A 72,089-nucleotide genomic window follows, 5' to 3' on the forward strand; every position below is an offset into this window, starting at 1 on the left:
ATGCCTGCCTGGCGAAGCAACTGCTGTGTACGTGACAAGAGAAATGGACAGTAGAGAAAATGGCCAGAGATGCAGAGGTGTAGAATGATCAAGAATCATATCAAAATAGTTTAAACCCAGTCAACACAATGCTTTCATTGCTGACACAGATGGCTTACTCTATATTTGCTATAATTCCTCATAGCAATCCCACCTGATCACTACATCTCTGGATATTTGCACTCCTACACAAAACCAAGAGCACATGCATCTCTGGGTGCTGTCCTGTCTGCAACATCACTTTTTGGTGTGGCTGCATAAGGAGCTTACAGATGGGCTGAGATGTACAGGGAACCCCTGACTTCTGAAGGAGTTCGGGTCTGGGTCCTTGCATGCAACAGCAGAGCACACGTAAGTCCCGTTAAGTATAATTATTTAATTGACACTGAAATGGGGAATGCCTGTGTGTAATTGAAACAGACATGGGGGATATTTCACTGGAGTATACCTGTAGGGACTGGGCAGAGGAGGAATGGTGGAGACCACCTCCCCATGCTGACCCTTCCAGGGAGGAGGAAGAGGAAGACAGTATAGATTTACAACAGGGGGTTGAGGGAGGTCGCAGCTCAGAGGCAGATGAGGGGGAAAGCTGAGAAATCATGGGAGAGCCAGAACAACACCCAGCTGATACGTTGTCATTAGAATGCATTCCAGACCCTCCATCTCCCAAAACCCGGCGAGCCTTAAAAGCAGAAGAGCAAAGAGGTCAAAGACAGAGGGCATGGAGCAGCACATGTAGAGGAGACAATGAGAATGACGAATGAGGGAGTGGGCGAGACAGGGAGAGGGGGTGGAGATTCACTTGGGACAACGCCTTTATCCAAGAGGCTGGGTTCTATAGCCTCTCTCTGTAAAGACTGAAATCAAGAAGAATGTAAGAGACCTTTCCTTGTCTTTAGACTTTCCTGGGGAACCTACTGGGAGCCACTGACAGCATCCTGACAATACCAAGTTAGAAACAGCTCTCCTTGAGTGCCTAGAATAGTTGATTCAGGTAGGTAGCCGTGTTGGTCTGACACAGTCGAAATAAATAAATAAATAAATAAATAAATAAATAAATAAATAAATAAATAAATAAATAAATAAATATTGTCCAGTAGCACCTTAGAGACCAACTAAGTTTGTTCTGGGTATAAGCTTTCGTGTGCATGCACACTTCTTCAGATACACTGAAACAGAAGTAACCAGACCCTTATATATAGTGGGAAGGTGGGGGTTTTCTCAGAAGCATAGTAAGAGATGGGTAATTGACTCAATGGGTATGGTAAACCTGTTGATGACTGTTAACGACTGCAATTAGTCCTACAGGAAAAAGCATGGGATAGTATGCAGATGACCAAAAATAGCTTTAGCGTGTGTAATGAGACAAGAATCCAATATCTCTATTCAGACCAGATCTCTCCATAGTTTTCAGTTTAGTAATAAGTTGTCATTTCTCTTTCAAGTCTATTTCTGAAATTCTTTTGCAATAAGACAGCTGCTTAGAGATTCTGTATTGAATGTCCTGGGAGATTGAAGTGTTCTCCTACTGGCTTCTCTATCTTGTGATTCCTGATGTCAGATTTATGACTGTTTATCCTTTGGCGTAGGGTTTGGCCTGTTTGTTCAATATAGAGAGCTAGAGGGCACTGCTGGCATTTAATGGCATACACAATGTTAGAAGATGAGCAATTAAATAAGCCTGAGATGGTATGTTTGATGTTGTTGGGTCCAGTGATGGTGTTGTCTGGGTGTATGTGGCAGCAAAGTTGGCATCTGGGTTTATTGCAGGCTCTGGTACCAGTGTCCATGTTAAGTCTGGTTGCTGTATTATTGTGGGTGAGGAGTTGTTTAAGATTGGGTGGCTGTCTGTAGGCAATGAAAGTTCTTCCTCCCACAGCTTGAGAAAGAGAACTGTTGTTGTCTAGGAGAGGCTGTAAATCTCTGATGATGCATTGAACTGTTATTTTCTCTTTTGGGTCTGTCTTGCAGCAAGTTCTCTCTGAGTATCAGTCTGTTTGTTGATCTGTTGTTTAACTTCACCAGGTGGGTATTTTAGTTCCAAAAAGGTTTGCTGGAGATCTCTTAGGTGAGAAACCCTGTCTGTAGTGTTGGAACAGACGCCGCTTTAACATAGAACCTGGCTATGTATAATTGATTGTTTGGTATGTTTGGTATGGTAGCTGAAAGCATGTAGATATGTTTGTCGGTCAGTTGGTTTTCGGTATAAGGTGATGTCTATGCGTCCATCCTGTATTTTTATAGTAGTGTCTATAAAATGCATAGATTGCATGGATTGGTTCATTGTTAGGTTGATGGTGGGGTGAAAGTTACTGAATGACTGGTGGAAGGTGTCCAGGGTCTGCTGTCCAGATAATAAAAATATTGTCACTGTATCGCAGGTGCAAGAGAGGTAGAAAAGTTTGTTAACTATTGTTTTTGTTAATTTATTCATCTACTTTAAATATATACTCTTATGAAACTGCAGGTTATTACAATGTTCCTATCTGTTTACAATTTGTCTGTAAATATGCAATAAACCATTTCCATTCTTTTATAAAAAGTTTGTTATCTTGATTTCTTATTTTTCTGGTCAGTTTTGCCATTTCTGCATATTTTATAAGCTTTTGAATCCATTCTTGTTCTGCTGGAACTTCTCCTTTTTTCCATTTGGGGGCATTCTTGCTGCTGTAGTAGCATACATGAATAAGTTGATGTACAATTTGGGAAGTTATGTCCTTCTCATTCCCAAAAGCTTCTGGGGGTTCTTTTTTTTACAAATGTTATTACAAACATCTTTTTCAATTCATTATATATCATTTCCCAGTAAGTTTTAACCTTACTACAAGACCACCACATATGATGAAAAGAACCTTCTTTCTCTTCCAACACTTATTTGATTTAGATTTATACATTTTTGCCAATTTACTTGTTGTCAGATACCATCGATATATCATTTTCATATAATTTTCTCTAAGACCATAACATGCTGTAAACATCAGGAAGAACTTTCTGACAGAAAGAGCTGTTTGTTAGTGGAATGGACTCCCTCAGGAGGTTGTGGACTCTCATTCATTGGAAGCTTTAAAGCAGAGGTTGGATGCTTTAGCTGAGATTCTCGCATTGTAGGGGGTTGGACCAGATGACCCTCAGGGTCCCTTCCAACACTACAGTTCTTTGGTTCTATGATCAGTATGGAGGGGGTTGAAAGGGGGTGGCCAAATCAGGAGAGAAAAGGCAGTGCAGAAAGAGGAGTGATCTGTGTGTAGGAGAGAGTTGAGGAAAGTGATGAGGAGGGTGGAGGACAAAAGCGAGTAAGAGTAAGAATGGGGATGCAAAGTAAGTTGCAAAAAGGAGGGAGTAGGAGGCTTGGGGATAGGGTTGAAGATGAAAGCAGGAGCCTGATAGGGCCTGAAAAACAGGAGATGGAGGAATGGCAATCACAGTTGATGGACTATATGGAATTGGCTGAAATGACTGGCAGAATCCGAGACTTGGGAGAAGAAACAATTGAGGAGGACTGGAAAAAGTTTAAGGACTATTTGAAAAAACACTATAAGCTGTATGAATGTTAAAAAAATGCACCTTTCAGGAAACTCTAGCTTCAGCAAATGTAAGTTAATGAAATGAAAATTAAGACACAAGAATTTAGAGGTAAAATAATGAAATAACTTTATTGTGTTTAATACAAAGCATACAAGAATTGGGTTATAGTAAAATTGAAATCAGGGAACATGATAAAATGGAAGATACAATAAGTTTTGAAATAAGTTAACAAATTGCTGATGTTTTATATGACAGAGAACGCAGGGTTTGGAGGATGTGGGGAAGTCCTTTAGATTGGATGGAAAAAGAACATGGAAATTTGTTATTCCTCTATTCTATTTTCTTATAACTATCCTTTATTCTTTTTTCTGTATTTCTTAAAATTAATAAAATATTTTTTTTAAAAATGAAAAACAGGAGATGGGATGAAGGTGATAATGGGTGCAAAGCAGAGCTGCAAAAAGAAGAGACCTCAGCAGTTGCATGAGATGGGAAGGGGAAGCTCTAGGGGGTTAATGTGTCCAGAATGGCAAAGAGTTTGGCAAGTGGAGGAAGCATGAGTGCAGCCTCCTGTAACTTTCCTATTGTATTACGCCTTGCAGCGGGGAACAGCACAGAGTTTATAATGATGGGGATGTGTTGTACCCCCTGGTATAGACTCCATATTGACTTCTTTAACTCCTTCTGGCAGCTGGAAGCGGAACATTCTCAGCAGGCTGGTCAGTAAGATGAAAATTTCAGTCTTTGCTAGCTGCATTCCCAAACACATGCGAGACCCTGCGGAGGAGACAAGGGGAAAGCAGCAAGTGAGCAATAATTTACTTTCCAGTGTCCATTTCTTTGTACTCTACATAATACAATGGTGAACTAGACATAGTTAGGACAGGGAAATAATCAAGGCTGTTGTCAATTCCCTAGCCTGCTGAGTGCCTACATTTCATAGTTGATTATGAGAGGCAAACTTTGGTCAGCTGCCCTGAGCAATAGTGGCCCTGAGTCACAAATAGATTTGTGCCCTGAGTCACAAACCTAGATTGAAAGAAACTGAAAGAGATGGGAAGAGAGGGAGTGGAGGTTGTAGAAGCTGATTACCTTGTGCTTGCACCCCCTGGTTTCGGTGTCAAGGTTTCTGGGTTTCTTTGTTTATTTGGTGCTGACACAAAGAGAGCTGCAAGGCTTTTAAAAAAAATACTCAACTGCCTCTGCACAATCCCCAAGGGTGATGTTCTATGAGCTTAATAGTCTTCTTCTTCTTAATAATCTTCTTCTTAACCTTGCATTGTGCAAGAAGGTGCAGCACAGGGCTAATCATTTTTTTTTATTTAAAAGAAGAAATCATAGTACTCTGAATTCGCTCTTCCCTCCCTCCCACCCAACAACATAAAATGTTTGGAAGGGTATACTGCTGGGGGGCAGGGACAATAAGGAAAGCGCCATATAGTATCTGCAAGTTTAATATTCCAAGGGCAGCTCATAGAATGTCTAGTTGTAGGGTCACAGCTAACCGGGCTGAGACAAAGTGTCTGCCTGAGAGCTGCTGTCAGCCAGAGGGGACACTATAAGACTCAGTAAAAGAACTCTTTGATGTCTTATGGAAAAAGTAGAAAACTCATTATCTCTAAGATGAATTAGGCACTTTAATTTGCCTTTCAACTGTTTCATCATCATAGTCTTAGAATACGACAAGATTCTCAGTATAATATGAGAATTATGGCTCAACAAAGCCCAGCATTAACAATGCAGTTGAGTGTACATTATGCATCGACCCAGGTAATCAGGCCTATTGTTCTCCGCCAGCCCACCTGAGAAGTTCATTGTAAAAGAGGTCTGAGCTGGTGCTCCAAGCTCAAACTGCATGGCTCTTACAAGCCATTTTTAAGTCTTTATACCCAGTGCTATTTTCCTAGAAAAAGAGGTGCTAAAACTTACCACAAATACCTTTTATAATGGCAATGATGCCCACCTGACAGGTGCTGGAACTGAGTTCCTGTGAGTTCCAGCTGGGAAAAAGCCCTGCTCCTACCAATAATTTAGGAACTTTCAGCACTGTAAGTCAAGTTTTACTGCCTGTGCAATGTTTTCTGAATGCTGGGTGGAAAAGCAAAGGACTCTGACCTTTGGAGAGTTTGTATGTGAACCATTATAAACTTACCAAATGTGTGGTCTTTTCCCTCTTCTTTGGAAGAGGGAAATGTTGAAAAGAACTCACAAGGGCATATATTAAAGGTCTAGCAGCCTATATTTCCACACTTTACTTTGCTGCATATTTTTTGTTTTAAAATCTTTGCTGGGGTGTTCTCACCAAAAGAGTACTTGCCCCAAACCTGGATCTTGGAATTCTCCTTTCTATATACCTATTTTTCCCCTCACAACCAACCAGAAGAACCTGTAAAACCATGCTGTATTATCATACAAAAATGGCTGGCTCATCTTTACTTTGGAACATCATCTACAACAATTGAATAGGCATACAGTGGTACCTCGGGTTAAGTACTTAATTTGTTCTGGAGGTCAGTTCTTAACCTGAAACTGTTCTTAACCTGAAGCACCACTTTAGCTAATGAGGCCTCCTGCTGCCGCCGCCCCGCAAGAGCCCGATTTCTGTTCTTATCCTGAAGCAAAGTTCTTAACCTGAAACACTATTTCTGGGTTAGTGGAGTGTGTAACCTGAAGCGTATGTAACCCGAGGTACCACTGTAATTATTTGTATAAAAAGGTTTGCTGAATTTCTGCAGGAACAATACTTCACAACACGTGGCAGATGATATTAAACACCTTTGTTCTTTGAAAACGGAAAACTGACACATACCCCAATCTCCTATAGAGGTCAGGATGAAAGAAGTAGAAAGCAGGGTAATTTCATTGCAGACTCAGTTCTGAGTGTAGTTTCAGACCAGGCTAAATTACATCCCAGGAAAAGATGTAGGGTAGCTTTAGCCTAAACATGCCCAGCAGTGCTACTCCTGCCAGAAGGATGTTATTTCTGCTCTGCCTCCCTTGCTGCTGCTGTTGTCATTTCCTGGAATCTCCCCAATAAGCATGCCTACAAATCACAACATGGCTTGGACATTGGCATTTACCTGCACCAAATGGCAGGTATTCTTCTCTAGCCACATATTGTCCGTTCTTGTCCAAAAAATGATTTGGGTTGAACTCTGTTGGCTTCTCCCATCGTGTTGGATCAAGAAGAACAGAACGCAGATCGGGAATAATAGTAGTCCCCTGCAAAGAAGAAACAATTAAAAGGGAATGCACTCAGAACACTGGATTGCCCTTCACTACCCTAGGGCTAATATTTGTGAAATTCAAACTGAATTTAAACTGGGTGGGGTTTTTGTGGGGAGAGTGGCATTTACCAGTGGCCAGATTCATCTCCAACTTTTTTACATTTAAAAGCTGCCTGTATGGGCAGGGGAAAGGACGGTCTCCTTCTCTCCATCCGTCTTTTAAAAGGGAAGACCCAAAACCAGAGGAAGACTGCTGGTCACCATATTTTCCCCTCCTTGATACATGAATAATAGAATTCTAGAGCTGGAAGGACTCCAAAGGACATCAAGTCCAATCACCTGCGATACAGGAATCTCAACTAAAGCTTAAATTACAGAAGACCATCCAACCTCTGCTTTGAAATCTCCAATGAAGGAAAGTCCACAACAGCTCTGCCAGAACTTGAAGCCATTGGTTTAGGTCCTGCCCTCTAGAGCAGGAGAAAACATGCTTTCTCTATTTCCCATGTGATAGTCCTTCAGATAGTTGAAGATGACTATCATATCTCCTCTCAGTCTCCCTTTCCCCCAGGCTTTAGCATAACTAGCTTCCTCAATCATTCCTCATAAAGCTTAATTTCCATACCCTTTATACTCCTGCTCACCCTCCTCTGCACACGTTCCAGCTTGTCAATATCCTTCTTAAACTGTGGTACCCAGAACTGGACACAGGACTCCACGTGTGGTCTGACCAAAGTAGAATAGAGCAGTACTATTATTTCTGGACACTATACTTCTGTTGATGCAGCCTTGTATAGCATTAGCTTTTTTTTAAATGCTGCATCACACTGTTGACACCATACGCCTGACCAAAATATATATATATATATAGCACTAGCCAATGGTGAAACAAGTCTGCAGATGGAACTCCTGCTCTTGTGTGGTTTTCTTGCTCTTTGGGTTTTAGACAACACAAGCTCCTGAATGGCTGCCTGCAACACTCAGTACGCTGCAGCCCAGTGATCCTGTTTGTTCTTGGGATACAGGAGTGCAGTTGTATCATGCTTCTATACCTTGGGAATGAGGAAGCCACAAATCTTCACATCCTCTGTACATTGCCTGACAACCCCAAAAAGTAAGGCATATTTAAAGCGCTGTGTTTCATGAATCACAGCATTGATGTAGGGCAATTTCTTCTTATCTTGATAGCTGATTGAGTGAGCAGAACCTATGACATCTTCTATCTCCTTGTAGGCTTTATCTGAAGAGAATGATAGAAACATATGGTTTATTTTGAATATTGCATATTTTTTTTCAGATAGACATTTATTTCCCATGAACTTATTCCATAAGATTCTGTGAATGAGTCCCTGTTCCTTACATTTATAGCCTAACTATTCCTCCAAGGAGCTCATGTCAATGTACATGGTTCTTTTCTACTCTAGATCCCAGGGGTGAAAAGGGGGAAAGTGAATCTCCTCTCAGCTGTTTCCGGTTACTAGAGCTGGCTGAAGGGCTATGATCCAAGGCTGTCTGTTTTACACTTAAAAACAAACAAACATATCCTCCACCCCACAATATTTCCTGCTTTCTTTCATTAATCCTCTTTTCCTTACTTGATCTTGGCAAACATCAATCAGGGAAAGGGCTCAGGCACTTATTTCACAGCAGAGGCAATGATGGCATATGCTGGGGATCTCTTGGCCAGTCCTCTGCATGGGATCCAACTGTTAGAGGTTGAGGTCCCTTTGCTCTCCCCCCTAAAATATTTGAGGGGCCCGGACCTCCCAAAGTTGATGGATGTTACCATTCAAATGTGGACTGGGGCTTACTTGCCCCCTAATAATTTATTTGATTTGGCACCCCTGCCTCTTTATATCAAATAAATGAGCTTCTCTCAAAGAGAAAATCACCCGCTAAACTGTGCAGAGGAAAAGGTGGCTTCATTGGCTATGTGTTAAACTGCCATTTATATTTCAAAAGATTCCAAAGTCCTTTTATTATGGCCAAAGAAAATGCAAAGAGGGAGGGAGTGAGCCCAGCAGAACTCTTCCAGGCTGAATGTTGAGCAAAGGGGAAGAGAGAGAATAAGAAAACAGGAGGCTTGTTACTGAAGTCATAATCTGTGCATTAGTTAACATTTCATATTTGTTGCAGAGTTTTAGAAGGGGTATGACTTACAGGTTGTCATGAAGGAACCTGGACTTCAGGATTCATCACTATACCCCTGACAAAAACAATGACCTCTTTATGCATCTTTCTCTCCCTTCCTTCGGCCATGCCGTTTCCCAGTCTTCAAATTGTCTTCCCTCTATTTGCACAGCCATTCCTCTCCTTCAGAAAAACTTTCATGGACTCACTTAGCTTCATCCACTACCCACAACCGCCTCCTGTTCCAACTTTCTTACACATTCAGACCCTCCATCTCTTCCTGTCCCAGTCATAATAGATTGGAAGCTTCCCATGGGGACAGGGCATTCAGGGCATTTTACATTTCTGCTTCTGTTGACCTTGATTTTAGGATCCTGAAACTATGTAGGAAAATGTTGGTGGGGAAAAGGGTTCTTTCTAGATGAGTAAGTCAAAAGCATTTAACTTATTTTGATAACCCTTTGTCTTCCAAAACTTCCATCATAAACTCACTAACTTTTAACTATTTCCGTTCCTTTAAGTTCCTTGTTTTAGCACCCCATCAGATATGAATGAAACCTTTAAAGAATTACAATCCACTGTCAAGAGGTCAAGAGAAGCCCAGGCTCCCATAGCTCCCTCTCTCACCTTGGATATCTGGATGACTTGCCAGGAGGAGAAGCGCCCATTTCAGAGAAACGGTGGTTGTGTCTGACCCTGCTACAAAGAGGTCAAAGATACACTGAGCCATGTTTTCTTCATCATAGTTAGACTCTGGGTCATTCTTGCTCTGATGTTGAAAATAGGGAAGGTGACATGTCATTTACATGCATTACAACCTGACCTTCAGCACATACTTTATCTACTTTCACCCATTTATTACCATGCCACCTTGTTGTTGTTTAGTCGTTTAGTCATGTCCAACTCTTCGTGACCCCATGGACCAGAGCACGCCAGGCACTCCTGTCTTCCACTGCCTCCCGCAGTTTGGTCAGACTCATGTTTGTAGCTTCAAGGACACTGTGCAACCATCTCGTCCTCTGTCGTCCCCTTCTTATTGTGCCCTCCATCTTTCCCAACATCAGGGTCTTTTCCAGGGAGTCTTCTCTTCTCATGAGGTGGCCAAAGTATTGGAGCCTGAGCTTCAGCTTCACGATCTGTCCTTCCAGTGAGACCATATCACCAGGAAAGGCTTAATAAGGGGTCAAGGGTCCCATCACACCACCTGAAGTGACATGAGAAGCTGCCACCACCACTGCCCTGATGCTGCTGCTTCCTCCCTTACCTGCATTGCATAGCAGTGCCTGCAAAGTGACAGCAGCAACAGTGGTATCCAGTAAGATCCTGTGAGATTTTGATGAAATCTCACCGAAGCTGCCATCACTGCCAGCACTGCTTCTTCACCAGTGGTGGACTACCGTATTTTTTGCTCCATAAGACACACTTTTTTCCTCTTAAAAAGTAAGGGGGAATTTCTGTGCGTCTTATGGAGCGGATGTGTGGTCCCTGGAGCCAAATTGCCAGAGTGCAGCACGCTCCTGGGCTGCTCTTTGGTGGTGGTGGGGAACCGCGCTGCTCTGCCGGCAGTCTCCACTTCCCCCTGCAGCCCCAGGAAGCTTTGGGAGGCTTTGCGTTGCTTTTGCTGAAGCCAGAACATCAAGAGGGATAGCCGCACAAACGCTCTTCAACAACATTTGATTCGGAATATATATTTTTTCTTGTTTTCCTCCTCTAAAAACTAGGTGCAGCTTATGGTCGGGTGCGTCTTATAGAGCGAAAAATGCAGTAGGTGGTGCGTCAACAGGGATGTCTCCTGTTGACACTCCACTGCCCAAGGCTGTTAGCAATTTCACCCCTCCCAACCTTCTTTTTAAACCTCATTCGAACAGTTTGTTATAATACTGTTGTTGCTGTTTTAAAATAAACATTTTAAAAGCCTTAGCCCCACCCACTAAATTGCTTCATGGATGGATCTGGAACAGGTGGTCCCCGGGGTGCCTACAGAAAATTGGCCTGAATTGAGAGCCACAGATTGAGGCCACAAGACACACAGGGGGGATTGTATACATTCCTGCAAAGGATAGCATGAGTTAGAACTATGCACCAACTTATCCTCCACTGAAGAAAAGTGAGATAAAAAATGAAACCATTGAACCAGTAGAGCTTTCCTGTTGTCTCTGCCCATGTTTGAATGCGAGATGAACACCAATCCCGAATAATGTATGCACAGAAGCAATGCTCCAAAGGGAAGACCCCTTACTTGACACACACAAATTTCTACTCATTCACACTCACATTTGGGGTTATGGAAATACCTGGCATTTCCTACCCATTTCAATAGATCTTTATGGATGGAAGTCAACCTACTTTAGCAACTAAAATGACTATGAGGGAAATTTGGCGAAACTCAATGTGCATTTCAGCTGAGATTCAGAATAAAAATATTGGTGTCTTAGCAAGACATTAGTATTCACATGTAGGACAGAATATAATGACTCTTTGGATGAGCAGGATTCAGTTTCAAAGCAGGTACTTACTTTCTCCATCTCAAGTAGATAGAAATCAATGAAATCCTGTGGCTCATGCAGAGCCAGATTCTCCTTATGCTTCGCTATCTCCTCCTTTGCAAATGACACTACCATCTCCATGCAGGTCAAGGCCTTCTTGTGGGGCCCTGGGAGATGTTTCATGAGCCATGGGAATTCTTCATACAACTAAAGGAAAGATAGCAAAAATGCTGTCATTACCATGAGGAAGCTTGGTCACATGTTTCATGTTTTGGATTAGCACTTTAATAATCTGCATAATCCTTCAGGGCTAGCATATTACTTTGAGTCTAACTGAGAAGAAGGAAGGTGTTTGCAGCTTCTCCTGAATCTCACAACAACTGGTTCTGGGAATTATCCCTAGCTGAAAATGTGAAAGAAAAACGTTGCTCAATATATTTTCCAGCTCCCAGACTTCATTCCAAAACTGGGAATAATCCCAGGACTCCTCCTGGAACAAGTGAGTGGTCTTTTTGCAGGAGGTGGGGATGGGTGGAGAATATGGCGGGGGGACGGGGGACATTCAAGTCAGTTGACATTTAAGCATGAATTTGTCTAATATGCAAATTCAAACACAGCCATCCTTTGAAATGTGCACTTCTGCAATTTTTATTATTACTTATTTTATTTATTAAATTCCCCAGTTGCCCTGTCAAATAATGCACACCTTTCCTCTACAAAAAAATCTTTTAAAAACAAAACTTTTCCTTTTTTCTGCATTAAAGATCAATTGCATACCTTTTCTGAATACCATATATATATATATATATATATATATATATACTTAAACAACAACAAAAAAGTTGTACATTTATCTCGTTTGTGACAAGGGAAACAAAGTTCACAACAACAACAAAACAAAAAAACCCCCAAAACTCATCTATTCTGACAATAAATCTTAGTGTACAGCTAACTTCCTGTCGTCTCCATACTTCACTTAGTATTTACTAACTTATTGCATAAACATATTCATTCCTTTTATAATAAAGTATTATTTCTCCTATATCCTTATTTCTTGCTTAATATAGCTACAGAGGATATTCAAAGGCTATGACCGAGTTAAAACTGCAACAACTGTTCTTAAGATATGTTTTAAAAACTTCCCATTTTGCAATACAATAGTACCTCTGGTTACGAACGTAACCCGTTCCGGAGGTCCGTTCTTAAGCTGAAACCGTTCTTATCCTGAGGCGCACTTATGCTAATGGCACCTCCCACCCTGCGCACGCCTCTGACGCATGACTTTCACTCGCATCCTGGGGCAAAGTTCACAACCAGGAGCAACTACTTCCGGGTTAGAGGAGTTCATAACCCGAAGCGTGCGTAACCAGGAGCATTCATAACCAGAGTTACCACTGTAAATACTTGTTTTGAATTATCTTTCATTTTTCGGTTAATTTGGCTAGCATATTCAACTAATTTTTGTAACCATTCTGACCTGAAAGGGATTTTATCACTCATCCAGTTAGTCGCCATTAGGATTCTCGTGGCGACAGTGGCATATAATTAGATTTAAACCTAATCTATCTTCTCCAACACTCTATCCTCTATCATAATGGATTCCAGAATCTGAATGGGGGCCCTAAGATCCTTGGGAGACATCTCTGGCTCAGGAGGAATGAAAATGTCTACTCACAGAATGCTGGATGCTGCCTTGAAATTTTAGGACAAAATCTATGGCTTCTATCAGCTTCCGGAACTTTTCATCTTCAAGAGCAAACCGGTACCCAAAAACTACAGCACATATCACGTTGGAGACTGAATTAGTGATGGGCATGGAGAGGTCAAGTGGTTGTCCTGCAAAATAAAGTTATACCAATGTGAGTTCAGCTGCTCCTGTTCATTCTGAGAGTGGGATTTTATGATGGTCAAGAGAAACCTGCTGTGATCTCCAGCACAATGGGGCAGTGTGTCTCACAGAAGGTTTGGTGGTTCAAGTCCACCCAGGGACAGCTGTGGTCAGAATTCCTGTATTGCAGGGGATTGGACTAGATGACTCTCTGGGTCCCTTCCAAGTCTACCATTCTGTGATTCTAAAGCATATTACATACCTTTCCAAAATGGACAGAGGTAGTACACATAGATTTCTGCAGACTGGAACATAAGAAAACCCATCACTATCACCTAGGATCATGTACCCTTTGAACTTGCAATGAACTCCACAAGCTGACGGGCCTCCTCTGCTATTTGGTGCTCCATGCCTTTCTTCCCCAGTCCCAGCTTCCGCATAGTAACTACTCCAAGCCGTCTCTGTTGCTTCCAGATGTGATCATTTGAGAATATAATACCTATTGGAAATCATTGAGAAATTATTATTTACAGAAATTAATGTAAATAACTAAGTTGCCAGCCTGGAAGAAACTATGATCACTGAAGTTCATGTCCTTGAATTTAATAACTACTTGGTCTCTCTGAAGCAAAGAATTAGAAGATGATGCAGAATCCATCTCAGAGTATTATATGGGCATCTCTACAATATTGGCGTAACAGAACCTCACTTTCTATTGCCTTTTGTCATTCAGAAATTCATTATTCATTATTGTGTGATAACAGAACAGAAATCAGGTGGTCCCAGTATTCCCTGCACTTTACAGTATCAGAAAAATGTGAGATCTCCAGATATGTGATATCTACGATGGGGGATTTTGTCTAACGTTTAAAATTATGGAAAACTCAGGTGATACCTGCAAGTTCAGTCTTCGTTGCACAAACAACAAGTGTTGATAAAGATAAATTCTGTGGCATTAGCTATCCACCCCAATTTGGTGTCATCTGCAAATTTGATGAGCATCCTCTCAATTCCTCCATCCAAGTCATTTATAAAGACATTGAACAACAACATGCCCAGGTCAGAACCTTGCAGCGCCCCCCTGTCCTCCTTTCCAAAATGATGAGGAACTATTAATGAATTTGGGTTCTGTCAGTCATCCAACTACAAATCCACCTAACAAGTACCTCATTCATCCCACATTTTAGCAACTTCCTTGCAAGAATATAATGGGGGGTTTTGTCTTTGACTTCTGGGAAATGAAATTGCCAGTGAGGCAATGGAGGAATTTGCCGGACCTTACATTCTTGGCAGAGTTTGAGTTCCAACAGATATCAGGGAAATTGAAGTCTCCCATGACTCTCCTTTTTTGAATCTTTGGTATTCTGTTCTAGGGAGGCAGCATCTAAGTCTTCAGTCTGGCTTGGCAGTCTATAGCAGAGTCCCACAGTAAGGTCACTGATGTTTCTCTCTCATACAGTTTTTACCCATATACCGTAGTCTCAATCTACTTTCCTTGCTCAAGGTCTCTTCAACAGGTGTATACTTTGTATTGTTTTTCACTCATATTTAGTTGTTGTTTCTGCACTGTTTTAAAACCATTTTAGCTGTTTTTATATGTTTATATGTTGCTGTGAGACATTCAAGCAGCAGGCAATTGATAAATTAATAAGTGACGATGATGGTGACTGCCCACTGGGTCTACCCTAAGTGGGATTATTGTTCAGTACCACCAAAAATGCCAACAAAGGTCCGTACAGTAAAAGCTATGGTTTTCCCAGTAGTAATGTATGGAAGTGAGAGCTGGACCATAAAGAAGGCTGATCGACGAAGAATTGATGCTTTTGATGGTATCTGCAGGAGGCCCTCACCCACAGAGTCTGGTTATTGACTAGGTATATAAGGAATGAGATAATATTTTGAGCATCTTGATCCCAAGTTGTATATGCCTTTGTACACCAAAACCAACATCATGAAATTATTCTGTGAGCCACCCCAATATTTTGTGATGAAGGGCGGTATATAAATTTAATAAATAAAATAAAATAAACCCAGTAGCTAATTGGCAGCCAGTGGAATTCTTTCAACTGTGGCGTAACATGTTGGCTGTTTGTGCCCCCATGAGCAGTTGACCCATTGCATTATTCATCAGCTGCAGCTTCTGGACTAATCACAAGGGCAGTCCCAAAAAACAAACATTGCAGTAATCCAACCTGAATGTTACTAGTGCATTAATGGCAGTAGTTAGGCTATCCATAAAACACTTGCTAGAGGATTGGGTTGCATCTAGGTAAGTTTTACTCACAGAAGACTCATGGAAATTAATAGACCTTCATTAGCTATGCACATTAATTACAATGGGTCTACTGTAGGACTAGCATTGGCTCCAACAACCCATTTCCTGCAGTTAATAGAGAAGCTTTGTTCTGTTTATCTAGACAGTCATTTAAATTTTTCTCTGGGGGAAATACCAGTAGATTGTCTCACTCTTCACTACTCACCCTTTCCTTTTGTGTTAAAGAAAGACGGCACTGGTCGCTCGTCAAATTGTTCAGAGTGGTCAATGAGAGCTTCTTTCACTGTTTGGAATCCAGACAGGACTACAAGGGGTAGATGTCCCGTCCACAGGGTGTAAACGTTTCCATATTGCTTTGCCATCTACCATTTGGGTCAAAAGAGAGGAGAGGAATGCTATGTTCAAAGTAAACAGGTAAGTATTTCAACACATGAGCTCCAGCCTTCCTTACCTCTACAGCTTCTCACAGCTTCTTTTGCCAGCATCTCCCTCCCTCCCTCCCTCCCTCCCTCCCTTCCTTCCCAACCCATTTGGTTTACTCTCTCTTGAACACTTTGTGCAGGGATGTGGAAACTGGAGCCCACCAGTGACTGTAGACCTGCAACTCCCTGCCCATTGGCCGTGATGGTTGGAGCAGATGGGCATTGTAGTCTGGAGGGCACCAGGTTGGCATAAACTGGGCTAGAGCACTGGGTCAGGTTTCTGACCCACAGTGGGTCACAGCAGGAGCATCGCCACCAGACAAATATATGGTAAGGAATTAAAAAGATGTCTTCCAAATATATCTCTGGGCTAGAGATTATTACCAATTTCAGATTTCTTAAAAGTTATGTTCTTATCTGATGGCTGAGTAGTCTTGTATTCTTTGAATTGTTTTCTCTGGAAAGGTTAACGCCTTTGGTAATGACGGAATTTCTCTGATCGGGAGGAATCTGCTCTGTGGAAATTGGGTCTGGCCGCCGCCGCAAAGGCGGAGACCCTTCAAAAATCACAGGCGGGTGAAGCCTGTGAACGTGGGACTCGGCAGGCACCTTTTGCGCCTCCCCTACTCGTGGGGAAACCCGATTTCAGGGATCCGGAGCAAAGTGGGGTGAGCGGCACGGTGCTTTGAATCAACTGCTTCTTCCACGGAGCGAAGCCGCACAGCCGTTGCCGGAGAGCGCTGACTTTTTCCTGTTGACAATTTGATTCCAAAGCAACTACCCGTGAGTAGAGTGAATTGGAAAGTTGTTGTTTTTTAAGACTTAATCTGGCATCGAAACGGGGAGGCTCAAAACAGGAAGTCCGCCTTCCTCTTTTGTAAATAGATTGAAGCAAAGAGGCTGCAAGCTAAAGTCTTGGGAAGCCTATCGTAAAGGACTAAATTTTCAGCATTAAAAAATAGTGAACCCCCCCCCCCCCTTGGAAGCAGGAGAAGAGGGGGGAAGTTTTGGATCGTATATGCCTGCAAGAGAGAGGGAAGGAAGTTAAAGTTCCACCGCCCAGAACCTGGAAACGGGCTGCCAATAAGACTGCCGTACTTTGGAACGTGCATTGACTGTGAATAGATCGTTCGCTGACAGCTAGCTAAATAAGAGAGATACATTGTTTTAACTGTCCCCTTCTGATCCCAAAAAGGAGGAAAAGTAGCTGAAAATTGAAACTAACTTGAAACTAACTTTACTGTTTGAACTGCGTCTTTAAAGGCGATATTATGGATTAATACAGATACAAACAACAATTGTTTCCCCCTAGAGGAAGCTTCTGAAACTTTTACAAGAGCTGGATTAGGGGAATTTTCCAGCTGTAAGATAAAACTGTTTTCACTGTGAGACTGACCTTGAATTTCTTAAGTGTTATGGCAGATGGAAAAGAAAAAATAGACCCGTCAATTCCAGATAAAGTAACAAGGTCTGGGAAGTCTTGGCAGCGAAGAGCCTCAACATCCGGCCCTTCTGCGTCATCTGCGGCTGTACTAGCACATTCTAAACCAAGAGGAATGTTAACAGAAGAGGCTTTAGTGCTTGCATTAAGTAAGATAAATGACTCATTGGAACAGCTTAATAAGAAAGTGGATGCTGCATCTACTAAAATTGATCTAAATACAGAAAGTTTAAATAACTTGGGACAAAAGGTGAATACCAGCACAGAAACCATCGAGAAACTGATACAGGAATCTGCTTCAATACGACAGACCGCAGAGGAAGCCAGGGAAAAAGCTGCTGCTGTGGACGTTAAGGTAACACAACTGGAAACAGAGAGAGTCCCAGACTTACAGAGGCAACTCGAGGACCACAAGTTGACGCTTTCTATGATTGAGCTCAAGGAAAAACAGACGAATTTGAGGATCAGAGCTGTACCTGAACTGGAGAAGGACAGTTTGATAGACTTTCTTACGCAGGAATTTGCAGATTTTTGGGATTTGGATTTGGAACAAGAGGAATTTAGAATCGTGAGGGCCTTTAGACTTGGAAGAGGAGGGGAGAAAGAGAAGAACAGAATAAGAGACTGTTTGATCACCCTCCGATCTAAAGAAGAGAGAGATAGAATCTTGGGTTGGCATTACCAGAAGACTTTGGTAGTACAACAGTCAAGAGTGGAAATATTTAAAGATATCCCAAAACATCTTTTGGACCTTAGGTCCAATTATGGAGATCTGGCTGTCCTGCTGAGAAGGAGTGAAATCATCTTCAGGTGGGAATTTCCCCAAGGCTTATCTTTCAGGGAGGAAAATAAAAATAAGATCAGTAGAGGATAAAGCAAAATTCTTGAATAATTACAAAGAAGATCTGCAGAAGGAACTTGGAAAAGAGCCAAGAGCATCAGACAGAAGATCACCAGACAGAGGACTAGAGCAAAGAGCATCGGATAGAGGATCAGCAAATAGAGGAATAGTGGATATAGCAACATTATCCTTTGGACTGGACCGTCCAGTGAATGTGACACCAACACCACCAACAGAAGAAGAGCAAACATTGGGTGCAGTTGGAGGAAAATCAGAGTAATTACATCATGGCACTGCAAGTATTAAGCTGGAATGTTAATGGACTGAACTCCCCGGAAAAAAGGCGGAGAGTCTTTCATTTATTGAAAAAAGAACAATTGGACTTGATTTGTCTACAAGAAACACATGTGTTAAGGCTACACAGGAAGATATTGAGTAATAAAAAGATTGGGCCAAGAATTTATTTCATCAAATAAAGTTAAAAAAAGAGTAGTCCTTTATGCAAAGGAGAGCCTATCACCGAAATTTATATTTAAAGATGACCAAGGAAGATTTGTCGCAATCGAAATTAAATCACAAGGAGAGAAATTTTTGATAGTAGGCATTTATGCACCAAATGAAGGAAGATCAGAATTTTTTAAGAAGCTACATGAGACTCTGATGGACTACATGGATTACAATATGATTTTGATGGGAGATATGAATGGAGTGGTGTCTACAAACATGGACAAGGCACAGAGACAGGTAGTCACCAAGGATGGTAGGCTACCAAAAACCTTCTTTGACATGACTGACAATATGGATTTAGTTGACATCTGGAGAACGAAGAATCCTCTGGGAAGAGAGGGAACTTTCTTCTCTGAGGCCGAAATGACATGGACAAGAATTCACCAAATTTGGGTAACTAGAGGACTGGTTCCGAAGATCAGTAAAGTGGAAATCTGTCCCAAAACCTGCTCCGACCATAATGCTGTGAAGATGGAAATGAAACTGACGCCAATTGGTTCCTTTAGATGGAGGATGAATGATACTTTGTTTAGGAACGAAGAAGTGACTAAGAAGGCCAAAAAAACTTTGAGAGACTATTTTGAGACAAATATGAATACTACTGTGGAAAAAAGAGTAATCTGGGACGCAAGTAAAGCGGTTATGGGAGGATTTTTGATACAACAGAACGCAATCAAGAAGAGAGCTCAAAATGAGAAAAAAGATAAAATCCTGGAGAAAATAAAGGAAGGAGAGAAGGAATTGAGAGCGAAACCAAAATTGCAGGAGATCCTGAAAGAGATAAAGTTATATCAAGTACAATATATAAAAATGATGAATCAGGAAATAGAATGGAAAATTAAACAGATGAGACAAAAGACATTTGAATCGGCAAATAAGTGCGGAAAATTGTTGGCTTGGCAAATGAAAAAAAGACAAAAACTTAATACCATTACGAATTTGGAAGTGGAAGGAAAGAATATACAGAATCCAGTGCAGATCAGAAAGTGCTTCCAGAGGTACTTTAAAGAACTGTATACACAGGAGACGCAGAAAGAAATGGAAATTGATCGATTTTTGAAAACAAATGGACTACAAAAAATCTCTCAGGAAAATAAGCTAATGTTGAATTACAAAATAAGGGAGCAGGAAGTAGAAGGGGCCATTCAGAACATGCAATTAGGTAAATCTCCAGGACCGGATGGTTTGACTTCAAGATATTACAGATCTCTGAAAGAATGGTTAATACAACCTTTAAAGGAAGTCTGTAATGAAATATTGGAAGGGAAAACGACACCAGAGTCGTGGAAGGAAGCTTATATTACACTTATACTGAAAACAGAGACTGAAAAGACACAGCTTAAGAACTACCGCCCCATATCGTTGCTTAATGTGGATTATAATTTTTTTTGCAGATATTTTGGCTAAAAGATTAAAAAAAGTTGTCAGCAGAAGAAATTCATAAAGACCAAGCGGGCTTTCTCCCGGGCAGACATTTGTCTGACAATACAAGGAACATAATTAATATCTTAGAAAAACTATAAGTGAATATCAATACTAAAGCAGTTCTGATATTTGTGGACGCGGAGAAAGCCTTTGAGAATATTTCTTGGAGTTTCATGAAGAAGAATCTACAGGGGATGGGGGTAGGTCAAGGTTTTGAAAACGGTATAGGTGTTATTTACTCAGAACAAAAGGCTAAATTAATTGTGAACAATGTAGTGACGGAAGAATTTAAGATTGAGAAAGGAACACGACAAGGTTGCCCAATCTCTCCATTGCTTTTTATATCGGTCCTGGAGGTTCTGCTAAATAGATTAGCAGGGACAAATTGGTTAAAGGTATACAAGTGGGAGCTAAACAGTACAAACTGAAAGCATTTGCTGATGATTTGGTATTGACTTTACAGGAGCCAGAATCCAGTACTAAAAGAGTACTGGAACTGATTCAAGAATTTGGTCAGGTAGCAGGCTTTAAGTTGAATAAGATGAAAACTAAGGTTTTAGAGAAAAATCTAACTGTGATCGAGAGAGATAAGTTTCAGAGGGAGACAGGATTAACACTGGTTAAGAAAGTGAAATATTTGGGGGTTAGCATGACTGCTAAGAATGTGAATTTATTTAAGGATAACTATGAAAAATGTTGAAGTGAAGTGAAAAAAGACATAGAAATATGGTCAAATCTGAAGTTATCACTGTTAGGCCGAATTGCTGTGATAAAAATGAACGTATTGCCAAGGACGCTGTTTTTGTTTCAAACATTGCAAATCTTGGATAAAATGGACTGTTTCAAGAAGTGGCAGAGAGATATCTCCAGATTTGTCTGGCAGGGCAAGAAGCCTCGAATAAAATTTAAGATATTAACTGATGCTAAAGAAAGAGGTGGATTTGCCCTGCCAGACCTCAAACTTTATTATGAATCACCCGCTTTTTGCTGGCTGAGAGAATGGCTGCTTCTTTAAAATACTGATGTGTTGGACTTAGAAGGTTTCAACAATGTATTTGGTTGGCATGCATATCTGTGGTATGATAAGGTCAAAGCACATAAAGCGTTTAAAAACCATATTGTCAGAAAAGCACTGTTTAATGTTTGGATAAGATATAAGGACTTGTTAGAAAATAAAACCCCAAGGTGGTTGTCACCAATGGAAGCGAAGGCTCAGAAAAAACTCAATATGTAGGCCAAATGGCCGAAATATTGGGAAATTCTGGAACAAGAGGGAGACAGATTAAAACTGCAGAGTTTTGAAGAATTAAAAAATAGAGTGCGAGACTGGCTCCATTACTACCAAATAATGGAGGCATACAATTTGGCCAAAAATTTGGCTTCCAGGTGGAAAAATCAAAATTGGAAACAGAATTGTTAGATCCCAAAGTAAAGAATTTGTCAAGAATGTATAACTTGCTGTTGAAATGGAACACTCAGGATGAAACGGTGAAATCTGCTATGATTAAATGGGCACAAGATGTTGGACACAACATTATGATGGCTGACTGGGAACAGTTATGGACCACAGGTATGAAGTTTACGACATGTAATGCTTTAAGAGAGAATATAATGAAAATGATCTACAGGTGGTACATGACACCAGTCAAGCTTGCAAAAACTTACCATTTGCCCGATAATAAATGTTGGAAATGTAATGAGACTGAAGTACATTCTTTCACCTTTGGTGGACATGCCCAAGGATTAAGACGTGCTGGGAGATGATTTATAATGAAATGAAAAGGTATTTAAATATACCTTCCTGAAGAAACCAGAGGCCTTTATCCTGGGCATGGTCGGCCAATTGGTGCCAAAGAAGGATAGAACTTTCTTTATGTATGCTACAACAGCAGCAAGAATACTTATCGCAAAGCACTGGAAGACACAAGATTTACCCACCCGGGAAAAATGGCAGATGAAGTTGATGGACTACATGGAACTGGTGGAAATGACTGGCAAAATCCGAGACTAGGGAGAAGAGTCGGTGGAAGAAGATTGGAAAAAAATTAAAGACAATTTACAGAAACATTGTAAAATTAATGAATGTTAGAAGGATGCTGGAATGAAGTTATATGGCTTTAGCAGAAATGTTATAAAGAATTGAGTAAAAATAGATTGTTAATGGGCCAAAGGGGGGAAAGTAAGGTTAGATTGTGTTAAGATAAATTATAGGACAAAAACTGAGAAAGATGGAAAGGATTTGCTGAAATAGCTAACTGAACTAGAATACAAAAAAGGGAGGTGTGAGGAGGTCGATGAAACAAGTAAATGAAAGATAAGATATGGAAATATTGGATGTGTTTTTAACTGTTTCTGTTTTTGTTTTTGTTTTGTTAAGATAAGTAGTGTTTTTTGTTTTTGTTTTTTAATGTATTGTAATGTATTGTTTTGTTTAACTTTGCTTTCCCCCCTTCTTTCTGTAATCATTAAACTCTTAATAAATATTACTTTTTAAAAAATGGCTTATAAATGGATTAAATAAACAAATAAATAAAAGAAAATATGGACTGACAAGGAGTGAATTCTTGCGGAGAAGGCAATGGAAAACTACCTGTTTTGATTTTCTATTGCTTAGATTGCTGCAATGTGTTATACATAGGGCTGCAACTAACAATGGTTCAGAAATTTCAGATAGTGCAGAATTCAGTGGCCGGGTTGCTCATCAGGAGAAGACTGTTTGAGCATATTACACTAATTTTGCTCTGACTGCATTGGCTGCCAGTTAGTTTCTGGGCCCAATTAAAAGTATTGGTTTTAATCTACAAAGCCTTAGGATCTCAATACCTCAAGGACTGCCTCTCCCCATATGATCTGATCAGGACCCTGCAATCATCATCTGGGGCTCATCTTTGTGTGCTTCCTCTACAAGAGGTCCAGGGGATGGCAACACAAAAACTGGCATTTTCTGTAGTCTCTCCTTTTTGTGGAATGTTCTCCCAAGGGAGGTTCAGCTGATGCCTTCATTATACACTTTTAGGTGTTTAAGATGAAACTGTTGCTCTTCAACCAGACCTCTTACTGATTAACATCTTATATCTTTTCAAAATGTATTTGTGGGAAGGGTTACTGGTTTGTTAGTTTTTTGTTCTTGTTTTTATCGTGTGTTCTATGTATGTTGTATTCTGTTGTTGTTGTTTAGTCATTTAGTCATGTCCAACTCTTCGTGACCCCATGGACCAGAGCACGCCAGGCACTCCTGTCTTCCACTGCCTCCTGCAGTTTGGTCAAACTCATGCTGGTAGCTTCAAGAACACTGTCCAACCATCTCGTCCTCTGCCATCCCCTTCTCCTTGTGTCCTCAATAGGGAGCAGGAATCGGCAAGCCACTCCAGTATCCCTGCCAAGAAAACTCCATGGACAAAGACAACAGGCATGTTGTATTCTAACTTATAGAAAACACCTGAAGGCAGCCTTGTATTGGGAAGTCTTTAACATCTGACGTTGTATTATGTTTTTATATTCTGCTGGAAGCCACCCAGAGTGGCTGGGGATGCCTAGCCAGATGGGTGGGGTATAAATAATAAAATTATTATTAATTATTATTATTATTATTGTTATTAGGTTGTGAACTGCCCTGACCTGTGGATTAAGGGTGATATTTATAAATTTAATGACTAATAATAGCTACATGTGAGCGACAAGCTCCTTCATTTTCTTGGAAAGAGATGATGAGCTTCTACTTCATTGCCAAGGGAATGTTGTGCCCATTAATCTGTTGGAAGGCTGGAGGTTCCCAGCATTCTAGGTCATTGGCAGAATACAATGGAAGACAAGGAAGACAAATTCCAGAGATTATTCTAATAAGCTATTTGATTAGCTCAGCTCTTGTTTTGCAAGATGTGTTTCAGAGATAAGCCTCCTTAATCCAGCAGCTATAAGCAAGGTACACAGTAATAATATTAAAACTAATGTAAAAGGACAAGGTTCTTATTAATATTGAAAGGCACAAAACCATTTAAACAAGGTCAGTTATATTAGAATAATTAGGGCATGGGTAGCTAAGTGAAATCAGCAACATGCCAAAAAGTTGCTGCATTTTCTATATGGCAAGTGTTGAATTGTAAATGGTAGCAAGATCAGCCTGTGAACTACCTATCCCAGTGCCATTTCTTTCACAGTGGCAGTCAAGGCCAAAGTTTGTAATACAATGCTCTGGGTGAGAACAAAATTTGGCACCCCCAAATAGACCTTCTCAGTTAAGGAACTTCTCAGTTTTGCACACACAACCTCAGTGCCCTCAGTGCTGGACCTCAGTGGAAGCTGAATGATGGGGGCGGAGGCGCTCCTTCAGGTATACTGGGCCGAGGCCATTTAGGGCTTTAAAGGTCAGCAACAACACTTTGAATTGTGCTTGGAAATGTACTGGGAACCAATGTAGGTCTTTAAGGTCTGGTTCAATATGGTCTCAGCTGCTACTCCCAGTCACCAGTCTGGCTGCCGCATTCTGGATTGGTTATAGTTTCTGGGTCACCTTCAAAGGTAGCCCTACGTAGAGTGCATTGCAGTAATCCAAGCAGGAGATATCTAGAGCATGCACCACTCTGGCAAGACAGTCTGCAGGCAGGTAGGGTCTTAACCTGCATACCAGGTGGAGATAGGAAACAGCTGCCCTGGACACAGAATTGACCTGCACCTCCATGGAAAGCTGTTAGTCCAAAATGACTCCCAGGCTTGCGCACCTGGTCTTTCAGGGGCACAGTTATCCCATTCAGGACCAGGGAGTCCCCCACACCTGCTTGCCCCCTGCCCTCCAAAAACAGTACTTCTGTCGTGTCAGGATTTAGCCTCAATCTGTTAGCTGCCATCCAACCTCCAACCAATCTGAGTAGGATGGAAGCAAAGAGTAAGGTTACCATAACTTCTGTCATAGAGCTTCAGTATGCTGATTACAACGTAGTGTGTGCACACACAGAGGATGACCTCCAAACCATCTTAAATATCTTCACAGAAGCTTACGAAAATCTTGGCCTATCGCTCAACATCCAAAAACCAAAAAAACCAAAGTGCTGCACCAACAAGTACAAAACAACCCCTCTGCAACACCACAAGTCCAACTCAATGGTGCAATGTTGGAAAATGTTGATCACTTCTCCTACCTGGGCAATTATCTTTCCACAAGGGCTGACATTGATGCCAAAATCCACCATTGCCTGAGCTCTGTTAGTGCAGCGTTCTCCCAGCTGATGTGTAGAGTGTTTAAGGACCAGGACATTCGCAGGGATATCAAAATGCTTGTTTACAAAGCTATTGTACTACCAACCTTACTGTATGCTTGTGAAACATGGACCACTTATAAATGCCATTTCCAATTCCTCGAAAGATTCCATCAACAGTGTCTCAAAATGTTTATACACATCACTTGGGAAGACAGGCAAACTAATGCCAGTGTACTGGAAGAAGCAAAGATCACCATTGTCGAAGCAATGATTCTTGGACTGGTCATGTTGTGCAGATGCCTGATTATCATCTTCCAAAGCGACTACTCTATTCTGAACTTAAAAATGGAAAGTGTAATGCCAGTGGTCAACAGAAGAGCCTGAAAGACTCTCTCAAGGCAAATCTTAAAAACGTAGTATAAACACTGGCAACTGGGAAACAGTGGCCTGCGAGCACTCCAGTTGGAGAACAGCCTTTACCAAAGGTGTCATGGGCTTTGAAGACACTCAAACTCAAGACAAAAGGGAGAAACTTGCTAAGAGGAAGGCACGCTTGGCAAACCCTCACCATGATCAACTCACACCCCGAAACCTATTTCCCCATTGTGGAAGGTTGTATGGATCCAGAATAGGCCTCCACAGTCACTTACAGACTCACTGTTAAGTCTATGTTCACTTGGCTACTTGGTGATGGAAGGAGGAGGCTACAGGTGATGGAAGGAGGAGGAGGTGCTCTTGGTGAGATTATTACCTGGAGATTAGTGTTTACTGCCGGGATCCATTAAGAATGATTTGCTATTTTATTAAAAGTGTTTCTAGTTTGAGTGACCAATATGAAGATTTTCCAAGGCTTCAGAAATTGAATAGCATATGCAGGTTAGTATCTGTTGAAAGGTTGCCATGAATGAAGACTGCTGACCTACATTCCCTGTCATTTTTTAATGCCTTTTCTTAAATGTATCTGTTTGGTGCTGTGGGGTTTAGATATGATGCGCATATGCACCAGAAGTGATAGCTCCAAAAGACTTGAAAAATGTGGGCAAAGATTTTCATGTTAAATCTCTGGTTGGTTATAATCATAAGTGTTATGCGCTTCCTCAGTGTAACAGTATACAACTTACATTTTTTATTTGTGATTTTTGAATGGACATTTTCATCTTTTATACAGTTTTGTGGTTTTCAGTATTATTAAAAATGACCTTTTATATTATTACTATTATTTGTATTGTGGATATCTTCTGACAAAGAAATGATTTGCTCTAGGAAACAAAGGAAGGTTATCTCTAAAATGCATCCAGCTAAACATACAGTTGGGCTAAATAAACAGTTCATTACAAGAACCACCAGAGCTTGTCTTGGCTGTGTTCAATTGTCCTTGGTGCTTTGCCCCTCTTCTTGCTTACAACGCCCACCACATTAAGTGTGCACTCCCCCCCCCCCCCGTAGTTGATAAACTACAATTTCCATCAGCCCGGCAATCACAGCTGGTGGCCATGGAAGAATAATAGTAATTATTATTATTATTATTATTATTATTATTATTATTATTATTAATAATAATAATACCCCGCCCATCTGGCTGGGCCTCCCCAGCCACTCTGGGCGGCTTCCATAGAAACCAAAAATACAGTAAAGTATCACACGTTAAAAACTTCCCTGAACAGGGCTGCCTTAAGATGTCTTCTGAATGTCAGGTAGTTGTTTATCACTTTGACATCTGCTGGAAGGGCGTTCCACAGGGTGGGCACCACTACCGAGAAGGCCCTCTGCCTGGTTCCCTGTAGCTTTGCTTCTCACAATGAGGGAACCGCCAGAAGGCCCTCGGCGCTGGACCTCAGCGTCCGGGCAGAACGATGGAGGTGGAGACGCTCCTTCAGGTATACTGGACCGAGGCCGTTTAGGGCTGTAAAGGTCAGCACCAACACTTTGAATTGGGAAGATGGGAATTGTGTTCTGCAGTGGCTGGAGGGCCAAGGTTTCTGCACAACTACCCTGGATTATTTACAAGCAGAGGGGATAGACATGCAGAATAACCATCAGAGGTGGTTTTAGGGTAGCATGACCGGTTCGGCCACACTGGGTGCCAGTGCCTCAGGTGGCACCACAATAATGATGTACAATGGTACCTCTGGTTACATACGCTTCAGGTTACATACGCTTTAGGCTACAGACTCCGCTAACCCAGAAATAGTACCTCGGGTTAAGAACTTTGCTTCAGGATGAGAACAGAAATCGTGCTCCGGTGGCGCAGTGGCAGCAGCGGGAGGTCCCATTAGCTGAAGTGGTGCTTCAGGTTAAGAACAGTTTCAGGTTAAGAACGGACCTCCAGAACGAATTAAGTACTTAACCTGAGGTACCACTGTATAATGGAGAGGAAGTGGTGAGTGGGTAGCGCCAAATTTTAGTGCTGCACAGGGAGCCACTGAAATTTGAGAGCCCCAAATCCTCCTCTTCTTCCATCATCGTTCTATCAAACTTTTATCTGCATGGCAGCTTCTAGGTCTGCCTGTGTATGGCCGATATAACACAGCAGCAGTGGCAGGAATGAACTAATTCAGATTAACAGATTCACAGAATTAATTCCAAAATCTCTGAATTGTTTTTGTTTTGTTTTGTTTGTTTGTTTATTAAATTTGTTAGTTACTTTTACTTGCCCTTATTACACCTGAAAGTAGTTTGTAAAAATTCTGGGTGACTTGAAAAGGAATTAAGTTACTTTTGCAATGGAACCTTGGATGATTTTTAATTAAATTCAGTTTTAATTTTAATTCAATGATTTTTAAGTGTAGGAGTTTCATCGCATTTAATTGTGTATTAAATTGTGGCCCTTGCAGTTAGCATTTAAACCCATGGTACTGTTTAAGCTTAAATACCAGAATGGTTGGGGAAAATTGATAAAACAATTATTGACATTAGACCAGTGGCGTAGCGTGGGGGGTGCAGGGGGGGCCGGCCGCACCGGGCGCAACATCTGGGGGTTAGGGAAATGCACGGGTTAGGGGGCGCAAATCCATGGGTTAGGGGGCGCAAATTACTTGCCTTGCCCCGGGTGCTGATAACCCACGCTACGCCACTGCATTAGACTGAGTTATTACTAAGAAGTACCTTAATGAAAGTATCTTCACGAAGCTTCGCCCCGGATTTCCACAAACCTCCAATGAGAGGAAGCGGAAAAGGTCCTGGAGGATATTTCCTGCGTGACCAGAGTTGTTTCAGGAAGTGCAGAATCAGAAGAACCACCAGCACAGCAATCAAAAATGCCCGTATCTCCATCCTTCTCTTTCACCTTGTTTCTTTCTAGGACGCCTGGTTAGGTTCAACTCTCCTTCTTCAAGAGCTTTTTGATTCCTCAGAGACCTCAGCATTTCTCTCTCTTTTTATATACTCCATTACTAAAAGCAATTAAGCAACAAAGGTTCTGACATCCCATCAAATAGCCCTGTAATGAGACCTCGAGGCACACACCACAGTCAGACTCTATAATCATTCTTATGTGTGTCACTCAAATGTCAGGGGGGTGTTTAATATGAATTACAATTAGAATTCTAGGTAGCGTAAGACTGATTTGTGCCACAAACATTCGGGGAAATGCATACCAGACATTCATGAAATTAAAAAAGTATGTGAGAAAAGGCCTGCTGGATCAGACCAATCAGTCCTATTGAGTGCAAGTGCCCATGGGAAGCCCTCAGGCACGACATGAAGGCAATATCCCTCACCCACTATTGTTCTCCAGTATTTGCAGCAGCTGATCCTGGAAATCTGGCATTGTCCAAGGGGGCAATGGGAAGCCTGCCCCCCCCCCCCGCCGCCCACTTGCTGCCTCCTTGTTCACGAGGTGGTTCCCTATTTTTCTCCCTTGAAAAGTACATAGAGCTAAAGGAGGAAGCTGGGACATGAGCATGTTTTCCCACATCTTCTTTCTGTTCCACGTGTGCTGGATCCAACTTTGGAAAAGCAAAGTGTGTATGGGCACATTCTCCTTCTCTCCTTCTCCTTTGGTGGTGGTGGGGGGGCTCATCTGGGAACCAAGTGCATGGTGCTCATAGGTAGGGGTAGGCAACCTAAGGCCTGGGGGCTGCATGCATCCCAATCGCCTTCTCAATCCAGCCCGCGGACGGTCCGGGAATCAGCATGTTTTTACATAAGTAGAATATGTCCTTTTATTTAAAATGCATCTCTGGGTTATTTGTGGGGCCTGCCTGGTGTTTTTACATGAGTAGAATGTGTGCTTGTATTTAAAATTCATCTCTGGAGTTATTTGTGGGGCATAGGAATTCGTTCATTCACCCCCAAATGTATGTATGTATAGATAGATAAATAGATAGATAGATAGATAGATCGATAGATAGACAGACAGATAGGTAGATAGATAGATAGATAGATAGATAGATAGATAGATAGATAGATAGATAGATAGATAGATAGTCTGGCCCACCACATGGTTTGAGGTACGGTGGATCAGCCCACGGCTGGAAAAAGTTGCTGACCCCCGCAACTAATCCCAAATTCCCAAGGTGTCCATGGGCCTAAAAAGGTTTGTGATCCCTCCTGAAAATGGAAGAAAATCATCATGAACGATGTCCATTAGTAGCAAACTTGTCTAACAGAAGGGGTCTGTGGCAGGGAGCAGTCCAGAATCAGAGGCTGGAAAGGAGGAGGGTCAAGAGGCAGAGATGAAGGAGGCTGCTGAAGAAGCCAGGAGGTCTTTCCTTCTTGCTGAAACATTTGCCACACCCGCGTCTCCTGCAAGAAGAGGAGAGACGGACTCTCCCACATGGGTAGTGTGGGCAACCAAATGGGGTGATTTGCCCTAAAGGGGAGAAATGGAGATCAGACTATTTAAGCCCACTTCGTACCATACTGCACACTCAACTCTTCTCATTTTCTAGTGTGGGCTCTGCTGTTGACTTCTTTGAGGGGACTGAATATATATATGTACGGTGTGTGTATATATATATATAGGGGGTGACACTAATTGGCCTGTGTAACATCTTTTTTGCCTACTTCATATCACTGAGTGTCATCTGTGTGACTGGAGTGGTGTTTTGTTAGAATTTAGCTCCAGGTGGGTGAGTGGATTTTGGATAATATCTGACTAATATTGGAGCCAGCGTGGTGTTCAGGCCTCTCAGGCGCATCTGGGTCAATGCTCACCAATGGGGCCACGTTGTGCATGACAGGTTCAGATACTAAATAAACAGGGAGCATGCAATAAACAGAGAGGAGTTTCCAAGGGCTTTGAGCAGCTGGCAGCTAGCTCAGAAAGATGGGAGAGGTTAAATCCTTCCTTCAATCCATTCACCTCCTGGACCTCATTGGTTTTGGTTAATTTGGCTGACATATTCCGATTGCAAATTCTATAGTTGTTACATTTTAATAAATATAACCAGTTAGCCACCTTTCTGGTCTTGAGTCTTCTTGGGTGTGTTGGCAATTAACCATTAGTACAGTGGTACCTTGGTTCTCGAACTTAATCCATTCCGGGAGTCCATTCGACTCCTGAAACCATTCAAAAACCAAGGAACAGCTTCCAGGTGGCTGCAGGAGCTTCCTGCAGTCAAGCAGAAGCTGTGTTGGATGATCAGCTTCCAAAAAACATTCACAAACCAGAACACTTACTCCTGGGTTTGTGGCATTCGGGAGCCAAAACGTATGAGTACCAAGGCATTCGAGAACTAAGGTACAACTGTTCTTCAAAAGAACTGGGTATTAGTTATTTAGGAACAGCAGAATGAGGAGAGATAGTTTCAGGAAGCTGAGAAGGAATCTTGATTTCATGTGCCCTGGAGACCAAGATAGGCAGCAGAGCAAAAACGAGGCACGTTCTGGGCTGCTACTGCTGCTGTGTGCCCCTCCACTGAATACTAAAGGTTGTATATATGTGTAAAATAAGCCATAATCTTAAAAACACTATAGCCTCTGCCATGTCTCAACTCCCAACAGAAACATGACCCTGGGTGGGTGTCTGGAACCCTTGTGGCTGGATGATGAGTGGTGGGAGGATCTAGCTGGAAAAACCCCTAAGGAAGCCTCAGAAGAGGCAGGCTTAGAGTCAAGGGAATGGTGGTGGGACAGGTCAGAGGATGAAAGGGCAGCAGAATAGTTGGATGCTGAACAAGCAACAGGCTTGAGTGAGAGATAGGAAGAAGAGGCAGAAAGCACTGCAGACATAGGTCAGGAAGCTGAGGAGGACGATGAGGGGACAAAGGCTGTGACAGCTCCACAGGAGCCTGCCAATCCTACTGTATTCCATTCCCTTCCTCCGTTTTCTCCAAGGACATGGAGGGCCTTGCATGTAGCAGGGCCAGTAGCACAGAGAGCACAGGGGCGCCCCTCCCTGGCAGAGTTTAAGACTGCTGGGAAACATCCAGCCAAAGGGGAGACTTAGGGGAAAATAGGAGGCACAGATTGTCAACTGCTTTACTGGGGTTGGTCTTGCCTGTAGGTTTTCTGTTTGTATTCTGTTTCCTTGAATAAAGAATCAACTTCACTGCTCATCTCTGAGTCTCTGTGCTGACCTGCAACAGAACCAGCTCTGACATGCTGGAATCTTGCCTTTGCTCAGCAGAGATTGGGGGACTTGGCACCCAACCTTTGTAGCAACATATATACCACATCTTTGTGAAGGAGGAGTGAATAAATAAGTGCATCTTTTCTGCTTTTAAACAGAACTTTTAATTTAATTGTAAACATAACTTTTAATTTCTAGAGTTCCCTGGGGAAAATTGATAGATTGTTAAAACTCTCTGGGAATTGTAACTCTGTGAGGGGAATAAGGAACCTCTAACAACTCAAAGGCCCGCGGTTGGCGCTGTGGTCTAAACCACTGAGCCTAGGGCTTGCCGATCAGAAGGTCGCAGTTCAAATCCCCATGACGGAGTGAGCTCCCGTTGCTCGGTCCCTGCTCCTGCCAACCTAGCAATTTGAAAGCACATCAAAGTGCAAGTAGATAAATAGGTACCACTCCAGTGGGAAAGTAAACGGCATTTCTGTGCGCTGCTCTGGTTTCGCCAGAAGCGGCTTAGTCATGCTGGTCACATGACCCGGAAAAACTGTCTGTGGACAAACGTTGGCTCCCTCGGCCAGTAAAGCGAGATGAGCACCACAACCCCAGAGTCGTTCGCGACTGGACTTAACTGTCTGGGGTTCTTTACCCTTACCTTTTAAACAACTCAACACCCTGAAGAAACTACACTTCCTATTATTCTCTGGGGGAATCCATGACTGTTGGTGCAGGTGGTGCCTGGTACTGAACTTGCACTTTATGCAGCTCCTGAACCAACATCCTTCACATGGATAAATAAGGAAGCATTTCCTTCTACGCAGCGGAAACCAAACAGTGTGCACTTGAAGAATAATAAGTTGGTAGCTTCAGATAGATAAGAAACCTGGGAATATAATAATTATACTATGATATCTGATGTGAATTAGCCTACAAATATGGCACACAGGTAAAGCTTGTTGATTAATGAAATATGGATGACTCAAGACCTAGCCAACCTCTCCAAACACAATGCCAGAGCAGGGTCATTGGCAGGTGCATAATGGCAGTGGCAGGTGAAGGGAGGGCCACAATAATGACACAGGAGACAGGTGTTGGGTTGTATTAGGCCACAACGTGATTGATTGCAGGAAAGAGTAGGTTTGGCTAAGGCATTGGGCACGTGTCCTGCATCAGGCAGCCCTCCTGCTATCTGATAGTAACTTGTGTTGGGGAGTCACCCCCAACGTGAATTGAATGGCACAATCCCACACAGGCTGCCATTGGGAGAGGTGTTTTGGTCCATTGGTCTCCCAGAGTCACCCCTCCTGTACCCCCCTACCTAGGTACCCCTCTGACTAAGGGTGCAACCCAATGCCTTTTTTTTGCCAAAGTTGCGAAAACCTACAAGCTGGTCAGTTTGCTTGCAGGATTAAATTCCTCCCTGGCCCCAAATATGCTGACCAAATAAACCATAGCAAGGTCCATAGGTAACGTGCCCGCTTCCCCCCTCAGGCAGGCCCCTAAGGACTGGGTGGGTGGGGAAATCCCAGAATGATTGGCTAACAGGGTGGCCAACACCTGGCCACCCCCTTAAATGCTTGCAGCCCCCAAGCCCCAGCCCTCAATTGGCTGAGCAGGCAATGCCCGCCCTTACCTGAGCGCCCGATGCAGCCAGAGGTGAGCAGTGCCAGCCATTCCCGCCCCTGGCTGCGCCAGAAGATGGCAACCTTCCTGAACCCACCACGGCCGTGCCATGTGACAGTGGCCGCCCATCCGGAGTCTCAGGTGAGTGGATAGAACGGAGACTTGGAGACTCATAAGTCAGTTTCTTATTCAAGAAAATAGTATACAAGCAGAATGCCCACAGGCATGGCTGCCCTCAGTGGTGATGTTGCCAAGACTTTGCCCCTCCTGCTTCCTCCTAAACCCCCTCCTCTGGATGTTTCCCAAGCAGGCGTAAACTCTGGTGGGAAGGGTCCCCCATGGGCTTTCTGAGCCTTCTGTTCAGCTACATGCAAAGACCTGCATGACACTGGAGTCAAGGGAGGAGGTGGGACCAGGCAGCTGCTGAGAAGCTGTTTCAGCTTTTCGGTTGCAGCTTCTTCCTCTTCTCTTTGAGGTCCAGGACCTGAGGTGCCTTCCTCTGCACCCTGCCCTGCCTTTGAAGGATTTTCTTCCTCTGGCTCTTCTCTTTCCCTTGAGCCTGTTGCTTCTTCTGCCTCCCAGACTCCCTCCTCCTCTGACATGTCTTCAGAGTCCCACCACCACAATCCTGGCTCTGAGTCTTCCTCCTCTGCTGCTTCTCTAAGGTGCTCCCTGGCTGGTGCCTCCAACCACTCCTCTTCATCCAGAAAGTCCCTGGCACACAACCATGAGAAATTATTATTGGCTACTACATCAGTAGTCACGGGTAAACAATTGCGGCACAGAAAAATATCTGCTTCAAAAACAATTGTGTTCTCAAATGAATTCTTTGCTGGGAGTTCACTATAAAACCCTTGATGATTGTGAAAATATTTTTGTAGACTTTACTTGACAATAGAAAAGACTTGAAACAGAATCCAAGACTCTGTGTAATAAAACAAAAGGGTGGACTATTTTTCCCTTCAGGTACTAGATATTACAAGACTCACTTCAAAAAATGGTTTCACTTGGGTACACCTTTAATTCTTGAGCAGATTAAGGCCTTGTTTTTTTAAAAAAAAACCACAACAAAAAACCCTGGTTTTTCTGGTACTGTATGATATCTGAGAAGGAAATACTTAAGTCATGAGTTAAAAATAAATAAATTGAGATATATACATACACCTGTACAACTGAGATTTGGGCTACCATAAAAAATTGACCATGAGGCGCCCCAAAGGGCTACTTCAGCATTTCCCTAGTAAACTATTTTATTCTAGGGAATAAATTCTGGGCGCAGAATCTGGCTACCAACCAGGACGTCTTGTGATCTTTGCCTAAGAGGAGAGAATTAAGCTGTCTGAAAGATTGGCGAACCTCTTCAGCAAAGGATCAATGGTGTCTCTACGGATCTCAACATAAAGTCAAACTCTGTACATCTGGGTATGGCTGAATGCACCACAAGACACCATAAGCCTTAAGGAAAGTGTCTAGAAATTTATCTGTAGAAGGCATTTAATACCAAAGTGTCTTAATACTCAACAGTTGATAGCTTTTGTTAGAGGTGTAAAAAGCCTCAGTCGATATACTACATATCTTTTGGAAATGTCCCCAAATAACAACATTCTGACCTGATGTTATCAAGGAAATATACTACTAAGTGGGCCTTCTTTTCAGCTAAATTAAGATAGTAGTATTGACAAATGATGGAGAGATGACCCTTATATGCAGCCATAATAACCATTGCCTACAACTGGGGCAAAAAATATAGAGGACTTTATTGACTAGAGTTAGGGAATATAGCATAAATGCTAAAATGACAAATCTGATTCGGGGTAGTGGGGCTATGTAAGAATATGATTGCTTTGTTGAAAAAGTAACCTTTTTAATTACTGTATTTTTCGCTCTATAAGATGCACCAGACCATAAGATGCACCTAGTTTTTGGAGGAGGAAAACAAGAAAAAAAAATATTCTGAATCCCAGATGCCAGAACAGCAAGAGGGATCTGGCTTCTGGGATAGCCTCTTGCTGTCTTGGCTTATGGGATAGCTGTGCGCAGCCTCTGCTGGGCAGGGGGATGAAGGCTGTACAGTATTGCTATAATGAAGTACAAGAAAATCTGAATCTATGTTTTGCTGGGAATGCTGTGAGAGTTTTATTTACTCTGTTAAATGCATTGGTCTTCTTTTCCTTTATTTCTTTTTTCCCTCCCCCCTCATCTCTCTTTTTTTTCATTTTCTCTTCTTCTCATTAAATCCACATGCAGCAGGGTTTCTGTGAACCTGACATCATCAGGAGGCGGGAGATCAAAGAGGAAATTAAGGGTTCCACAAAGACCAAATTACTGATTTGAGCCCCAAAGTAGCTGTTGATCTTCTTGAGCTAAAGCGTAGTGGAACCACAAGACAAAGCTATGTGGACAACTGCATGGTGAAGTGGTGGAGCTTTGGGGGACTGTGTACCATACCCTCCAACATTCCTCAGATAAAAATAGGGACATTCTATTCTACATCTGTATCACTGCTGGGGAGGGGGCTTTTTAAAATTGACCTCCAATGTTACATTTTTACATAGTTCTTACTGTATATGTGGATGTTTGCTGTAAACTCACTTTTATGAATACCATTGTACAAATATTTTTCTTAAATATTTTTCTCAAATAAAACATAATCATGAGGAGAGTTTTCACATATTAAGTAGCCACCCCTTGGCTTGTGGAGGACAGGATCTAGAATCAGCCTACTTTGAAAGCAGTGTGTTGAGGACAAGCATGAAGAATTCTGGTTTGAGGGAGGAAATATTAAATAAATAAAGTTTAAATAAAACATTGTTGGACCTCTGGGTCTTCTCTTGACCTTGGGTCCCTGGCAAATGTCCCCAACTTGCCAGCCTCTGGAGTTGGACCTGGATATTCAATAAGTTTTACTCAGAGTAGAACCATTGAAATTAATAGACATGACTGACTTGGGGCCCTTAACTTGAATGGGTCATTTCTGAGTAAAACTTGCATGTATACCACCCCATAAAACCATTTATAAAATCATACAGTTGTTACTGAGTAAAATGATAGGGTTACATGCATTAGCCTTTTTTAAATAAGGTGCCTAAATATCAAAATACTAGGTGCTTTTCTGATTTCAGCTGGCAACTTATTCCAGACAGCTGGAGCTGCGTTACTAAAAGCCCAATTTCTATGCATACTAAGTATAGAAAATGCACTGGTCAGGCAGGGAGATAGGGAATTTTGTAGGTTAAAGCAGAAGTAAAGCTGTTGCTAGGGACTGGGGAGAAGCATCTAGGAAGCTCTTTTCCAGGTGACAGGTCGCCCCAATATTTCCTTTTCCTCTTCACTGCTTTACATTGGCATTTCCCCACCTACACAGGTAAAGCAGCTCAGGAGGAAGAGAAGCCTGGCTGACAGACTGCCCTTACATCCTGGAACATCCTTACATCCATAAACATAGTTTTAACAATGAGTCCGTAAGTGACTGTGGAGGCCAATTCTGGATCCACATGTCCTTCCACAGTGGGCACATTGGTTTCAGGGCGGGAGTTGAACATGGTGTGGATTTGCCAAGCATGCCTTCCTATTAGCACATTTCTCCCTTTTGTCCTGTGTTTGAGCATCTTCAAAGCCCATGACACCTTTGGTAAAGGCTGTTCTCCAATTGGAGAGCTCACAGGCAAGTGTTTCCCAATTATTGGTGTTTATACTACATTTTTAAAAATTTGCCTTGAGGCAGTCTTTAAACCTCTTTTGTTGACATTACACTTTCCATTTTTAAGTTCAGAATAGAGTAGTTGCTTTGGAAGATGATAATCAGGCATCTGCACAACATGACCAGTCCAATAAAGTTGATGTTGAAGAATCATTGCTTCAACACTGAAGATCTTTGCTTCTTTCAGTACACTGGCATTAGTTCGCCTGTCTTCCCAAGTGATGTGTAAAAATTTTCAGAGTCACTGTTGATGGAATCTTTTGAGGAGTTGGAGATGGTCTTTATAAGTGGTCCATGTTTCACAAGCATACAGTAAGGTTAGTAGTACAATAGCTTTGTAAACAAGCATTTTGGTTTCCCTGCAAATGTTTCAGTCCTTCAATCGGGAGAAAGCTGCACTTGCAGTGCTCAGGTGATGCTGGATTTTGGTATCAATGTCAGCCCTCGTGGAAAGATAACGGCCCAGTAGGAGAGGTGATCGACATTTTCCAACGTTACACCCTTGAGTTGGATGTGTGGCGCTGCAGAGGGGTTATGTTGGTGTCACACTTTGGTTTTTTTTGGATATTGAGTGACAGGCCAAGCTTTATGTAAGCTTCTGTGAAGATATTTAGGATGGTTTTTAGGTCATCCTCTGAGTGTGCACACACTACATTGTCATCAGAATACTGAAGCTCTACGATAGAAGTTATAGTAATCTTACTCTTTGCTTTCAGCCTGCTCAGATTGAAGAGCTTTCTATCTGTTCTATATACGATTTCTACTCTGGTGGGGAGTTTCCCTTCGACAAAGTGTTGCTGTCATATTTTCATGGATGATGTTCACAAATTTATCTGGCCAGCCAATTTTCAGATGGACAGTCCACAGGGCTTTACAATTTACAGTGTTGAAGGCCTTAGTCAGGTCAATAAACGCCATATACAGGGGTTGGTTTTGCTCTGTGCATTTTTCTTGAAGTTGTCAAGCAGTGAAAATCATGTCCACTGTCCCCCTAGAAGGCTGAAAACCATTTGGGAAGGGTCACCTCGGAAATTGTTAAGAAACTGTTGGCTAAGAATTTTGCCGGCCGCAGCTAATAGAGAGATGTCTTGATAGTTTCCACAATCATGTCTGTCACCTTTTTTAAAAAAAGAGATTGATAATCTTGGCATCCCTAAATTCTGCTGGGATCTCTTCTCTCTTCCAGACTTTTTCAATAAGCTTGTGAAGTTGTTGTGTAAGTTCAATTCCACCCACTTTGAAGACTTTGGCAGGCATCCCATCAGGTCTGCTGGCTTTGTTATTTTTCATGTGATTAATAGCTGTACACAACTCTCCCAGATATGGAGATACTGCAAGCTCATCTCTAACTTGGTTTTGCGGAATTTGTGAGAGGACCTCAGCAGCTACAGGGGAGTTGTTGGTAATATTCTTTCCAGTTTAATGCAATAGCTTCTTTATCTTTTAGAAGTATGGTACCGTCTGCTGAGCGTAGGGGGCATATGCCATGATTTATTGGCCCATAGATGGTCTTTGTGGCTTTAAAGAAACTCTGTGCATCATGAGTGTCAGCTAAGTGCTGGATCTCTTGAGCTTTTTTAGTTTTTTAGTTCTCTGGTTCTTCTTTGAACCTCAGCCTTAGCGTTGGCATATGTCTTTTTCTTAGTGGCACAGTTTCTATCTCATCATAGCTCTTTTCCAGGTGACAGGTCGCCCCAATATTTTCTTTTGCTCTTCACTGCTTTACAGTGGCATTTTCCCCACCTACACGGGTAAAGTGGCTCAGGAGGAAGAGAAGCCTGGCTGACAGACTGCCCTTACATCCTGGAAGGAGATAACCATTCTCATCCACATGATACACAGGTCACATGGAATCCACTGAGAAGTGGCACCAGAACTGGCCTTGCCACCAAGAGCCAATGCCAGGACCAAACTAGACATGGCAGCAGGCAGCTCCATCTCATGTTTTCCCTAACTATTCACAGGGATGGGAGGGCCTAACTCTCACGGAAAAGGCATCCCAGGGGAAAGGTGAGACTTATGGCAGTTTGCATTCTTTCTCTCTCTGCTTCTGCTTCATTTTGGCAGGCAATGGTGTGCGTGAAAAGTCAGCAATGGCCTTATTCTGGAGGCATGTTAAAAGTCCTCCAAGCCCTTTGCAAAGAGGAAAGCAAAGAGGAGGTTAATAAAAATCAAGGAAAATCGTCTTCCATTGTGTTTCCTAGTACAGTGGAACCTCGGTTTTCTAACAACTTCCAAAACATTTGAAAACCGGTTCAACTTCCAAAACATTTGAAAACCAAAAACTCAACACAGAAGCCTCAAAAAGAAAAATTAATACAGAAAACTCAATACAGAAGCCTCCTTGGAAGTTCGACTCCCGAGGCACGTTCGAAAATGGAAGCATTTATTTCCGGGTTTACCTGGCTTTACGCCATTCAAGTTCCAAAACATTTGAAAACCAAGGTTCCACTGTATCTTAAATCCACACTTGTGAACAATTAGGTACGACGTCATTAATTTCCAGAGATGTTGCCCTGTTAATCTTTTCAAAGAGGCTTGGGATACTTTAAAAGTGGGTCATCATGCGCCTGCATGAGATGTGCAGTCCCGAATTGTTACAACAGGGCACAGTACCCTTCTGATCTTGTTAACAAAAAACACACACAACACATATTTCTTTGACATCTGATGGGAGGGCGTTCCACAGGGCGGGCGCCATTACTGAGAAGGCCCTCTGCCTGGTTCCCTGTAACTTCACTTCTCGCAGTGAGGGAACAGCCAGAAGGCCCTCAGTGCTGAACCTCAGTGTCCGGGTAGAACAGTGGGAATGGAGACGTGCCTTCAGGTATACAGGACCGAAGTTGTTTAGGGCTTTAAACGTCAGCACTCAGTCTTTGGGAAACATCCTATCAAGTCTGTATTCTGCAGGATCAAATAAACTTTTTTCACCCTTCCACCCATTGTGTTTTATTGGCACTGGAAAGACAGAGAGGAAGGTCTTGTCTTCAATAACATCACGTTGCCCTGCTTGGAAAAATTGGGTTTTGGTGGGACACAGTGTGAAAGCATGGTTGCTAAGCAGTTTCTGTGGCTGCCAAAGAAGAAACAGGGCAGTTAACGGTTATATTGTGTGCTGATTTGGGCCTGTGTACAGATCCTTCTTGAAGGTTTTGTCATTGCTTCTTGAAATGCTGCTGATTTGTCCTTTCTTAATGACATTTTTAGGAATTGTTCTGATAACTGAGTCTGTGTTTGAAAGCACAAAGAAAATAATGAGCCAGGCCTTTGTGTTATGCAGCTCTGGTACTGAGAATTGCCCTCTGGTGCAAATATGTTGGAAATTCGCCAACTTGCGTCCTACAATGGGTGGGGACTGGGTAAGTTGCTGGAATGCAGAACTGTGACTGGGGGTGTGCAACAAGGAGAAAGATGAAGGCTTGAAGAAAACCTGAAGGACTGGAATTTTCTTGAAAGAAAAAAGCTATAACTGTAATTGTTAAAAGTGTAATTGTCTTTTATCTTCTGTTTTAATTATGTGTGTTCTAATGCCTTCATTAACTTGTATGTAATTTCCACACAATAAGTGGATCTGCTCTGTTTCAGCACCCAGAAAAATGTCCTAACACTTGCAATCAGGAACCTTGATAGAGTTTCTGATTCTGGGCAGCCTCTAAAAACATTGAAAATAAAACAAGTGAAGAAACACAAATTGAAGAGCAGCATCAGAATAAAACAATATAAAGGGAATGAAACTGATTATACTTGAAGGAGCATCTCTACCCTCACACTGAGGTCCAGCACCGAGGGCCTTCTGGCGGTTCCCTCACTGTGAGAAGTGAAGTTACAGGGAACCAGGCAGAGGGCCTTCTCAGTAGTGGTGCCCGCCCTGTGGGACGTCCTCCCATCAGATGTCAAAGAGATAAATAACTACCTAATAATAATAATAATAATAATAATAATAATAATAATTTATTATTTGTACCCTGCCCATGTGGCTGGGTTTCCCCAGCCACTCTGGGCGACTTCCACAGAGACCTGAAGACATCTGAAGGCAGCCCTGTTTAGGGAAGCTTTTAATGTCTGGCATTTAAATGTATTTTTAATCTTCGTTGGAAGCCCCCCAGAGTGGCTGGGGAAACCCAGCCAGATGGGCAGGGTACAAATAAATTATTATTATTATTAAAGATTACTGGGATAAAACAGTTTTCAAGGATTGTTTAAGGGTAGCAAGGAAGTAAGTCAAGCAGCATTCAAGTGGAGGGCCACCACTGAAAACTCATGAATCTGATTGACCTTAGTGGTGTAGACTAGAGAGCAGAACATCTAAGCCTTGGAGCTTCTAAGGCCATCTTCAAGCCCAAGCTGATTTACATGGGTATGGGTAGCTAAGACCTGCTCTTGTAAGTGCCTGGCTGACGTATTCAGCTATGCCATTGAAACCCTCATTAATCTCTGGCATAGGGACTCGTGCCCATCATATGTGCTTAACTCATTCCCCTTCGTGGTTCAGTCAGTGTCAATAAGATTATTTTGATTTGCCTATGATTACTGCTTTACTGTGAAGTGGCACTTACGCAATTGAAAGAGGCTTTTATTATGTTATTACACCTCTTTCATCTGACCTCACATATTATAGATCAGATTACAATTTGCTATATTGATTTAAGGTAGTGCGCACCAGCTACAGGCCTTCTCGGGATGGCACAGGTTTCTTTTATCCTTCTAAATCTGGTTTCTGGGTTGCTTTGTGGATTGAAAGTGCCTCTTCCTCCTGGTTGAATTACTAGCACTGGGAGAAGGACAAAGGTAGGGAGGCCCAGCTATCTTCTTAGGGCTTTTCTTACAGTAAACACCATGTCTTTAGTATGCTGTCGTAGCTGCAAATCTCCTTTCATTTAATCCGCAGGCAGCAGGTATTCTGTAAGCATGACATGACATGAGTGATAGATTGAACAAGGAAGAATCAATCAAAGATCAATCTAGGCAAAAATTGTAGAAGAGAGAAATAACAGTGACCTTTTTGTGGGTGTCTGCTATAGACTGTGGAGTCAGACTGAAGGCTTGGATGATGTCCTCCTAGAGCAGATTGCCAAACATTCAAAAAGGATAGATAAAGTAGTCACAGGAGACTTGAACTTCCTCGAAAACTGTTGGAACTCAGTGATCCTTAAAATTTAACAAAAATATATATTTTTTTAAAAACAACAAAAAATAGTGAGTCTGTAAGTGACTGTGGAGGCCTATTCTGGATCCACACGTCCTTTCACAGTGGGGACATACCGTATTTCCCTGTGTATTGGGCGAGGTTTTCTGACTCAAAAATCACGTCAAAAAACTGGGGTTGTCCAATACACAAATAGTAGCATGGCGGGGGGCGAGGAGAGAAGTGCTGTGCCGCCAGCCATTCGGTTGGTGGGAGCACGGCTTCCCCAGATGCCGCAGCAAGCTGGGAGTGATCTGGGGGGTGCTTCCTGCCCACAGCTGGGGGGGGGGGAGAAGCTGCATACTGTAAGCCAGCTCTTTGGTGGGAGCACAAATTCACCCGATGCCACTGTGCACAGGAAGCAGTCCCTGGATCGTTTCCCATGCGTGGCGGCATCAGGGGAGGTTGCACTCCTGCAAATCGGATGGCTGGAGGAAGGGCAAATTCATCCAATGCTGCTGCGTGCAGGAAATGATCTAGGGATTGTTTCCTCCCCGCAACTGCGTGAGGAGAGAGGCTCAACAACTTTGGGCCATCTTCCCTCATTTTCTTAAAATTTAGTCACCCAAAATGTGGGGATCTTACACAAGGGGGCATCTTATAGACAGAAAAATACGGTAGGTTTCTGGGTGGGAGTTGATCACGGTAAGGGTTTACCAAGCATGCCTTTCTCTTAGCACGTTTCTCCCTTTTGTCCTGAGTTCGAGTGTCTTCAAAGCCCATGACATCTTTGGTAAAGGCTGTTCTCCAACTGGAGCGCTCACAGGCCAGTGTTTCTCAGTTGTCAGTGTTTATACTACATTTTTTTAGATTTGCCTTGAGAGAGTCTTTAAACCTCTTTTGTTGACCACCGGCATTACGCTTTCCATTTTTTAGTTCAGAATAGAGTAGTCGCTTTGGAAGACGATAATCAGGCATCTGCACAACATGATCAGTCCAACGAACTTGATGTTGAAGAATCATTGCTTCAGCAATGGTGATCTTTGCTTCTTCCAATACTCAGCCTTAGTTTCCCTGTCTTCCCAAGTGATGTGTACAATTTTTCAGAGACACTGTTGATGGAATCTTTCGAGGAATTGGAGATGGCATTTATAAGTGGTCCATGTTTCACAAGCATACAGTTAGGCTGGTAGTACAATAGCTTTGTAAACAGGCATTTTGGTTTCCCTGTGAATGTTCCAGTGCTCAAACACTCTACACTTCAATCGGGAGAAAGCTGCACTCGCAGAGCTCAGGTGATGCTGGATTTCGGCATCAGTGTCGGCCCTTGTGGAAAGATAATTGCCCAGGTAGGAGAAGTTCCAAAGAGTATTTTAGAGGGTATAATAGTCAATTTAACCTACAAGTAGGAATGAACATATGAACAGCAGAAAACATTAAATAAAGGAAGATTTGAGATGAAAATGAGTGGAATAATAGATTATGCAGCCAACGAAAGACTACCTAGAATGCCATGGAGAGAATGCCTGGGAGATCAAGGGAAAAGATAATGATGAATTATTATGAATTATGAATGATGAATTATATATAAGTTGTAAAATGCATAAACAAAACAAACAAACAAAAAACTCAAAGTGCAGGGTAGGTGTGATCCCAGCTGTACATTGTCGTACTTTTCCTAGAGTCACTCTTGACAAGTTAAGATGACAGGTGTCTATGGTTTCACTGGAGATGAGATTTGCAGTGCACCCAGCCCCCTTGTGATCCACAGGGGGAAAGAAAACAAAGGAAGGTCCCTCCACACATGATTGGTTAAGGGTGGGTAGATGGAACACAGTAAGTAAACTGAAAGGAACAACCATAGTCCAAAAAGACTTGGTGTTGTGGTTATTCACTCACTAAGCAAGGCCTCCCCCTTTAAACATAGAAGTTAGTTATATACCAACTTCCAAGCGTATTCAAATTAGCTTAGCCATAGTTAGCTAGCTAACAACTCCAACAGAGCCTCCTTCTGGCTACACGTCACTCTCAAGGAACAAACCTAGACTTCACTGGCATATGTACCAAAGGAACAGGCGAGACTTCTGCTGCCTTGCTGGCACAGAATTTTAAAGGGGACAACTTAACTTACTACTCAAGGCACAGATTGCTGGTCCCTGACTTTGTGCTCCTCTTGCTTCAAGATCAGGTATACCCACCTTCCTTCTTTCCTTCCTTCCTTCCTTCCTTCCTTCCTTCCTTCCTTCCTTCCTTCCTTCCTTCCTTCTCCACCCCCGCTTTTCCTTTAGTGTGGGTCTGTAGCAAACTGTTGAACTCACTCTCTGGGCTTTTGGGTAGCTAGGGATTCTTTTAGTCTATAGAATGAAAGTGTGTGTGTTGGTTTTTAATATTTGCCATTTGGTTGAAAGGGGAAAAAATACTGGATATAGTAAAATAAAATGAGAATTCCCTGGATGCCTAGATCCAAGTTTAGGGCAAGTACTATGTTAGAAGTGGGTCTTGAGACCCTCAAAATAAAATCTGAACAAAATTGGTGAAGCAGCAAAGAGTTTATTGATTACCAAACGTTCTTGCAAGAGTGGGTGTCCAAAGTAGGCACACCCCAGCTTTGGCAAAGCATAAGCTTATATTCCCTATACCCAAAGTGCAGGTCCCCTCCCTTGTCTCCCCATTGCCTGGATACTACAAGGTTTACAGCCTATCAAGACCGCCTAATTTCCCTACTAACATTATTTATTATTTCCCTTATTTGGTCAGTATTCCTATGCAATTACTTGCTAAGCCAAGCAAAAATGCCGCCTTCTGATCACAAGCTCTAACATCTCCAGTTAACAAGTGTGAATCGATCTGGACTGCTGACAAATGCGTACTTATTACAACCACATCCTGGCCACAAACTCTAAATATCTCCAGCTGACAAGTGTGAGTCGATCTGGACTGCTGACACTTGTCTACTTATTACAACCACATCCTGACCACTAACAGGTGTAAACGAGTTCTATACTTGCTGAAGAGTACAAAGAAATCGTATTCCAGCTGCAGGCTGCCCTATCTACTGCGGCTATCTAACAGTTGAAGCATTTTGGCTTCTTGTAAAAAAGCAACATTATCATTACTCACACACTATTTGATGAGACAGCCCTGGCAGAGACATAAAATCACAAGACATGCAGCATAGTAAAGTGTGGAAATATAGGCTGTTAGAGCTTTAAAATGTCCCCTTGTAAGTTCCTTCCAAAGCCACACATTTCTCTTAGCATGGAAAGAGACTGTTGGTGTAATTTGGAAAAATGGGTGAAATTGTGCTAAGTGCTTGGGGCATGTTTTGAATAGCCCATCCTCCATGTCTGGATTCTGCTTAGAGCTAGAGTTAGCATGCCAGCTGCACTGGGTGGCTCAGAAACAGTCCAAGACTAAATATCCGGAGCATGACTCATCCACCTTCCCTTTCTCTAAGGAATGTATGGAGGTGCAGAGGCAGCTATAAGGCCTGTAATCTTTTTGCGTGCTGAGGTCCCCCAAAACACCCCTACTCCAATAACTCACACATCACACATAATTTTTGTTTAAGGTTTTTGGCATAATTTTGGCCACAACTTTATTATCATACAAATTGTGAGTGGTTGCTTAGGCATTGGTTATGACTAGCTATCCCCCCCGCCTTGGGGGATAGCACTGACTCCCGGATTCCAGCGAGAGTCAGTGCGGAGGAACAAGAACAGGGCAACTGGGGCTGAGACACAGACCCTTCAGTTCCTCCCCGCTTGCTCCTTGGGGTCTTACGCGGCCCGCACCCGATTCCAGGGGTTTGGACGAAGGGATGGTAAGCCCCAGAATTCCTTTAATGGAATTCCCGTGCAGCAGCAGCATTGGAGGGGCAGGCACAGCCAATCCATACCCCTCCACCAACCAATTTAACCAATGCCTAACCGCCAACCTTACAAGTTGTGACGATTTGCTACGCAGTAGGCAAAACCCAATTGGCACACACTAATCAGCCAAAAGGAAAATTCCTACCAGGCCCCCACACCAATGCGAACGACCCCATGACAGGCATAGCAAGGTCAAAGCGGAAGCCCAATCAAGGGAGGGAGGGCGGGTGATCCGGTGTCCACAGCGAAAGAGAAAGGAACATGCTGTGGACCTTGCTTAAATAACCACTGATCCCACCCCTAAATTGGCAACATCAAATTTACCCCAGTAACACCAGCCTCCAATCTGATCCAAGCCCCTTGAATCAGCCTGGCCGGCAACCGTGGGTGTTTTGTCTGGCCCCATCCGCAACACGTGCTCTCTTTTTAATGAGAACACGCTTTATTATGGAGAGAGGCAGTCCTTGGGACATTGCGGTCCTCAGCCGTTTAAGGCTTTATAGCTCGAAACCAGCACTTCGAATTGGGCCTGGAAACTAACTGGCAGCCAGTGCAGTCTCACAAGGATCCGTGTAATATGCTCAAACCATCTTGCCCCAATGAAGAACCCAATCACTTAAATTTGCACTAGCTGAAGTTTCCAAACCATCTTCAGAGGCAACCCTATGTATAACACATTGCAATAATCTAACCTAGAGGCTACCAAAGCATAGACAACAGGAGTTAGACTGTCCCGGCTCAGATAAGAGCGCAGCTGGGCCACCAGCCAAAGGCACTCCATGCCACTAAGACCACCTGAGCTTTGAGTGACAGCAAACGATCCAGCAGTACCCCAAAGCTATGTGCCTGCTTCTTCAAAGGGAGTGTGACCCCATCAAGAGCAGGCAACCTCCCAGCCATCAGCTCTAGAGAACCACCCACTAACAGGGCCTCAGTTCTTACATGGATTGAGCTTCAGTTTGTTGGCTCTCATCCAGTCCATTATTGGGGAAAGATGTGAAGTAGAATCAGAACTGTGTGTCATCAGCATATTGCTGACAATGTATCCAAACCTCTGGATCTTCTTCTTCTTCTTCTTCTTCTTCTTCTTCTTCTTCTTCTTCTTCTTCTTCTTCTTCTTCTTCTTCTTCCTCCTCCTCTTCTTCTTCTTCCTCTTCCTCTTCTTCTTCTTCTTCTTCTTCTACTTCTACTTCTCTGGCGATCATTCATAGCCAAGTAAGATTGTCTTCCATAAACATAGTTTTAACAATGAGTCCGTAAGTGACTGTGGAGGCCAATTCTGGATCCACATGTCCTTCCACAGTGGGCACATTGGTTTCAGGGCGGGAGTTGAACATGGTGTGGATTTGCCAAGCATGCCTTCCTATTAGCACATTTCTCCCTTTTGTCCTGTGTTTGAGCATCTTCAAAGCCCATGACACCTTTGGTAAAGGCTGTTCTCCAATTGGAGAGCTCACAGGCAAGTGTTTCCCAATTATTGGTGTTTATACTACATTTTTAAAAATTTGCCTTGAGGCAGTCTTTAAACCTCTTTTGTTGACATTACACTTTCCATTTTTAAGTTCAGAATAGAGTAGTTGCTTTGGAAGATGATAATCAGGCATCTGCACAACATGACCAGTCCAATAAAGTTGATGTTGAAGAATCATTGCTTCAACACTGAAGATCTTTGCTTCTTTCAGTACACTGGCATTAGTTCGCCTGTCTTCCCAAGTGATGTGTAAAAATTTTCAGAGTCACTGTTGATGGAATCTTTTGAGGAGTTGGAGATGGTCTTTATAAGTGGTCCATGTTTCACAAGCATACAGTAAGGTTAGTAGTACAATAGCTTTGTAAACAAGCATTTTGGTTTCCCTGCAAATGTTTCAGTCCTTCAATCGGGAGAAAGCTGCACTTGCAGAGCTCAGGTGATGCTGGATTTTGGTATCAATGTCAGCCCTCGTGGAAAGATAACGGCCCAGTAGGAGAGGTGATCGACATTTTCTAACGTTACACCCTTGAGTTGGATGTGTGGCGCTGCAGAGGGGTTATGTTGGTGTCACACTTTGGTTTTTTTTGGATATTGAGTGACAGGCCAAGCTTTATGTAAGCTTCTGTGAAGATATTTAGGATGGTTTTTAGGTCATCCTCTGAGTGTGCACACACTACATTGTCATCAGAATACTGAAGCTCTACGATAGAAGTTATAGTAATCTTACTCTTTGCTTTCAGCCTGCTCAGATTGAAGAGCTTTCTATCTGTTCTATATACGATTTCTACTCTGGTGGGGAGTTTCCCTTCGACAAAGTGTTGCTGTCATATTTTCATGGATGATGTTCACAAATTTATCTGGCCAGCCAATTTTCAGATGGACAGTCCACAGGGCTTTACAATTTACAGTGTTGAAGGCCTTAGTCAGGTCAATAAACGCCATATACAGGGGTTGGTTTTGCTCTGTGCATTTTTCTTGAAGTTGTCAAGCAGTGAAAATCATGTCCACTGTCCCCCTAGAAGGCTGAAAACCATTTGGGAAGGGTCACCTCGGAAATTGTTAAGAAACTGTTGGCTAAGAATTTTGCCGGCCGCAGCTAATAGAGAGATGTCTTGATAGTTTCCACAATCATGTCTGTCACCTTTTTTTAAAAAAGAGATTGATAATCTTGGCATCCCTAAATTCTGCTGGGATCTCTTCTCTCTTCCAGACTTTTTCAATAAGCTTGTGAAGTTGTTGTGTAAGTTCAATTCCACCCACTTTGAAGACTTTGGCAGGCATCCCATCAGGTCTGCTGGCTTTGTTATTTTTCATGTGATTAATAGCTGTACACAACTCTCCCAGATATGGAGATACTGCAAGCTCATCTCTAACTTGGTTTTGCGGAATTTGTGAGAGGACCTCAGCAGCTACAGGGGAGTTGTTGGTAATATTCTTTCCAGTTTAATGCAATAGCTTCTTTATCTTTTAGAAGTATGGTACCGTCTGCTGAGCGTAGGGGGCATATGCCATGATTTATTGGCCCATAGATGGTCTTTGTGGCTTTAAAGAAACTCTGTGCATCATGAGTGTCAGCTAAGTGCTGGATCTCTTGAGCTTTTTTAGTTTTTTAGTTCTCTGGTTCTTCTTTGAACCTCAGCCTTAGCGTTGGCATATGTCTTTTTCTTAGTGGCACAGTTTCTATCTCATCATAGCTCTGATAAGGAGCACTCATGGCGATCTTTAGCACGGACAATAACATAGTCTAAGAGGTGCCAGTGGTTTGACCGAGGAAGCCTCCATGAAGTTTTCAAGTTATTTTTTCTGTCGAAAGGGTGTGTTGGTAATAACAAGATTGTGTGCTGCACATATCATCAAAAGTAAGGTTCCGTTCTGGTTGCTGTTGCCAATTCCTTCTTTCCCAGTAGTCCCAGGCCACAGATTGAAATCTCGCCCAACTCTTGCATTAAAATCACCCAGGAGGCTAATTTTATCTTCCTTAGGTTTCTCTGATAGGATGGTTTCCAGCTGAGAGTAAAACATTTCTTTAATGTCTTCATCGGCATCCAGTGTTGGTGCATAAGTGCTTATAATCATAGCCTGTTGGTTTTGGGTGAGTTTTATTGGAAGGGTTGAGAGTCGCTCATTAATGCCGGTAAGGACTTCACTCAGCAGTGGAGTTTAAAAGCATAGGGGATATGATTGAACCCTATGGAACCCCACAGTGAAGGCCCCATGGGACTGAATCACTCTCCAAGCAACACCCTCTGAGAACAACCATCCAAGTAGGACTGGAAGAACCACATAGCGGTGCCACCCACACCTAACTTAGACAGCTGCTCTAGAAGGATACCATGATCAATGGTATCAAAAGCCACTGAGAGGTCGAAGAAAGTTAACAGGGACTCATTTTTCCTGTCTCTCTACTGCCAGTGGTCATCATACAAGGCAACCTGTTGGATGTATCCATTGGTACAGTCAAATGCAACATTCCCTATTTCCCTAGAATGGGTACAGGCAGGAGAATATCCAGTCAGAAAGCAACTTTTCGTTCCACTGACTGGATTATCCTCCCCCTGCATGTGACCTGGGAGATGGGCGTGGCTCTGGCTGACTCCACAAAAGAGCCAAGTCACGCAGCCATTTTCTCACATGCGCTTTTGTGTTGAAGTTATCTTGTTCTATCTTTTGCTGCCATGCTGCTCTCCTGCAGCCATTTTGTTGTATTACTGTAATTTTGTTCTCTGCAGCTCTGCAGCTTTCAAAGAGGGAATCTTTCCCAGCCCTACCTTGAATTACCCTACAGTGTGTCCATTTGACAACAGATACAGACTATCTCAGCACTGGTGGTGCAGGAAGTATCTACACCTGACCAGTGGCATTGTGGAAGTGTGTATAGCATGATCACAATCACCATTTCCTTCTTGATGTTCATTTGGGGCGTGTGCACAGAAGAAAAAGCATGAAAAACAAAATCATGAGGGTTTTCACATATTAAGTAGCCACCCCTAGGCTTGTTGACAGCAGGATCTAGAATCAGAAAGCAGTGTGTTGAGGACAAGCATGAAGAATTCTGGATTGAGGGGGGAAATATTAAATAAATAAAGTTTAAATAAAACATTGTTAGACCTCTGGGTCTTCTCTTGACCTTGGGTCCCTGGCAAATTTCCCCAATTTGCCACCCTCTGGAGTTGGACCTGGATATTCAATTAAGTTTTACTCAGAGTAGAACCATTGAAATTAATAGTCATGACTAACTTGGGGCCCTTAACCTGAATGGGCCATTTCTGAGTAAAACTTGCGTGTATACCACCCCATAAAACCATTTATAAAATCATACAGTTGTTATTGAGCAAAATGATAGGGTTACATGCATTAGCCTTTTTTAAATAAGGTGCCTAAATATCAAAATACTAGGTGCTTTTCTGATTTCAGCTGGCAACTTATTCCAGACGGCTGGAGCTGCGTTACTAAAAGCCCAATTTCTATGCATACTAAGTATAGAAAATGCACTGGTCAGGCAGGGAGATAGGGAAACTTGTAGGTTAAAGCAGAAGTAAAGCTGTTGCTAGGGACTGGGGAGAAGCATCTAGGAAGCTCTTTTCCAGGTGACAGGTCGCCCCAATATTTTCTTTTGCTCTTCACTGCTTTACAGTGGCATTTTCCCCACCTACACGGGTAAAGTGGCTCAGGAGGAAGAGAAGCCTGGCTGACAGACTGCCCTTACATCCTGGAAGGAGATAACCATTCTCATCCACATGATACACAGGTCACATGGAATCCACTGAGAAGTGACACCAGAATTGGCCTTGCCACCAAGAGCCAATGCCAGAACCAAACTAGACATGGCAGCAGGCAGCTCCATCTCATGTTTTCCCTAACTATTCACAGGGATGGGAGGGCCTAACTCTCACGGAAAAGGCATCCCAGGGGAAAGGTGAGACTTATGGCAGTTTGCAAACGGTCCATTAACACCTGGGTGTAAGCATTACTTCTAAGAGCTACTGAATACAAAGGGAGGTGCACAGCTGACGTAGAAGTGAACAGTACCAGTGCGACCTCCAACCATCTGGTGTAGGAGTCCACCACTATGAAGAATTTTTTTCCCTGGAAGGGGCCAGCGAAGTCCACGTGCAGGCATGGCCATAGTGCTTGGGGGGACTCCCAGGACTGGGCTGGGGCCCTTGGGGAATCCAGGCGGGATTCTTGGCAGGTCTGGCAGTGTTTGACCCAGGCCTGTATCTCTCCATCGATCCCCGGCCACCACACATAATTCCTGGCCTGGGCTTTCATTCTCACTACCCCTGGGTGTGTCTGGTGTAGGGCTGTGAGGACCCTTTTGCAGAGGGGCTGGGGAATGACAATCCTGCTTCCCCATAACAGGCACCCCTTGTGGGCTGATAGTTCATGTTTGCAGGTTGTGTAGCCAGTGAATTCTGGCCTGGGGCTGCTGCTGGGCCATCCCCTCCACACACAGTCCAGGACCCAGGAGATGACCCTATCTTTTACGGAATGGTCTGCAACTTCTTGTGCCTGAATGGGGCGGTCAGGAAGGAGCTCCAGGCTTGTGAAGAAGAGAAGAAGAGTTTGGATTTGATATCCCATCTTTCACTCCCCTTAAGGAGTCTTAAAGTAGCCAACATTCTCCTTTCCCTTCCTCCCCCACAACAAACACTCTGTGAGGTGAGTGGGGCTGAGAGACTTCAGAGAAGTGTGACTAGCCCAAGGTCACCCAGCAGCTGCATGTGGAAGAGCAGGGACGTGAACCCGGTACACCAGATTACGAGTCCACTGCTCTTAACCACTACACCACACTGGCTCATTACCATGGTTAGTCACCGTGGTAAAGGTCAGTCCTGATCAGTCACCATGGTAAAGGGTCGCCCATACAAGAAAGAAATCATGGAATTTTTTTACTCCCTTCACGATTGCCAGACCCACCTTGTTGATTTGTGAGTAGTTCCGCTCGGCTGCGGTGAGCATCTGGGAAAAGTATATACCGGCACCTCTCTTCCGTCTGGGAGTTGGTGTCCCAGGACAGCACTGATGCCGTAGGGTGAGGTGCCACATGCTAGCACCACTGGCAGCCTCTCGTTGAAGTGTGCCAAGACTGAGTTCAAGACGAGCAAGTCCTTGACTGCCTGGAAAACGGCCTCCTGGCACTGGCCCCACACCCAAGGGGCCCACTTGTCTAGGAGTCTGTGTAGGGGCTCCGCTACTGCTGCCTTATGAGGAAGGAAGGTGAAGTAAAAGTTCAATAGTCCCAAGAAGGCCTGAAGTTCAGTCTTGCCCTTGGGCGCTGGGACATCACAAATGGCCCATACCTTGTCACTGGTTAGGTGGACCCCTTCTGCGTCCACCGCAAATCCCAGAAAGTCCACCTGGGGCACTCCTAGTAGACACTTTTCCTGCTTCACATTGAGGCCTGCCATCCGGAAACGGTGCAGGACGGTGCGGAGGCAGTCCCCGAGCTCCTCTGGCGTGGGCCAGGCGATCAACAAATCATCAAAGAAGGGGGTGGCACCAGGAGTCCCTTTAAGGTGAGAGTCCATTACATTCTGGAATATGCCTGGCACCACGCTGACACCAAATTGCAGCCGTTACAATTGTCTGTGCCTCTGCTGTGGCCTCGTCTACCAGCAACTGTTGATAGGCTTGCCAAAAAAAATTGACCCAGCTTGCCAAAAATATTCTTTTTTTAAAAAAAGATATTTATTGCAATTTTGAACAATAGAACAAACTTCACAATCAAAACCAAAAAAAGAAAGAAAAGAAAAAACATTATCACAATCAAATAAAAACAGAAAAATGCAATACAAAACATAAAAAGTAGAAGCAAAAAGACCTAAAAAAAACCATATAAATCCAGTTTCTTACTTATTATTTTCATATCCTTCTTTCCTGACTTCCTCACATCTCCCTTTTCTGTTTTCCCTTTTTACACAATCATATTCAGCAGTGCCTTACCCTTTTTCAAATCTTATTCTGTGTTATACCTTTCAACTATTATGTCTCCAATTTTTCCCCTTATAACATTTTGTTTAAGCTTGACATAATGTTCTTCTAACTTTTTCACCCTTATTTCTCATAAAACATTTTTACATATTCCTTTCAGCTATGTCACTAATGCCATATTGTCTTTATATCCTGCATCATTTTAACATTCAAACATTTTGCAATGTTTTTGCAGGTAGTCTTTAAATTTCTTCCAATCCTCTTCCATTTGCTCTTCTCCCAGGTCTCGGATTCTGCCAGTCATTTCTGCTAATTCCATGTAGTCTATCACTTGCATCTGCCATTCTTCCAGAGTGGGCAAATCTTGTGTCTTCCAGTACTTTGCGATAAGTATTCTTGCTGCTGTTGTTGCGTACATAAAGAAAGTTCTATCCTTCTTTGGCACCATTTGGCCGACAATGCCCAGGAGGAAGGCCTCTGGTTTCTTAAGGAAGGTATATTTAAATACCTTTTTCAATTCATTATAGATCATTTCCCAGAAAGCCTTGACCTTTGGGCACGTCCACCAAAGGTGAAAGAATGTTCCCTCAGTTTCCTTACATTTCCAACATTTATTATCAGGCAAATGATATACTTTTGCAAGCTTGACTGGAGTCATGTACCACCTATATATCATTTTCATAATATTTTCTTTTAAGGCATTACATGCCGTGAATTTCACACCAGTGGTCCATAACCATTCCCAGTCAGCAAACATAATATTATGACCAATGTCTTGTGCCCACTTAATCATAGCTGATTTGACCGTTTCATCCTGAGTGTTCCATTTTAACAGCAGGTTATACATTCTTGAAAGTACCTTAGTTTTAGGTTCTAACAATTCTGTTTCTAATTTCGATTTTTCCACCTGGAAACCTATTTTTTTATCCATATTAAAAACCTCTCTAATTTGATAATAGTGTAGCCAATCTCGCACTTTATCTTTTAGTTTCTCAAAACTCTGCAATCTCCATGTGTCTCCGTTTTGTTCTAATATCTCCCAATATTTCGGCCACTTGGCCTCCATATTGAGTCTTTTCAGAGCCTTAGCTTCCATAGGTGACAACCACCTTGGGGTCTTGTTTTCTAATAAATCTTTGTATCTTGTCCAGACATTAAATACTGCTTTCCTGACAATATGGTTCTTGAATGCTTTGTGAGCTCTAACCTTGTCGTACCATAAATATGCATGCCACCCAAACGCATTATTAAACCCTTCCAAATCCAAAATGTCAGTTTTTTCAAGAAGTAGCCAGTCTTTCATCCAGCAGAATGCTGCTGATTCATAATATAGCTTCATGTCCGGCAGGGCAAACCCCCCTCTTTCTTTAGCATTAGTCAATATTTTAAATTTTATTCTGGGCTTTTTGCCCTGCCAGACAAACTTAGAAATGTCTCTCTGCCACCTCTTGAAACAGTCCATCCTGTCTACAATCTGCAAAGTTTGAAACAAAAACAACATTTTTGGCAATACATTCATCTTTATAGCAGCAATTCGACCCAACAAGGAGAGCTTCAATTTTGACCAGATTTCTAAATATTTTTTAACCTCTGACCAACATTTTTCATAATTATCTTTAAATAAATTCAGATTTTTGGCTGTCATATTTATCCCTAGGTATTTCACTTTCTTCACCACATTTAAATCTGTCTCCTTCTGAAACCTTTCTTTTTCCATTATTGTCAAATTTATCTCCAAAACCTTAGTTTTTTGCTTATTTAATTTAAATCCTGCCACCTGACCAAATTCCTGAATCAGTTCTAAAACTCTTTTCGTACTAGATTCTGGCTCCTGTAATGTCAAAACCAGGTCATCTGCAAAGGCTTTGAGTTTATATTGTTTAGCTCCGACCTGAATTCCTTTGATCAACTGGTCCTTCTTTTAAACTCTTCTGACACCACATTATTAACTATCAGTTTTGCCTTTTGTTCTGAATAGATTGCTTCTATACTATTTTCAAACCCCCGTCCCACTCCCATTCCCTTAAGATTTTTCTTCATAAAATTCCAAGAAATATTATCAAAGGCCTTCTCCGCATCAATAAAAATTAAAACTGCTCTTGTATTAGTGTTCATTTGCAGTAACTCCAGAATATCGATAATGTTCCTTGTGTTGTCAGACAAATGTCTGCCTGGGAGAAAGCCTGCCTGGTCTTTGTGTATCACTTCATTCAACACTCTTTTTAATCTGTTGGCTAGAATATCTGCAAAAATTTTGTAATCCACATTTAAAAGGGATATGGGACGGTAGTTCTTAAGTTGTGTCTTTTCAACTTCAGATTTTGGTATAAGCATTATGGTCGGAGCAGGTTTTTGGGCAGATTTCCACCTTTCTAGTCTTAGGTGCCAGTCCTCTAGTTATCCATATTTGGTCAATTCTTGTCCATGTCATTTTGGCTTCAGAGAAGAATGTCCCTTCTCTTCCTAGGGGGTTTTTTGTTCTCCAGATGTCAATCAGATCCATGTTGTCAGTTAGTTCAAAAAAGGTTTTTGGTAGCCTGCCCTCTTTTGTTATGCTTTGACTTTGCGCCTTATCCATGTTCGTAGATACCACCCCATTCATGTCCCCCATCATAATAATGTTATTATAGTCCATATGATCCAGCATTGTCTCATGCAACTTCTTGTAAAATTCCGACTTCCCCTCATTTGGTGCATAAATTCCCAAAATCAAAAATTTTTCTCCTTGTACTTGAATTTCAATTGCCAAAATTCTTCCATGCTCATCTTTAAAAAGGAATTTTGGCTTTCTTTTGCGTAGATAACAACTCCTCTCTTCTTCACTCTGTCAGATGAAATAAATTCTTGACCCAGTCTCATATTGATTAAAACTTTCCTATGAAGCCTAATCACATGTGTTTCTTGTAGGCAAATTAAGTCTAATTGTTCCTTTTTTAATAAATGAAAAATCTTCCTCCTTTTCTCTGGGGAATTAAAACCATGAATGTTCCAGCTTAGTAGTTGCAGAGACATGTTGAGATAATGCTATTCTCCCTTTGGAGGTGGTATCACTTTCTCAGGCTCATCAGAACCCAAAGATGTAGGTACAGAACTTAGTGGAGTTAGTTATATGGAGGAGAGTCTATTGGATATCCCTATGGCATAAACTCCCGAACCACTATCTAATTCAATGCATGTGGCGGGATGACTTCACAAATTTGTGGTCAGGAAAAATCCATGCCATATTGCTGTCCTATGAGATCTTGCCCACTGAATTGCTCAAACTGGATCTAAATGTGGCAAAAAGGTGTATAAATCAAAGGCTGGATGATGCGGAGCTATACCAAAATTTCGTAGATGGTGGCAGAGCCTGCTCACCGTTAAATTTCGGCATAACCCCTATCTACCGCGCTCCGTCCTACTTAACATCGCTTATGGCCGCGTCTCACCGATATGCCTTCATTAGAGCTAGGTTCAATGTCTTTCCAACAAACGTGCTGAGACATAGATTCACTAAGGGCCAAGTCCCTTCAACGTGTGCTTGTGAAATGAAAACATCTGAATCTCTACATCATGTTATGTTTATCTGCCCTTTGTACAGTTCAGCCCGTGCTAGTATACTAAACCCCATAATCCAGCCTATGGCTGACAATCCAGTAGACCTACAGCTTGCCTGGGTTCTTCAAGATGTGGATCCTTATATTACCCTACAGGTTGCTAAATTCCTAACAGCTGTCCTCTCGTACAAGAGACGGAACGGAATGTTAGCTGATTATTGATAGTTATAAGAATTTTCTATAATGACATCAGATATTGATTTTAGTGTAATGCCAAATTTTTTTAATCTTAATCTTAAACTTTTTATGAATGGCTACTATCCGTCCTTGTGAGTTGCGAACTGTGTTATACTACTTGTGGTTTGTACGAGTCCGCTGTTTTATTTGATTTGTTTTGTTGTGTTGTGTTTCATGATGGGCGTAAAGCCGAATAAACATTTGTTGTTGTTGTTGAACTTAGTGGTCCTGGTCCTAAGACTCCTAATTCACCTTCAATCCCTTTCTGAGGGTCTTCTCCGTAGTCACTCAAAAATTTTTCCTTGTCTTCAGCTGTTTTGATTTTAACTTTCTTCCCCCTAACGTGAAAGATAGTCCCTGGAGGAACTCCCATCTAAAGACGATTCTGTTGCTTCTCAGTAATGTCACCAAATCTCCGTAGTTAGATCTAAGTTTTTTACCAGCTTGCCAAAAAATTTCACCCAGCCAGGTTGGTGAGGACATGGCTGACTACTGGCACTGGGTATGCATGGGCCGTGAGGGCCTAGTTTATGGTACATTCACAGTCTGCGCAGATGCGGACCCAATCATTAGGCTTGACAGGTGTATCGGTGTTTCCCAGGGGGCATTAGGCACCAGGTCCAGCACTCCTTGCTCCATGAGCCGGTCCAATTCCTTGTGTATACAGGGTTTCAGGGCGAATAGGACCCAGTGGGCCTTGAGCCTGATGGGTCATATGGTGGGGTCTAGCTGTAGGGCATTGGGGGGTATATTGTCCCAATGCCCCGTCAAAAACCCCCAGAAACACTTTGCATATGGTGTCCACGTCCACTTGTAAGCTAATGCGGGTCACCCAGTGACGGCTTGCCCCAGCGGTCCAAACCATGCCAATCCTAGCAAGCTAATGTAGAGGCCACAAGAAAGTCCTCAATATTGCACCCTGAAGGTTCCCACCCCCATTGTGGGGACCTTACGTTTCTGGAAGTCCCAGAAGGTGAATGGGGCCAGCTTGAGTTTGGGACCCCCGCTAGGGCACAGTTCCTTTAAGGTTCTTGCCAAGATTATGGATAGCGTTGAACCCATGTCAAGCTCCATGCAGCACAGGGCCCCCTCTATCTGCAACTCTACATAAATTTTCTCTGTGTTGGAATGGGGCAACTGGTATACCTGGCAGTCCATGATCTCCGTCGAGGTGCCTTGGTGTGTTGGGCACCGGGACCTGGGCCTCTTGGTTCAGTCATCTGATGCCCCCACAAAGTCAATGGGCAAAGTTGAAGCCCTTCTTTGCAGGCACCTGCTATCTTCAGTGTCAGAAGGCACCTATGATGACCCCAACCTGATTTTTAAAACCACAGGGGATCCATTCATGTCCCTCACTCTGTTTAATCAACATTGACCATCAGTTTGTTTGAAACAAGCTGCTAAACTTGACCATAAATTATTTCTACGTTTACCTGCTCCAAATGGCAAAAATTCTTCTCTAGACCTAAAATTTCCATCCTTGTCCAAAAAGTGGCTTGGGTTGAACTCTTCAGGTTTTTCCCATCGCGTGGGATCGACAAGAACAGAGTTCATATCTGGAACAACAAATGCCCCCTGAAAAGAAGAAACAGCTGTCTCAGAATGCATCTGGAACAGCAGAAAACAGTTTTGCCATTCGCTGCCCCAAATCCTAACACATTTCTCACATACAGTGGTACCTTGGGTTACAGATGCTTCAGGTTATGTGTTTTCGGGTTGCGCACCGCGGCGAACCTGGAAATACTGGAACGGGTTACTTCTGGGTTTTGGCGCTCGCGCATGCACAGAAATGCCAAATCGCACTTTGTGCATGCACAGAAGTGCCAAATCGCAACCCGCATGTGCGCAGGTGCAGCGCTGCGGGTTGCGAATGTGCCTCCCGCACGGATCACGTTAGCAACCCAAAATTCCACTGTATAGAGATAAAGTCAATAAGCACAATATTTCATTCAAATCCTGATTTGGTGCAACAGAAGATAGTATGTATTTCTCATAATAGAATTTATTAACTTTCAGATTGTTAATCTTCAGATTTCTTTTCGAGAGAAGGGAGATCCTTCTCCCTCAGATTTTGTGCTGCTTATGTGCTTTTAAAGTGCCACTCTCAAGTGCTCTTTGCTCTCAAAATATACAACTGCTGCCTTATCTATATCCTGTACCTTTGGAACATGAAAACCATGCATTTCCAAATCCTTTGCATTTAGTCTGGGAATCCCAACTAATAAGGGATATTTTGCATGCAAAATTTCATGCATCACCGCGTTGGTGTAAGGCAGTTTCTTTCGATCTTCATAGCAAATGGGAAGGGAGGAACCTAAAACATCTTCCATCTCCTTGTAGATTTTATCTGCAGTGAAAAGTGGGAAATGAAGCCTTATTTTAAAATACCCTGGTTTAAATCTGAGAAACTTCTGACAATCAAGCTGTATAGGGTGGGGTGAAAAGACCCCAGTATATTAAGTGAGGCTCATTGGTAGATGCTGGCGGCACCCTGAAAATAAGAAGTTAACAATTAAATACTGTGAATGCAGCTGCATGTGGAAAAGGTCTACTGCTCTGTGGTAGAACATCTGCTTTGCATGCAGAAGGTCCATGATTCAATTCCCAGAATCTCCAGGTAGGGCTGGGAATGTTCCTTCCCTGAAATCCCGGAGAGCTGATGGCAGCCAGTGTAGGCAATACTGTGCTGGATGGACCCTGGCCCTGACTCAGCAGCAGCCAGTTTCTCATGTTTCCACAAATTCAGAGGGGAGTTCCTTACTCTCTGGGAAGACTATTTCACCAGGAGCCAGATCAAATGTTTCTTTCACCCACTCGGTTCTGCCCTTACTGAAACTCAGTGCCTGGTTTCTCTTCCACACAGAACAGGATTGCAGCCAGTGCATGGAGGCTAGTTAGCACAGTTTTATGGCTGCCCATTTTCCCCTGTCTTCCTCCTGGCAGAGTGGCCACAGTGGCGACCCACACTGTGCCCTGCTCAGCCATACCCCAAGGCAAACACCTCTGTGGTGAAATCTGCAAAGCAGGCACAAGCATGTGGCAGAGGAGGAGAGCTGGCGATGATGCTCCTGAGTCGGACTGAGGGCCAACCAACCCTCCTGCTGCCGCCATCTTTGGATGCAATGTAAAAAATCCATGGAGGTGGCAGGAGTAGCAGGGATTAAGCAGCAAAATGGCATTTGGCCACAACTACAGCCCACAAATACTAAAGGAGGAGTGAAGGTGCCCCACAGAGTCCTCTGGGGCCTCTCCTCACTTTTTTTTACCTCAGGAATGTAACCAGCAGCAGCCTGGTCACTCTGGCCTGCCTTTTCCTCTCAGTGCCTCAGAGAGACAGGGCAGGAAAGGGGGAAAGAATGGCTAACAGCCTAACAGCAGGACTGAGTGAAAATTAGTAGCACTCTTGGTTAATTGGGGGTTCATATCAGGGGGGGTGCTTCCCAGTGGATGGAGTGTGAGGGGGGAAACCAGCATCTCCTTGTGGTGGTACTTAAAATGGTTGTTAGGAATTAAGTATAATGAGGGGATTCTAGAGAGCTCTGGCTCCCTATTCTCCTGAGAGAACAGATGCCTCTTCCCTTCCCTCCTGAGGAGAAGAGTTAGTGGCTGACAAAAGACCAAGCACTGAGGCGACCACAGAAGGGAAAGGAAGGGCAGCTCTGTGTTCCTCCTATCCTTAGCAGCTATCCCTTGAGGCAAGGACAAAATGGGGGCTTCCCCTCTTGGCAAAGCTGCCTATCCTCCCATTTCTGAGAGCGAAGCAGATGCTGCCCAGGAGCTGAAGCATATCTAGGAAGCAGACCAAACCTGAAATGAATTCAAGTCATTGACATCCCCTTCCCAAGTTTCTGAAGGGGTTCTTTTTATAGGGGTTTTGTGTATCATCAGCCTGTCAGCAAGAATGGCCAGAATCCCCTTTCCCTGAAGACAGGCCTCTCTTCTGGAGTCTGCTGGGATATAGAGGGGCCTAGAAGTTAAATGGCAAACAAAATCCCAAAATAAAAGCATTTTTATGCATTTTCCCCCACATAGAACTAGGAAATGGCACACTCTATACTTCTCTGTGAGGAAATCCTAGTGTTACCAGAAAATCTGGAATCAAATAACGTTCCCAGTTTTCTGGGAATGATCTCTTGATTACTGTGGAAATAGGTCACTGTTTGTTCTATGGACTGGAGAGCAAATGTTAGTCAAAACTAGATGAAACAAGTCAGCAGATCTTGGTGACTGAGCAGAAGTAAACAACACCTAAGTTTGCAGTATTATGCCTAGCAGCATTTTGCCTTTATAAGAAATAGTAAAACATTTTGTTTGGAATCAAAAGTCCGGCAATCTTAAAACAAAACAATACAGTCACCACAAAGATAAGAAAACACATTCACAACAGAGAAACTGGTTTTGGGTGAGTTGCCTATTTCCATCATATTAACTACTAACTACTTTTATAAAAAAAAAGGTTCAGAAAAAGGCAACACACAATGATTATGGGGCTGGAGTAACACCCCATGAGGAAAGGCTGTACCATTTGGGTGCAACTGTGAACAAACATCTGTCACCCACCCATTATGAAACCTTGGAAGAATTACAATCAGCTACTAAAAAGCAAATAAATCTAAGCTCTTCTCTATAGGGATCCAGGGAGGTGCTTGCTTCCATTGCAAAGTTCTCCCTCACCTTGAACATCTGAATAAGACACCATGAGGAGCAGTGCCCATTGCAGAGTAGCAGCAGTCGTCTCTGTCCCTGCGATAAAGAGGTCAAGAACACACTCTGCCAGGTTGTCTTCATCAAAGGTAGAGTTGGGGTCATCCTTGCTCTGTTGATGATAATGGAAAAGGTGAAATGTTGGAATTAATTGCAGGCCACACAAAATCTATCTGACTTGGGGGGGGGCTTCCTAGCGCAACACCTAATACTTTGTTTTACAGGTAAATTTGTAGGAAGATACTTGCACACAGTCATGGACTGAAGTAGTCATCTAAAATGCCTGTTGCTCGCCACCCCAGTCTCCAAGTGGTTCAAGATTCCAAGAGTTCCAGGCACTTACCCAGGGATGGAGTAACACCCCATGAGGAAAGGTTGTACCATTTGGTACAACTGTCCCTAAAGTTGTATTCTCCTTTCAGAACCACAACTTCAGTCTCTGAGCCCTGCTCTGGGTCCCATTACCATTAGAAATATAGCAGCTGGCAGAATTCTTGGAGAATTTTCCATAGTGGCAGCAAAAACATGAAATACCCTTTCTAGGTAGTTCCTCCAAACTTTTCTGTTTAAGTGAATAAACATGGGTCTGAAGAGGATCTGTTGATGGATAGATGCTGCTGTGTTCTGAACTTAACTAACCTGTCTGTTCTGGTTCTGCTACATATTATTTTAATAAGTTTTTAATAGGTGTTGCAGTTATGATTATATTGCTTCTGAAGCTTTGTGGGAGGTTTTTTTGTTCATTCCTGGTTTCTCTTTAGCCTCTTTGAATACTTCAGATAAAAGTAAGGTGGATATGTATTAAATTTATGTGAACTGTCAAAGCTTAAGGACACAGTGCTAAGGTGAATTATTCTCACATTTTGGCTCATTTTTGTTGCAAAGAGTTTAGTGCAACATTCATTCATTCAGCAATTGGTCTGTGAGCACTTAGTAAAGGATGCTGTGATTACTAAGACCCAGCATGGGTTTCTCAAAAGTAAGTCATGCCAAATGAATCTCATTTCTCTTTTTGATGGAGTTACAAGCTTGGTGAATCAGGGGAATGCTGTGGTTATTAGTGTATCTTGATTTCAGTAAGGCTTTTGACAAAGTCACCCATGATATTCTTGCGACAAAACTCATAAAATATGAGTTGAATGAGGCGACAGGTGGATTTGTAGCTGTCACACAGAAAATGGAGCTAGCTTGTTTTCTCCAACAACAACAACAACAATAACAATAATAATAATAATCAGGGCTTCTTTTTCAGCTGAAACTCACTGGAACTCAGTTCCGGCACCTCTCAGCTTGGGACCATTGCCATTATAAGAGAACAAGGGAGGCGTTAATGGTGAGTTGTGGCACCTTTTTTTCTAGAAAAATAGTGCTAATTATTATCATTAGCAATCATTATTATTATATCCTGCTGGGTATAATAATAGGGTAGGACTTGAATCAATGGCTTCAATTTTCAAGAAAGGAGATTCTGACTGAATATCAGGAAGAACTTTCTGACAGCAAGAACTGTTTGACAGTGGAATGGATGCCTTTTTAAAATTGTCAGTCAACCAAGATGAGACCAAATTTAGTGCAGATAATACCTGTGCATTTCAGAGATGCCTTTCTTTCACAACCTAAGAACTGCAAGACTGGCACAGAATCTGTCTAGTAAAGTGATACTCACCAGCACTGTACTCTTCAGAAAATGCCAGATATCCTTTTAATGGTGCATTCATGATTATTTGTGTTCATAATGTTATTGAAGTGGTCACATGGGTATGATGGGCATATTCAGATTTCGACTTTATACTCTTCTCTGGCGATAGGGCCAGCAAAACCCATCATCTCCTCTCTCTGATTTCTCACCACATATTATTCTCTGCATGTTATAAAATTATATATATCCTTACATTATCTATCTACCATGTTATCAACTAATAAATTTGTGTATGTTTATTCAAAAGCTGTCAAGGAGTCCGATTCATTTTGTTGTCTTTTTAGATAAATTGTAAAAAGCTCCCATTCTTCCTTAAAGTCACAGTTGTCCTTGTCCCGCAGTTTGTATGTCAATTTAGCCAAAAATTGATGCGTAGCTCATCAATTTTTCTTGCCACTGTTCTTTCATTGGGATTTCCTCATTCTTCCACCAGAGAGTATATTTCAAGGCAGCCCAAGTGTTGCAAGAAGTGGTTGTGGGAATCTTTAAACCCCTGAAATTTCACTGCCTTTATCTTTTCTTGTTGCATAGTTCTTCTGTGTTTTTGGAGACATGCATTTAAGTGGGCTAGGTCAGACAAGGAGCAATTAGAAGCAGGGCATGTGGCAACTGAGAACACCCACTGATAACATCACCACACATGCCCTTCTTACCTCTCAGCTCATGTGTAAGTTCCTTTTGCAGCCACATTTTCACCTGGCACTTAAATACAATGGTACCTCAGGTTACATACGCTTCAGGTTACAGACTCCACTAACCCAGAAATATTACCTCCGGGTAAGAACTTTGCTTCAGGAGGAGAACAGAATGTTAGAGGGGGGGTTTTCCCTCTGGTGGCAGATGACAGAGACTATGACACCATGAGACCGGTGTAAAACCAAATCAAATGAAGGTTTTATTACAAAACAGCTCACAGCAAAGCTTGTGTGTGTTTTCCCTGCATGCAGAGTTCAAACTGCAGCTTTTCTCCTTTTGTAGTCATGGCCAGCTGTACCCAATCCGCCCAGAGCTCACAGAAACTGTTCTTAAAGGTACAAACATCCTTACTGTTTCTTTACAGAATGATTCCCAACACAGAAACCGTGCAGTGGCGGCACAGCAGCAGCAGGAGGCCCCATTAGCTGAAGTAGTGCTTCAGGTTAAGAACAGTTTCAGGTTAAGAACAGACCTCCAGAATGAATTAAGTACTTAACCAGAGGTACCACTGTATGTGTAATGAAGGGATCAAGAGAGCACCCCTGGGGATTACATTCCACAAACAGGGGGGGTGCCTTCTGGACCTCTCATGGAGGGAGCACATGAAGAATGGCTTCAGGGATTCAAGTTGGTTCATATGGGAGAGGCGGTCCTTGAGGTATTGTGGTCCTGAGCTGTTTAACGCTTTATAGGTCAAAATCAGCACTTTGAATTGGGCCCGTAAATTAATTGGCTGCCAGTGCAATCAGACCAGGATTGGTGTTATCTGCTCAAACTGCCTTAGACCAGTGAGCAACCTGGCCAGCTGAAGTTTCCAAACCATCTTCAGAGGCAGCCCAACATTAATGCATTGCCGTTATCTAACCTAGAGGTTACCAGATCTGAAAGGAGTACTGCTGAGCCAGCAGCCAAAGCTGACGAAAGACACTCCATGCCATCAAGGCCACCTGAGCCTCACAGGACAGCAATGGACCCAGAAGTACCTGCAAACTGCATGTCCACTCCTTCAGAGGGAATGTAATTCTATCAAGAGCAGGCAACCTCCCATCCATCTGATCTAGGGAGCCATCCACTTACAGAGCCTCAGCCTTATTGGATTGACCTCTCATCCATTACCAACGCAAGACACCAGTCCAGCACATCCACTGCCACAGCTTCAGATGTAAAGGAGCTGTGCATCATCAGCATATTGCTGCCAATGTATTCCAAAACTCCAGATGAACCCACTCAGTGGTGTCATGTAGATATTAAATAAAGCAGGGGATAAAATAAAACCCTAAGGAACCCCCACATTAAAGTCTCCATAGGCTCAAACAGCACTCTCCAAGCATAACCCTCTGGAAGTGACCATTGAAGTAGGACTGGGACTATCATAAATCAGTGCAACCCATCCCTAATTCGGACAGCCACTCCCAAAGGATACCATGGTCAATGGTATCAATAGCTGCTGTGAGGTTAAGCAGAATTAATATGGAAACATTACCCCTGTCTCTCTCCTGACAGAGGTTATCATACTGGATAACTAAAGCTGTTTCTGTGCCAAAACTGGATCTGAAACAACACTGATTGAAATGATCTAGAAAATTGGTGTGTGGTTTTTTTCAGGAGAGCCTAGATCTGATCCACAACCATCTGCTCAAGAATCTTGCCCAATTATTTAAAAAGAAGAAGAAGAACCTTGCCCAAGAGATTAGCAGCTGTCTGGTAATTAGATTTTCTGAATCCAGGGAGGGTTTGTTATAGCCAGTGGCAGAGCTTCATGCTCTGGCACCAGGGAGCGGAGAGCAGGCGGGAGTGGGGCTGGTGCACATCCTGGGGGCATGGTGCCCAGTGCAGGCGGGGGGCAGCCAGGATGGCACCCCACTGGGATTGCGCTGCTGGGGGCAGTGCGCTCCCCCCGCACTCCTCTTCCTCCACCAGAGCTTATAGCCCTTATAATTCTTTATATATTACTGTTAATATATGGATCATGGACTTAATATGGATCATTTTGTTTTATGGGAGACATTTTGTCCCAAATACATATATAGAATATCACATTGTATAGACAAATATAAAGACATTCCATATGTAAAAAAAGAACAAAACTCATTATATATATATATATATATATATATATATATATATATATATATAAAAATGAAATTGCAGCCAAGATAAAGTATACATAAAGTTTTTCTTTTCTTTACTTTTCTTTTCTTATGTATCCCTGAATAATGTATATGTGTTTGTCCCACAAGATTATTGGAGACATTAAATACAGGGATAATCATACAGCCAATCAATTTGGTATTATATGTAAAAATGATTACTGGTGATGTAAACAAGCCAGATAAGATTTGTTATGATGAGAAAATTGGGACACTTAATTGAACTTATTATGTGTACATTTAAAGTTGCTATAGTATGCAGAGTAGGGACAAAGGTGGCACTGTAGTCTAAACCACCGAGACTCTTGCTGATGGAAGGTCAGCAGTTCGAATCCACATGATGGGGTGATCTCCCATTGCTTTGCCCCAGCTCCCGCCAACCTTGCAGTTTGAAAGCATACCAGCACAAGTAGTTACCATTGTGGCAGGAAGGTAAAATGGCATTTCTGTGCGTTCTGGCTTCCATCATGGTGTCCCATTGTGCCAGAAGCGGTTTAGTCATGCTGGCCACATGACCAAGAAAACTGTCTGTGAACAAATGCTGGCTCCCTCGGCCTGAAAGCGGAGATGAGTGCCACACCCCATAGTTGAATTCAACTGGACTTAACTGTCCAGGGGTCCTTTACCTTTTATCTTTACCTTTAGTATGCAGAATATTTGTAGAACAAACTGTAGCACCCTGCTTGTGGTTAACGCTTAGCTGGAATGAAATATTCAACGCAGCAATAGAGAAATTAAAATAGTAATTTATTTGTCAGACAAATAAATGAGAGGCACAGTGGTATATGGTTACCAAGCTCTGGCCTGGCCTCCTGCCATTCTGGCCAGCACTTATATTTCCTTAATCCAGCCCCCTTGCTCCTCCTTTGGCTACCTCTATCCAATCAGCCTGGTTGAAATTCCTATTGGCTGTTTGCTAGAACCAATCACAAAAGATACACCCATTTCCTTTTGCCCTTTTATGGGACACAAAAAGCTATATATTCTTATATCTATAAATGACAAATAAGTAGTGTCAGGACTGCCGCTAGGTCCCAGCTCACAGAGGACCAACGCCCAGTGGATATTATATACAAAAGTCTTTATTGAAGTTTAGTTTCCATTTCCAAGCTCTGGGCGCGCAGACCCACGTCTTAACGCTAGACCGGCTAAGTCCCCTCTGACTCACTGCTCCACCCACACCAGTTTAAGATTCTAGCCCGGCTCCACCTCTTGCGCTGCTCTTTCCTGCGTTGGGTCCTTCTGCCCTCTGGGGTTCCCTCCTTCCTGGACTCCTCTGACGCGGAGCCTCCTGAGTCTTGCCCCTCCCTCCGGCGGGCTTTAGGACCTGGCTCCCTTCCCGGGCTCCCCGCTGTGCCGCGCTCCTGTACATTTGAACTTGGCGCACGCGCCCAGCCGGTGACTTTCCTTCTGACCGTTTCCCCGCTTCCTGATGTGGGTGTTGCCAAACCTGACTCCTCTCCTCCCTCTGGTGGTGAGGACACTGGTCCCGACTCCTGGGACTCTCCCTCCCCACTGCGCTCTGGTGGAGACGCTGGTCCTGATCTCCAGCTGCTGCTCAGGGACTCCCCGCTGGCCCCTCCCTCTTGAGGTTTCTCCCTTGGAATCCCCCTTGCTCTGGCCACCGGCGCTCCCTTCTGTGAGTCCTCCGATTCGCTAGAGAGGCTTGTGGAATAACTCTGGCCACTGTCACTGCCTGCGCCCCCCTCGTACTCCTCCTCCTCACTCTCCATTTGCTCCCCCTCCTGTGTCTCTCCTTCTGAACCCCTGACATCCATCCCCCCCTCGAAGCCCCCCCTTCCCCCCTCCCCCTCTTCCGGTGCGGGTTCCGGGTGCTCCATTGTTGTAGGGGTGAGTCCAGGATACAGCTCGTCCCCTGAGGCTTGCAACCATCGAGATAAGTCCAGGAAGTCCCCCATGGGCTCGTCGACGATGACCTCCTCCGCTTCCATCTCCTGCGCGGTGTGCTCGAAATCTGAGCTCGACCCCAAATCACCCAAGAGCCCTCCTCCCCCTGTTGCTTGATGGGAGTCCACCTCCCAGGGTCCCTTCGGCATGTCTCTGCGCCAGCCCACTTCGGGTTGGTCCTCCCACCAATAAGATCCCCCCGTGCCAAAACCTGAAAGCGATCCCTCCGGGGAGCTGCCTCCCGGAGCCGAGTCCTCAGCTGACGAGAAACCCCGGAAAGTGCTGGCCGAGAGTGTGGGTGTGAACAAACAATCCTCGAAAAAGCCCGCCGGCATAGGCTTGTGCGGGAAAAGTGTGTGGAATTCTTCCTTGAGCAACTGCTCTTCCACTGCGTAATCCGGCACCCACCTGTTGGCGCTGGCCGGGGTGTCCTCTGTGGCGAGAAGATATTCAATCCCGTCCTCCCCCCACCTTGAGTCTAAAATCTCAGTGGCTTCATTAAGTGGCTCCCCTTTCGGCAACCCCCCTTTTTTGGGCGCTTCTCTGAGCTGGTCTGGCGCCTTCCCCGGTGCTTGAAACCTGTGGGGCTCTCTGTAGGGCGTGAGCACTGATCTATGAAAGACCGGGTGCATTCTGGAACCCTCCGGGAGTGTCAACCGGAAGGCCACTGGGTTGATCTGCGCCTCTACTTGGTAAGGCCCTAGCTGCTTGTGCCCTAGTTTCTTCTTGGCTAACGATCTGGCTGGAACTGCTTGTGCTGCCAACCAGACCCAGTCTCCCACCTGGATGTCCTCCCCAACCCTCCTGTGTCGATCTGCCTGCACTTTGTAAGCCTGTTTTGCCAACTCTAACTGCCTCCTGAGCTGCTCGTGGATCTCCTGCAACTCCGCTGCCACTTCCTCTGCTCCCTGTGGCTCCCCCTCCCGCACTGTGTCCAAACCCGGGAAGGTTCTGGGATGCCTCCCGTAGTTGGCGAAAAATGGTGTCACCCCCGTGGACCCGTGCTTCGTGTTGTTGTAGGCAAACTCGGCCAACGGTAGATAGTCCACCCAGGTCGATGGCTGCTGGTTCGCGTAGCATCTCAGGTACTGCTGCATGATGGCGTTGACCCTTTCCGCCTGCCCGTTAGTTTGCGGGTGTCTCGCCGACGCCAGGCTGACCTTGACGTTCAGGAATCCCATCAGCTTTTGCCAGAAGTTGGAGATGAACTGGCGCCCCCGGTCGGACAAAATAGACCGTGGTAGGCCGTGCACCTTGAACACGTGGTCTATAAACATCTTAGCGGTCTGCTCGGCCGTGGCCACCTTCGCGCACGGAATGAAGTGGGCCATCTTGGTGAACAGGTCCACTACCACGAGCACTGCCGTCTTGCCCCTCGAGCTGGGTAGATCTGTGACAAAGTCCAGGGCCACCCTCTCCCACGGTACGAACGGTGTCTGTAGCGGTTCCAACAGGCCCGCCGGCGGCTGGTGCACAGGCTTAGCCCTTTGGCAGGTGTCGCACCTATTGACATAGTCCGCGACATCCCCCCGCATCTTAGGCCACCAAAAGTCTCTGGCTACTAAGTCCACCGTCTTCTCCTTGCCGAAGTGCCCCGCGCTGGGCGCGTCGTGCAGCTGTTGCAGGACCTTCGCGCGGAGGCTGTCTCCTGGTACGTAGAGGACTCCCTTGCGTAGGAGCAGGCCATCGTGCACTTGGAATTCGTCACCCCTCGCCTTGCCGCTGCACACCTCCTCCATCTTGGCTCGGGCGAACGAGTCCGTTTGCAGCGCGCGGCGCACCGCGTCCAGGTCCACCGTGGCTGACGCGCATGCCCACGCCTGTGGTGTGAAAATGTGCTTGGCCGCCGCCGGTGCCTCTGCCTCCAGATACTGCGGTTTTCTGGACAGCGCGTCCGCCAAGACGTTGCTGTTTCCTGGGATGTACTCAATTCTGAAGTCGAAATCTGCAAAGAACTCCGCCCAGCGGATGTGTCGCTGGTTCAGGAACCTCGCCGTGCGCCAGTACTCCAAGTTCTTATGGTCTGTGCGGACCTGCACCGTGTGCTTGGCTCCGACGAGGAAGTGCCGCCACGCCTTGAAGGCTGCATGTATGGCCAGCAACTCCCTGTCCCAGATGGTGTAGTTCTGCTCCGCTTTGCTGAGTTTTCTGGAGTAGAAAGCGCACGGCCTCCAGTCCCCCTGGTGGTCTTGCCGCAACAGAACGGCTCCCACGGCCCTGTCTGAGGCGTCCGTCTCCACTCTCATGGGCCTGCTGGGATTTACGTGCAGTAGGTTCTCCTCGGAAGCGAAGAGCTGCTTGAGCTTCTGAAAGGACTGCTCCGCCTGCTCCGTCCAGATGAACCTCTTCTTCTTGGAACTGAGGGTGTCGGTGATGGCCGCTGTCTGCATGGCGAAACCCTTGATGAACTTGCGATAAAAGTTGGCAAAACCGACAAACCTCTGTACTTCCTTCCTATTGCGTGGGCTCTTCCAGTCCAGTACTGCACGTACCTTGGCACCGTCCATAGCCAGTCCCTTGTCGGACAGTTTGTAGCCCAAGAAATCCACCTCCGTCTTGTCGAACTGGCACTTCTCCAGCTTGGCGTACAGCCTGTGCTCCCGCAGCCTCTGCAGAACTTCCCTGACATCTCTCTCGTGAGCCTCCGGCGATTCCGAGAAGATCAGGATGTCGTCCAGGAAGCAGACGCACTTCTTGTAGAGGAGACCCGCCAAGACATGATGCATGAAGGCTTGAAAGCAGTGGGAACCATTTTTTAATCCAAAAGGCATAACTCTGTATTCATAAGTGCCCAGCGGCGTAAACATGGTCGTTTTCCACTCGTCGCCTTCCCGTACGCGAATGAGATTGTACGCTCCGCGCAGATCCAACTTGGTAAAGATGCGACCCTTCCTCACCGTCGCCAGCAGGTCATCGATCTTGGGCATAGGGAAGGCTGAGGGCTTGGTCTTGAGGTTCAAGACGCGGAAATCAACGACCAGCCTCTTCTGGGGCGTATCCCTCTTCTTTACAAAGAACACGGGACTGCCTCCTGCCGCCTTGGACTCCCGGATGAATCCCCGCTTCAGGTTGTGATCTATGAACTCCCTGAGCTCTTGCAATTCATCCTCAGACATGGAGTACAGTTTCCCCGTCGGGAGCGTCGCCCCAGGCAGGAGGTCGATCTTGCAGTCGTAGGGTCTGTGGGGAGGCAGCTTATCCGCCTCTTTCTCGCAGAAGACCTCCAAAAACTCCTTGTATTTGTTAGGCACCGCTTGCAACATGCCCAAGTTCAGCTGTGGTCCATCCTCGTGCCCCTCATCTTCCAAGTCCGCCAGGATGCAGTGTTCTGCGCAGTAAGAGGAGCCGAAGGTCAGTTGCCGCTGGTACCAAGATAATGCCGGGCTGTGCCTATCCAGCCAACTCATTCCCAACACTATGGGCGTGTCTGACAGGCGGGTGACGTTGAAGCTGATGACCTCACGGTGGTTTCCAATGCGCATCACCATTGGCGGCGTCTGCTGTAGCACTTGCCCTCCCAGTAGCTCCCTGCCGTCCACTGTGACGACTTTCAGAGGTACCGCCGCTGGCAGAAGGGCTATGCCA

At 43.6% G+C, this 72,089-nt stretch overlaps 2 protein-coding genes across 2 annotated transcripts; both read right to left on the reverse strand.

Annotated features, from left to right (window-relative positions):
* Window positions 1-4,137: 4,137 nt before the first annotated feature.
* Window positions 4,138-28,701, reverse strand: LOC310844921 (cytochrome P450 2J2-like). Its single transcript, XM_083739672.1, has 9 exons — window positions 28,447-28,701; window positions 15,716-15,872; window positions 13,585-13,734; window positions 13,083-13,243; window positions 11,438-11,614; window positions 9,549-9,690; window positions 7,844-8,031; window positions 6,645-6,786; window positions 4,138-4,341 (listed from the first exon to the last, which is right to left on the reverse strand). The coding sequence occupies exons 1-9, from the start codon at window positions 28,612-28,614 to the stop codon at window positions 4,154-4,156; spliced, it is 1,473 nt and encodes a 490-aa protein (XP_083595798.1). The 5' UTR covers window positions 28,615-28,701; the 3' UTR covers window positions 4,138-4,153.
* A 4,941-nt stretch (window positions 28,702-33,642) lies between these two features.
* Window positions 33,643-53,213, reverse strand: LOC310844989 (uncharacterized protein). Its single transcript, XM_083739840.1, has 2 exons — window positions 52,561-53,213; window positions 33,643-34,186 (listed from the first exon to the last, which is right to left on the reverse strand). The coding sequence occupies exons 1-2, from the start codon at window positions 53,169-53,171 to the stop codon at window positions 33,658-33,660; spliced, it is 1,140 nt and encodes a 379-aa protein (XP_083595966.1). The 5' UTR covers window positions 53,172-53,213; the 3' UTR covers window positions 33,643-33,657.
* Window positions 53,214-72,089: the final 18,876 nt, after the last annotated feature.

Source organism: Podarcis gaigeae, assembly GCF_964106915.1.
Source record: "Podarcis gaigeae genome assembly, chromosome: 5".
Lineage (NCBI taxonomy): Eukaryota > Metazoa > Chordata > Lepidosauria > Squamata > Lacertidae > Podarcis > Podarcis gaigeae.

Excerpts from the sequence above, each read along its gene's own strand:
- LOC310844989 (XM_083739840.1), bottom strand. The coding sequence starts at position 53,171 with ATGGACTCTCACCTTAAAGGGACTCCTGGTGCCACCCCCTTCTTTGAT. Across the intron at positions 34,187-52,560 it reads ACTACTCACAAATCAACAAG|GGACTTTCTGGATGAAGAGG; the intron begins GTGGGTCTGGCA and ends GTTGTGTGCCAG.
- LOC310844921 (XM_083739672.1), bottom strand. The coding sequence starts at position 28,614 with ATGGAGATACGGGCATTTTTGATTGCTGTGCTGGTGGTTCTTCTGATT. Across the intron at positions 15,873-28,446 it reads GTGAAGATACTTTCATTAAG|ATGGCAAAGCAATATGGAAA; the intron begins GTACTTCTTAGT and ends CCCAAATGGTAG. Across the intron at positions 6,787-7,843 it reads GTGGCTTCCTCATTCCCAAG|GGGACTACTATTATTCCCGA; the intron begins GTATAGAAGCAT and ends TCTTCTTTGCAG.